This window comes from Diabrotica undecimpunctata, chromosome 6, assembly GCF_040954645.1.
Source record: "Diabrotica undecimpunctata isolate CICGRU chromosome 6, icDiaUnde3, whole genome shotgun sequence".
In the NCBI taxonomy this organism is placed as follows: domain Eukaryota; kingdom Metazoa; phylum Arthropoda; class Insecta; order Coleoptera; family Chrysomelidae; genus Diabrotica; species Diabrotica undecimpunctata.
The window spans coordinates 131,018,482-131,090,570 of NC_092808.1; the positions used below are offsets into that span (position 1 = coordinate 131,018,482).

General features: G+C 32.7%; 1 protein-coding gene across 1 annotated transcript; it reads left to right on the forward strand.

Moving 5' to 3' along the window:
* The first annotated feature begins 1,065 nt into the window (after positions 1-1,065).
* LOC140443909 (ribosomal protein S6 kinase beta-2-like) lies at positions 1,066-56,744 on the forward strand. The gene is made up of 9 exons (XM_072535418.1): positions 1,066-1,437; positions 1,715-1,755; positions 24,767-25,025; positions 30,656-30,789; positions 34,019-34,210; positions 38,281-38,371; positions 38,451-38,699; positions 44,059-44,166; positions 49,975-56,744. Exons 1-9 carry the CDS (start codon positions 1,354-1,356, stop codon positions 50,317-50,319), a joined length of 1,503 nt encoding a protein of 500 aa, XP_072391519.1. The 5' UTR covers positions 1,066-1,353; the 3' UTR covers positions 50,320-56,744.
* The last annotated feature ends 15,345 nt before the right edge of the window (positions 56,745-72,089 follow it).

Genomic DNA, 72,089 nt, shown 5'->3' on the forward strand with positions numbered 1-72,089 from the left:
AGTAACGACATCAGAAGCACGTGCAGAATAGACAACATAAATGAATGGGATATGTGACTATTCCATTTCAAAAAATGACGGAAGCAGAATGGCAGAAAACAGAATAGTTAGAATAGCCCGAGATAAATCACTATTCAGAAGAAAAACCATCGGTCAAACTAGAAAGACGAGAGACGTAATGTTGAAGAAAAAGATGTAATATGTACAGATAAAGAAGAATAATAAAAATGCTAACTGTTATTTCATATTGTCAAAAAATAAAATTACATTTAACAAAATTACCAGTACCAGAAACTCTATTAAAAAATACAGTATAAATACAATGAAAACCACTGAAAAAATTTTTGGAAATCGACGCCTAATTATAGATATTAATTGAGTAATCTAAAAATATACAATCTTGCGTAACTTGCATGAGATCGATCAATATAAGTAGGTATCTAAATGATTCTAAATCTTTGCGAAATAATAATCAACGAACACTGCAAGGTTAAATGCGAAGGAGTACCCATACGAGAATCGTAGATAAAAATGTGCTTAGATAGGAAAGATTGAGATGTTACCAACAAATAACGAAGAACAATAAGCCAGAATTGTACCTTTATGAGTAAAATATTATATAGACAACATTATAAGTAAGAAGCCCTTAAAAATAGGGCAGGGAATTAGGTCATTAGTTTATAATTAAATCATAAATGGTAAAAGAATTTTAACGATTTATACAAAAAATTATTAGCCTTAATCATTATCCAAAACTATTGTAAAATGAATGCGATGTTATACTACTAAATGTAGACAACACTAATTACAAAGGATATACTTCAATATTGCCTAACACTTTAAACTTTTAATTGTTTCCATTTTGTTTACCAATATTTCTATATTTAATTTTTGTGCACATAAACATATTATAAATTATAAGAGAGATTTAATCAGAATAAATTATTTTTTATTTACTCAGTGATCTATCAATCTCTGTCATAAACTAAATCTATCATAAACATATTTGTACGAAAATATAATCAGTCTTGGTAGTTCTTAAAACTTCTAGTTATTGTGCTATTGAATATCACTTCCGCAAGTTGTTTGTCTGAGAATAAAAATATTTTAAATTATTTTAGTAATTTCAGTTAAAAGTTGTTATCCTGTTGTCCATAATTGTTATGATATTTAATACCCGTTACGGTTGGTAACAATGTTTTAGACATAACCTTATTTTATGGTGTCGTGCCAGCAGAAAATTTTAAAAATTCTTGTAATTGTTTAGACATTTCGCAACAATTGTGAACAATTTTGGAAAATATTGCTTAAAAGCTATAATTCTAGATGTAAGATCAAAGTTTTGTAGTCAAAATGGCTGGTGTATTCGATTTAGAACTGCATGATGTTGAAACTGTAGAAGTAGATGATTCAGACGATGCAATCGAAATTGAAGAGGTAAACGAACTAATTATTAAAAATTATATTTATTTATTTTGTGTGCTACAAATTTAACAATAAATTTTATGTAGAAAAACTTTAATTTTAATATTTTTATACAGAATAGTTTTCAATGTCATATCCAAGATTTCTACTGATTAGAAACCATACGTTTTTATTATTTCACAAAATATCTAGATTTATAATAGCCTATTGTTTACATTTATAATTAATCAAGAAACCATAAAATTTTCTATATGAATACTTGCTAATTCTTTTTTTTTTTAATTTTTAGGATGAATATGATCAAAATCCTAATATCAATGCAATTGTTGAGTAAGTAATAAATAATTAAGTTAGCTATGTATAATTTGGATACTTTATATCGTTTACTGATTGAGCAATTTTTTAACATTCAATTTCCTTGTGGTTGTCTACATGATTTTGATAATAAATAATTTTTTTGGTATGGAAATTTTAATATTCTCCTTTGTCAAATTCTACTTTATTCTTTATTTCTTTCTTGTGATTTTCTATTTGTTGAATAAAATCAGTGCTATAATCTATAATATTTGCTTAGTCACATTTACTTTTCATTAACCACAATAACCAACTTATCAGATATAGAGTATTTATTAAACATTGTTAGATTCTCTAATGAAGGAAAATGTAAATTTGTTTTTCTTATAATCACCTGTTGAGGTTGGTTATCAAGTTTGCTATTGTAAGTTTGTACCTGTTCTGAAAATTTGTGTAGGTGTTCTCAAGAATTTGTTTAGAACTTATCTATGTCAATATGGTCTAGGATATCCCATTACTTGCATTTTGTTCATTGACTGCCATTACCATGTTTTTCTTTTTGTATCAAGATAACAAGCAGAGGATTTTTTCATAGTTTATAAAATGATTTGAAACAACCTTCAATATGTTGGATACTGAGGTATAGTTTTTTGCCTAATCCAGATAGTTCCATAGATTCAAGGAGACTTTCTCATGTTTTTTTAAGAAACTGTTATATCTATTAACATAATTTCTTTTGGATATTATTATTTACTTAATATTTAAGGAAATCTTTGAAGTATCAATAACTGGATGGGTGTTAATAACTAATAGGTTTATCTTATATAAGTTTGAGTACCCACAAAAAAAATTTTTTGACTATTTTAATTTCTCTTTACTGCAGTAGATAGCATTTTGCAAAAAGTGTGTTTTGACTGTAGGACACTTGACCTCCTGTAAAAATTTTTCAGATAAAATACATAATTTGTTATTTTTTTATGCTTTATATGAATATTTCTGGGAAATTGAAAAATTGCCTTATTTTTTGGTTGCTTCACCCATATATAAAAAAGGGGGTAGTTTTTTTTAAGTTTTAAAGACTTATTGTCCAGTTTTTTTAAATATAATCAAATAATTTTTGGTTTATTATAATTGGTCAAGAGAAAAATGTCCTACTAATTGGAAAATGGTAGTTTTGACAAAAATGCATTAAAAGTTTTTTGTATCATAATATTATTGACTAAGAAGTTGATAATTTTTTTTGCCGGATCCTTTTTCTTTTCATTTTTTTATTAAAAAGCATTACTAACATTTAGTAAATAATATAGTCTTTGGAGAACACACTGAAACACATTCACCATACTTAGTTGTTACTGCTATTTTAAACCTACGAAATATAACTTTTATTCGAGTGGGAATTTTAGGAGGTAATTTTTGAATGTAAATGGAAAATATGTAATGTAAAAAAATTGATTGATATAATAATCAAACAGTTGATCTGGTATGGACATTTAAATCAAATGAATAATGAGAAGCTCACAAAACAATGTTTATAATGAACATAAGAAGCAAGGAAAATAAAAAATTAGTTGTATGGCTGGTATCCACTAGGCGATAAGAGCAAGATTCATCAGGGATGACCTATGGCATAACAAGAAAGAATGGCAATTCAACCAAAATATATGTTGGTTTAGAAGTCCAAGCTGCACTGAAGGCGCTGAAGCCTACAACTTATGAATAGTAACAGCTTGAAACTGCAAACAGTCCTGTAAACAGCTGACAGAGTTCAACAAAGTCATTTTGCTGTGGATGTCTGGGTATAAAGAATGTAACGGTCGTAGTTCAGTAGCTGTGGTACTGGCTTGTCAAGCCAGAGGACCCGAGTCTGATCGCTGTCACTGACACCAGAAATTTTTAATTCATAATTTAACTGTTAATTTTAAAATTTCAATTTTCTCATTTACCTAAATGGTAGTAAAGTCATGCGGGTTTGCAGAGTAATCACAGGTGTTCTCACTGGACACTGCTTACCATATCAAGAAGATCTTAAAACTTGACCAGGTAACAAATATCTCTCCTAAACAGTTAGCCTAGATCTGTTGGTCTAAGCATAGATTAGGGTATGCACAAAGTGATGTCACAGTGTAGAAAGATCTGCGAGGCCAATTGACACCTTTGTAATCTACAATCTACTTGTTTCTTTTCTCATATTTTCAGGTTGGATTTGATTTTTCAATTTGTAGTAGTAATTTTGATGTGTAGCATTTTGTGGTTTTTATTGGTATCTACTGATTATTTAAATATATCCAGCATTTTGATCATAAATTCTTCCGGTTTGTTCTTCCATTCCTTTAGTTTTTCTTATTTCAATCTCCTATAGCACTAATGGATAACGAATCAATAGCAATAATTGCAAAGATATTCAACAACATATACAACTCTGGAGAAATACCAACGGAACGGCTGAAATCTGAGTTTATTGCAGTTCCAAAAAAACCAGGTGCCAAAAAATGCTAGCTTACTATAAGCCTTAAAGATTACCTTACTGTAAGCCTCATGAGTCATCTCCTAAAATTGTCCCTAAAGATAATTCATAAGAGAATCTACAAGCTGTGTGAAAGTCAAATTTCCCCCAACCAGTTCGGGTTCATAAATGCTGTTGGTCCTAGAGAGGCTTTGTTCTCAGTACAAGTCTTATTCCAGAGATGCAGAGACATCAACTGCGACATATATGCATGTCTGGTTGATTACGAGAAAGTGTTTCATCAAGTACAGTACGCCAAGATGATGCAAATACTAAAAGAAACAGGAATTAACAACCAAGATCTCAGAGTTGAAGGTGAACACACTGACTATGTGAAAATCATGTGTGCAGTGAGACAAGGCTGTATTTTGTCTCCTCTAATCTTCAATCTGTACTCTAAAAGAATATTTGTCGAAGCTTTACACGAAACTGAAAGGGTATTCTACTAAACAGTTACCGGCTAAACAACATCAGATATGCAGATGACACCATAGTATTTGCGGACAACTTAGAAGACCTACAAGTTCTTATGATTAAAATCACATATTACAGTCAACAATATGGACTCAATATAAACGTTAAGAAGACAAAGCTTATGATAATTAGCAAGAAAAGGATAACAGAAGGTCAACTCTACGTCAACCAATCCTCTGTAGAAAGAGTGACGCGCTACAACTACCTCGGCACCATAATAAATGAAGAATGGACCAACAACCAGAAGATTAGAACACGCATCGGAAAAGCTAGATCCACCTTCAATCGAATGGGGGCCTTCTTCAAGAGTCATTACCTCTCTCTTGATACAAAAGTAAGAATGCTGCGATGCTACGCTTTCCTTTTTTATGGTGTTGAATCGTGGACCTTGAACGATGATATGTGCAGAAAACTGAAAGCAGTTGAGATGTGCCTATATCAGAGAATGCTTAAAATCCCGTGGACTGACCGAGTCATAAATGAGGAGGTCATCAGAAGAATGAATAGGAACTGAGAGGTACAGACCACCATCAAATCTCGAAAGTTACAGTTCTTCGGACATATTATGCGAAATGAATCCAGATATGCTCTCCTTCAAGCCATCCTGCAAGGAAAAATATTTGGAAAACGAGGTCCAGGAAGAAGAACACCTTGGTTAAAGAACCTCAGAATCTGGTTCAATACAACATCTGTGCAGCTTTTCCGCGCTGCTGCAGATAAGATAAAGATTGCCATGATGATCGCCAATAGTCGTAACGGATAGGCACATCAAGAAGAAGATAGCAAAGTGCTTTTGATCATCATTTCATATGCACTTTTTTTACTTTCTCAAAACAAAATGTACCATTACCAATTATTTTCTTCTATTCATACTATTCTCCATTTGACGATATGTGGATCAGTATCGGCATTAAACTCCAGAGATATATCGCCCATTGAAACTTTAGTCCTTTCAAAGATAAGCCCATTACTCATTGCATATAAGTAATTTCATCAATCAATCCGAACCTTCAAACATATTGGTCGAACACCTGAATATTAGTAGAGTTAAAAATATTTCTTTTTGCATAAATAAATTGCATTTTTCCATTTTTTGTATATAAAATGAGAAAAAGAATAAGTTAATTAGCGGAAGTAAATTCTAAATTATTTTGCAGAATGTATTTAAACAAGATTTATAAGTGATAGCTTAATTTTTCAGACTAAAATACTTATAAATGCTTTTGATCATAATAATATTCATTTTTTTATTGTTTTCATGATCTAGTTCAGTATTTTGTATTAAAATTTATAATAGTTTCGGTGCAATGTGATAAAACCCACGTGGCAATCTTTCAGGAAGAAATTTCCCAGAAATTTTTCAGTATGGTAGTGTCCTACATTTATATATCGAATCGTTGTCTTTGGTAATTGTATTACACCATATGCTTTTTCCATATTCCAAAATGTAATACAGTAAAACCTCGATATAACGGACTACTTGAGGGGAGGGGGTGTCCGTTAAAGCCGAAAGTCCGTTATATAAAAATATGGTTAAAATAAATCAAAATACTTTGTTTTTAAAATATATATGTACACTGTAATTAGATATATATAAAAAATACAAAATACAAACAAAATTCTATTTAAGTAATTGTCTTCGGACATTCGTCGTGAAGTAACGTTGCTGTGGATATCGACGCGCTTGCTGTCGGTAATCCCGTTTTAAACAAGTTTCGTTTGCTCTTTCCATGTTTGCTGTTTTTCTATGATCAACTCCCTAAATACAGTTTAATTTAATAATCAATAAATGTTGTTAGATCGTCGAGATGCGATCTTACCTCTGATAACTTCATTTTTAAAAGTCTTGTTTTGTCGTCTTGTTTGCTATCTTTACTTCCGTCCTCATTTTTAAGGTTCATAACTTCATCTGTTATTTCACTTTGTCATGATGTTATACCCAGGGTCACCTTCATCTACTTCTAGCGATTGTAAAACATCTTCCTCAGCTACAAGTTCTCCGGCATTATTACGTATTGTCCTACAGAAATTAGTAACTTTCAACCCTTCTAAATCTATGTCTGCATCTTGGCCATCAAACAAATCCTTCCAACCATTTTTTAATGTTTGCTCTTTCACCTCCTCTCATGCTGCAGCAAAATTAAAAATTGTTGATTTTAAATTGTAAAACCTTAAGTTTTGCAAAGTACGTTGCGCTCTTGTATCTTCTGCTATCTACATCGTACAATACAACCATTACTTCGTCTAAAAACTTTTTTCATGACTCAAAAAGTTTCCATCTTCTGAACGTAGAATATTTTCAGAGGGTGAGCAGGAGCGTTGTCTAAAAGCAATAAACATTTCACCTCTTCTGACGGTATTCCCAATTTCTCCTCTTGAAATTTTCTCACTGAAGGTATAATTTTCTATGAAAAACCAATTATTGAAAATATCTGAGGTAAACCATGCCTTCTTAGAGCTATAATATGAAAGGGGCATATGATGCATTACGTCTTTTAAAACCCTAAGTTTACGAGATTTGCCAACCACTACAGGTATCAATCTATGCGATCCATCAGCGTTAGCACAAAGCAGTGCCAAGATCCTGTCCTTGCTGAATTTTCTTCCAGAATCCGATTTTTCATATTTGGAGGCTTGTGCGCTTTCAGGCAAAGTACGCCATAACAAGCCAGTTTCGTCAACATTGTAAATCTAAGATTCTAATAGCATTTCGTTACTTACTTGCTATATGTGCTACTAATTTTTGCCTAAAAGGTTCCGTTTGTTCTTTAGGTGCAGTTGAAGCTTCGCCGTAAATTCTTTTATTCATGATTTCGTGCCTTTTACGAAAGCGCCAGAGCCATCCATTACTTGCTCTGGTATGTCCATATGATTTGCTAATTTAATTGCAGCAAATATCAATTCGACTGCTCGGACCAGGATCCCACAGAACGTTGTTGGCCATACCATTTTAAGATTGCTTCTTCCAGTGAAGTTTTACGAGCCAATTTCATTCGTTCTCCAAGATTGCTATTCTGTCCTACATCAGACGTGAATGCAAATTTATTTATTTTGTTTTTGTTTTTTTATGTCCGAAAGTTTGCTTTTTTATGCCATATTGATTACTATTGATTACATATATGAGACGCATGTGTAATATTAACAGTATGTTTTTATTTTTTTTACATTTGACCGGATTTTTTGTCCGTTATATCCGAAGTCCGTTAAATAGAGGGCCGTTATATCGAGGTTTTACTGTACTTAATTCCATATTTTAATTTTTTTTTTTGATTATTTGTTTCACCCAAAGTAAATTATTATATTATCTTCCTTTGTATTAATGGTGGGATCTCATTCCTATTCGATTTTATATTATGTGTAATAATAAATATGTGTAATTGCTATATTTCCCATTGTTCCTTTTCTATAAATTGTGAGATAACTATGGAATCAAATATTCAATATATTTTTTTCACTAGATATGCAAAGAAAGTAAATTATTTTAATTTGCAAATGTTTGAATAGACTCAATACTGGCAATAAAAAATTCGTGGCATATTTTATAAGTGCGTGTTGTGACAAGCCCGTCCCTTGAGGTTGAAGTAAAAAAATATTACTGTAGATGTAGATGAATTCGACAACAATGTGTAGGTGTTTTTATGGGTTTACCGTTTCAGTTAAAATTACGTTTACTTAATGAACTGAATTTTATTGACTTGCATTAATAATATATGACTACCTTTGTTGTAAATTTGAGATAAAACGGTCCATTCATGATCTTAAAAAAATTCTTTAATTTAGTATCTGTTATTACACTTTTTCCCAGTTTTTTCTGGTCGTTATTTAAAATTTTTATTTCAATCATTGGAAGAATTTTCTTAATATGTACTTCAAAATCGGACTATTAGATTCATATTTCACGCAGATTGTTCTTTATCCTCTTTTAATGAAATCGTTGGAAGGATTTTATTTTATATTTCTTAATATGTACTCCAAAATGGGACGCTTAGAATTATATTTCACTTACGTTGTTCCTAATGATTTTTTGTAGTTTTTCAATTTATAAAGATTTCATTATACAAGGTGATACACACGTCATCGGCTCTTTTTTTAAATGTAACACCCTGTATTTTAGGACATTTTTAGATCGATAAAAATGAGCTGATTCCAAAAAAGTATATTACTGGCGGTCTAACGGATATAATTTGAAAGATATGCGCTTAGAAAATGAATTTTTATTGATTTCTAATATTAATAAATTATAAATAAATTATAATAAATAACTTGAAAGTAATCCAGTAATTAATACATGACTTTATCTTAAATGTTTGAATTGTAGCGTTTGTTGTATTTGACAGTAACCGAAACGTTGTACAAATTTTTGCAGAACCTTTATTTCTTTACGAATTCTTGTTTTTAAGTCTTCAATATTTGCAGGTTTCGTTTTATAAACAACATTCTTCAAATGACCCCACATAAAATAATTTAAAGTATTGAGGTCTGGCGACCTCACTGGCCATTCAATATGTCCATGTTTTCTAATCCACCTGTTCGGAAAAATTTCGTTTACCTTCGAACATTACAGCATAATACGGAGGCGCACCATCCTGTTGAAACGATAAACTTTTATCAAAACCTCCAGGATTAATTCTACAGGGGAATAAATTAACTAAAGTAGGTATGAGATATCCCCTTAAAAACTAAAGGCATGGCTTGTTTAAATTACCTTTAAAAAAGTAGGGTCCGATAATTCTATTTCTTACAATGCCAGCTTATACGTTTACCTTTTGCGGGTATTGTGTATGATGTTCCCGCATCCAGTTGGGTTTTCTTTTGCACAGTATCTAGTATCTACAGTTCTAACGGTTGACCTCGCCATTTAATGTGATTTGAATGTAGCTTCATTAGAAAAAATAATATTTTGAACCAAGAGAGAGTTTTCATTATCCATCATTGTTTCGCAAAATTTTTCGCAAAAGTTTTATTACTTTGTGTACCTTTGTTTTGCAAACATAGAGATCACGACTAACCCTACGAACAGCATCTTCTTCAAAAGCAAGTAGAACATCTAATGTTGTATCATAATTTACAGATGGACGACCTGATTTGCGTGTATTTCTAACCGTACCATTTTCTCGAAATTTCTTTTCAATCTTACTTAGTGTTGACTGCGTTATGGGTCTTTCTGGATATTTATCATTAAATAAATTACACACTTCCATCTGAGTTCGCGATTTTTCTCCATACCCAATCATCATGAGTATTTCAATTATTTGCTTTACACTTAAATTCATTTCTACTTCAAATTAATTCTAAGCAATAATACAGAACATTCACGAATTAATACAATTATTGTACTACTTAATTGTTATTGAACATTACTAAAAATAATTACATTTCACTAAAAACTAGTAGTAGGCTACTTTTTTGCAGTTGATAATAAATAATTTATTTTCTAAGCGCATATCTTTCAAATTATATCCATTAGACCCCGAGTATTATACTTTTTTAGGAATCAGCTCATTTTTATCGATCTAAAAATGTCATAGAATATAGGGTGTTACATTTAAAAAAGAGCCGATGACGTCATCACCTTAATGTGTATCACATTTTATAATAGAACATTAAACTTAAAAATCGACGTGTTTTAGATTTTTTAAGAAAGTTTTTCGTTTAGGAAATATCGAATTTATTCCATACTTTACGGACACACTGTATATACTGTATACAATGAAAACTACTTTTCTAGATCACTGGTAACTATACGTATTTTTATTAATATTTTATTTAAAGAACATTTATTTAGCTCGTTTTAAGTTTCCGAATTTTAATAACCAACGTGTTGGGAAAATTCCCATAGCATTGTACATAACATTTACTCTTTCAAATCAGCTTTATTCGGGTAAATTTTTGCCTAAATACCCATTACTGTTACGATTCTATGCACAGTGTATATTAAAATTTCTTAGAAATTCAGGTAAAACTAAAATAATAGGTCACTGACTTTTACATTTCTAAAGGTCGTTAGGGATTATCTACTTGTAAGGTTAGGCTCCTCTTTGTAAATATGTAGATGTGACACGTCCCGACAAGTTAATTTTTAACCCCACAGGTATCTTCGGTAACAACACTAAAATTGCTTATTTAAAATAATATCCTCCAGTTAAAACGTTACCAGGCTTATCGTCCTTTTATTTTTCTCATGTTTTATAATATGAAGTGTACAGTTTTAACTATTGTATAAGATTTTATAGAAAGATAATAATCGATTTTAAAAGTTTTTACATTAACGTCTGAGAGATGAAGGGCTTAGAATAAAAGAGATCCAAGTGCAATTTTACTAGTTTTGAGATATTTAAGGTTAAAGTTTTTTGAATAATTAAAATTCCTTCTACATTAGCTACGGTCGTACATAGTATTATTATATTATTAAAGGATCAGAAAATTATTATACCTACACAAATTTTCAAAAAAATAACCAATTCAGCTTTATTTTGAAAAAAAGCACTTGGACCCTTCTTATTCTGAATGGTCAACCAATTATTATCTGGACTAAAATGTATCCGTAGGATCTTTGCAGGAAAAAGGTGAATTTTGAAAAATGTTTGTTTATAGCTTTATTGGGTAAATTATTTATTTATAATATGAAACGCTAAAATAAAAAAAAATCGACAAAAATATCTTTCCACTAAACAAGTTTCACCCATAATCAGAGTCCAGCACTGCTGTATCTTCCATGTCTTCACCAAAATTAGTTTGCTGCGATGCCGACTCACAACGTTTCAGTTTTTTCTTGAAATCCTTCTTCAGACACTTCGTTGACGGTATTAGTTTTTGATTTTTTCTTGTGTTCATTGGCAAGGTTGTTGTAGAACTCGTGGTAAACCGGTGGAATAAAATCAAGAAGTTTTTGAATATTGTTCCATTTCAATTGATTGATTTTTACCGGCTGGGCGTTAAGATTTTTTTAAACATGTTTTCCATGGTAATAATAGGACGTTTAGCTCCCTTTTGTACACATACACATGTAAAAAATAAAACTCTTCATTTAATGTTTCCTTAAGAGAAAACAAAAATGTTTCGGGAAGATTTTTTATACAAAAAGTACCGCACTTGTCTCCATTTAAAAAGAACATCTTTACTGTCTTTTTTGGGATTACTTATAACTTTGTTTATTGTTTCAAAACTATAAAAGTTTTCTTGATTCATTCCGTGTACAATAAACTTTGTGCAAGCTGATTTAATTAGCTGGATCCAGTGTTCTGGAATAACTACATGTAGATTCTTACGCTTCACTTTTTCAATTATACCAAAATCTCTATCGCACTCCATAAATGTATGACCTGGTTCCAAGAAGTTGTGGTGAATCTCTTGAATATGAGTAGATTTAACCAAGAACATAAACAGCATTACAATGTTTTTATTTTTGTTCTGCCCACCGCAGCAATCACTATGTGCGATGATCTTGGTAACACTTTTAGAGAGTATGTTTTTTACAAAATGAATGAGGCAGGAACCAATTTCTTGAGATCCCCAGCTTGAAATGGATTCATCCGAGATGTACATTTCTGATCTTCCTGTGGTTACATTGTGAACACAAAAATTATACGTCTAAAGCTGTCGCAAATAAAACGCTTTGGAAGTAGTTATTAAGGGAGTGGGAAGGGTTTGCTGAGGATCAAAACAGATTACGTTCGTATCTACAGATGCTTTGTAGTTTTTACTATCTTATTGTTTCATTGTTTCAGCCATCTTTGCTTTCCATTGATGAATCTCTTGATCACATTGGCTATTTTTACTTTTCCTGCATCTGCTGAATATTCTATAATATTTCTATAGGCGTCACATCTACTGCATGTATCTGAGTTTGGCCTGTGAAATCTTAGGCTAAATTCCGTGTTAAATATATGTCTCCAACATGAGAGCTTCACTGGATCCTCATGTAGTTCCTCACATTGTTGAACATATAACTGGTACATTTTGTTTAAATTCAAATCCGGAGCCCAGTATCTTGTATTGAAATTTGAATTCCTTGAAGAATGACATATATTTTGGGAATTTGGCTATATACTCAATAACACTATTACGTTTCTGTGGATCCATTCTTTTAGTAGATTGTTGCCCTCTTCGATCTTTTTCGCATACACCAACCTGATCAGTTTTCTTACAAACAGTTCTAAATCTTTTATCGCTTATGTTTAATGTTCGAAGAAATAACAGTTTGCAGACTCCCTTATTTAAAAGAAATATCTCTGTGCTGTAGCTTTTATTTTGATCCAGCTACATTCTTCTTTTTTTATACAGGAAGATAAAAAGGAATTTTGAAGATCATATGATGCCAGTTTGTAAAAGGTTTTGAACAACTGAATTCGTTTTTCTTCCGAGATGTTTTCGTTGCATTTATACCTGCAGTTATGATTGTACTCCTGCACAGATCGTGCAGCATAATTTTTCCCTTTATAGACCACATATGCCATTTCTGTATTAAGTAAGTACGTTTTTGTGTTAATTTTCCATTTACTTTCATTTCTGCTCTTTTTACGTGTTTTTTTAAGTTTACATTTTCCGACGATAAGGATTTTTCTGATGATGATGAACTACCTGGGTTAAATTCACTTTCTTCATCTGTTTCAAACAGGTCGACGTTCTCTGAAACAAAACGTACTGATTACCAAATTGGTTTAAAAGTAATATTGTTAAAAAATTAAAAGGGAAAGTCCCAGTAGCTGGCTGTATACCGTAGTTTTAAAAAACTTCATAGAACTAAAAACTTCGTTTGTATACGTGTTTGGGTATGTGTTTTATTAAAAAACTCTTAAAATACTGCTAAGATATTTAAATAATACTGCAACAGACGATAGTAAAAAAATTAAATTTTATTTATGTATCAAAAGCGGCACGATGTAGCCGTAAACAGCAATCGTAATGAAAAATGTACAATCAATTACATCAATTTTAAGGTTAGCTCAAAACAACAACATAATCAGTCCTAATTGAACTAGCATTTTAAAACTTAGTAAATAAGAACGTACTTACCTTCACTGTCACTGCTATAATGCATTTTATATTAATTTTTTAAAACTAGTTCTATCGTTTTATACACAATTCAAGCCATAAATATCGGTGATAATATACGTTACTTCATATAAGTCGAAGTATACTGACTGAATTTAAGTTGGAAGTTGGATTGGGAACCAACTGCGCTTGGATCCATTTTAAACTGAAGGTTTCTATACTTTTATTTATAAAACTTTTTTCAAATCCCGGTAGATCGCAGTCTATGTATGAAATCACTTACATCCATTTTAAAATTAATAAAACTATACTGTATATGTACACAGGTACATGTACACCTAGACACTGATGATGGAATATGGATTCCGAAAACGTTTTGTCTTCATGACATAGCCCGATTGGGTTTTTTAATTATATACCTTTTATAAAGGATTTTAACAAATTTTTTGTGATACATGGTACACAGCTAGCTACAGGAACTTAGTTTCCTTGTGGATTATACTTTAGATATTCAAATCTGTATTAAACACGATATTAAAAAAAATGCACTTGGACCCCTTTTATTCTAAGCCCTTCATATAATCGTCACTCTCCTTTGTCTGTGCGTATTTATGATTGAATTCCTTTCTTAAGTTTTTTGCTCTGACTCCTCTTTTCATGTCTAATCATTAGAATCCTGAAGATATCCTATACTGACCTCGTTACTAACCAGGACGTTTTATTAAGAATGCAAAAAGGAAAAGAGTTGTTAACCACAATAAAAACAGCCAAAATTTAATACCTCGGTCACATCATGAGGAACAGCGAAAGGTATGGGTTGCTGCAATTAATTCTTCAATAAAAAGTAGAAGGAAAACGTGGACCAGGAAGGCGAAGGCGAACAACCACAAATTTTTTCAGAGCCGCAGTTTGCAAAGTACAGATTGATATGATGGTCGCCAACATCCGAAACGGATAGGCACACAAGAAGAAGAAGTATTAGGATTTATTTACAAAATTTTCTCCTATATAATTCTCTATTATATCATTTTGGTATACATACAGTATGATGGAAATGTATGGAATAAATTCATTATTTCAGAAACAGACGACTTTTAAAAAAAATCTTAAAACACGTCAATTTTAATTTTTGAATGGCCATCAACTAGACATTACGTCATCATTGTCGGCGTAATGACGTAATCGACTATTTTTTTAAATACAAACCGAGGTCACGCAACAGCTCATTTGAAAGGTCTCCTTATCGCCTTTGCAACGATATAATCATTTGAATATTTATTTCAACAGGGTTAACCAAAACTGTTGGTTTATTAATACAATTAACTTACAATCAATGTTTACTTAAATACAATTAAATTACAACAAATGTTCAAATTGACTACCTTCAGCAATAATACAATATGAAAGACGGGTAATAAATTCTTTCCTAACGATTTCGATGACTTCAGGTGTTATTTGTGTAATTTCCGTTCTGATGCGCTCCTTCAACTCTTTTACATTATTCGGTCGATTTTGATACACTCTGCTCTTTAAATATCCCCACAAAAAAAGTCTAACAGAGTCAAATCTGGAGACCTTGGTGGCCATTCGATGGGCCCCCTTCTACCTATCCACCTACCTGGGAAAACGCTATTAAGGTAATTTCGTAACTCAACGCCGTAGTGTGGGGGAGCCCAGTCATGTTGATACCACAAATTATTTCTATTTGGAAATAGCTGATTCAGCTGTGGCAACAGATAATCCTGAAGAAATTCTACATAACGAGAAGCAGTTAAGTTTTCCTCAAAAAAATATGGCCCTACAATTTAATTGTTTATAATGCCGGCCCAAACATTCACCTTCTCGGGATATTGTGTCCTATACTCTTCCATCCAATGTGGATTTTCACTTGCGTAGTATCGATATGTCTGGCGATTTACGTGGCATTCAGCATAAAAGACGCTTGATCAGAAAAAAGTACCTTTTGTATGAAACCCTGATCTCTGTTACATTTTTCCATAATGGTTTCGCATAATTCGATTCTTTGATCAAAGTCATCTTCTAATAGCTCCTGGACCACATGTACTTTGTGTGGATGCTTCTCTTTTTTTAGCACTCTTTTAACAGTTGATTGGTGGACATTATTATCTAGTTCGACCTGCCTAGAACTGGTATGGGGATTGTCTTGCAACGCCAGTAAAACGTCCAGTTTCTTGGCTTCGGATATTGATTTTCTACCACTTCTGGGAAGATCTTTAACATGGCCCGTTTCTCTAATTTTTTTTTCAATTTTACACACTGGTGATTGAGTAATTGGTTCGCGATTGGGGTATTTAGCATTAAATAAATTACGAACTTTTGCTTGAGTCCTCACTCTATCTCCATAACCAATCATGATTAAAATCTCGATTAGTTCTGTTTCTGTTAATTTCATATTTGTAAATGCTGTTTCGTAATGTCGGCAAAAAACTGGAAGAGTAAAAATTTGACGTCTATTATTTGACAGATTCATAGATCATTGACAAATAAAGACGAGTCAATGACAATATTGATTTAAATATTTTTGAAAAATAACTTGGAATACTTACTACAATAATTAATTTCAGATTATAATGTAACATTGTTTGTTATCAATTTTTTTTTTTTTCGGAATTAACAAAAAACAATATTTTGTTTTATTCCCAGTGGCGTTCCTTAGTGTATTTTAGTTCAGTGAATGAATATTTATTGTAATTCCATGTTACTTGACAAAATTCATACTTTTAGTGAACCCTGTAGAAATAAATATTCAAGTGATTACATCATTGCAATGACGATACATAGACCTTTCAAATGAGCTGTCGCGTGCCCTCGGTTTGTATTTAAAAAAATCGTCGATTACGTCATTACGCCGAAACTGATGACGTAATGTCCAACGCATATATGTCAGTTGATGGTCATTCAAAAATTAAAATTGACGTGTTTTAAGATTTTTTTTAAAAGTCGTCTGTTTTTGAAATATTGAATTTATTCCATACATTTGCATCATACTGTATCTAAGTATATATCTGACTTGACGAACCTCGAATCGCCTCAGAATTAATAAAAGTTCTGTTAAATTTTTAGCTATTATAGAGTATAGTTAATTGAAGGTAAGATAGAGGGTCGAAGCGGAGTAGGCAGAAGACAGATGTCATGGCTGTGTAATATCAGAACTTAGACGGGCATGAACGTTCAACAATTACTAAGAGTGGTACAGAATAGAGAATATTTTGAGATAGTGATCGCAAACCTTCAGTAATGGAGTACACCCAGAAGAAGAAGATATGGTATATATTATAGAGTTATATTACTATTGGTGGATTTGACGAAAGCAAAAATACAGATTAACAACCACTTTTCCCAGAATTTTTTGGTAAATTTTAACTCGAGTTCGATGAATACCATCTTAGCGTCTGTTTCTTTATTCCTGTATTTTTCGATCAACCGATGATCTGCCTTGCATTAAGCCAAACTGATTATCGGACATTTCGGTTTCTTCACGTATCCATCTATCAATTGGAACTCGGTGGATTTCTCTGGCCGAGAAAGATCCATACTTCGATAATCAAAGGAATTCATGATTTTACTTCAAGTTTACATTAAATACAAATGTTTAGTCTTAACAATTTGTTGATAATCATTTTATCTAATAATTAATCACCACAAAATCATCTAAATTTTTTTGTTTTAGGTAGTTCAAATGTTCTAAATCTAGATTATTTTAAATATCAAATAAAGAAAAGAGAAATGTTATCAGAACGTGATATCTGTTATTATATCGGGTATTAACGATCGCATTAACTGTGTGCAGATTATTGTGTCATATTTAAATAAATATATATATATATATATATATATATATATATATATATATATATATATATATATATCTAAAGCTTCTGAATACTCTAACAAAGGGAAAAGTAGACAGAATATTTTTATTAACTAGAAAATGTACTGGATTGATAAGTATAAAAAGATTCCCTTCTACAAAAGGAATTCGACTCGATAATACTTCAAATATTATCAGTTGAACTATCTTCATTATTATTTCCAGTCAATATATCTCCAACTTGAACTAATACTTATTCCTATTAATCCTGTATACAGATCGGGTAAGGGTGACTTTGACTTATTTTTGGTGAATTTTGAAAATGTCATAACATCCTTGCTTAGTAAAGCAGACAAACTTATCATACTTGGTGATTTTAATATAAATTTTAAAATTGAATCTGACGCTTTTTTTGATATTCAAAATCTATTAACATTTTTTGGTCTAAAAGTAACCATAAACATTATGACAAATTTTTCTGAAAATATCTAATGTGTGGGCGTACTTGAACCTTGTTTTTCTGACCATCGAGCTCAATTTTTATTTATTGACTCTGAGCATAAAGTTGTTGACACTAATCAAACATTTCAACGGTTTATTACTTCTTCTGGTTTACAGAAGCTTAAACGTGCGCTAGCTAGTCCAAATATGGACTTTTTCTACGATGTTAATAATGATCCTAATTTTTTAACAGTCTTTCTTACCGAAACTTTTATTAACAATTTAATATTAAAGCATTTTCCACTAAAAAAGTACGACAAATGGCTGAAAAAACACCTGTGCAATGGTTTAATAATGAATTAAGGTCTTACAGATCCAATCATTCTCTTATTAAACACATTGCAGATGCCACTAAGAATCCCGATTTGTTCAAAGTAGATAAACAACAAAAAGTTGAATATAATCGGCAATTAAAAATTGCTAAAAAGTCAGCTTACTCTAATTTTATTACTAATTCCAATAATAAACCTAGAGACTGCTGGAAAATAGTAAATTTCGAAAGAAACTGCACAAGATCCAGTTCGGTACAACCTGATCTACCTCCAGACGAAATGAATAAATTTTTTACTACAATTGCAGAGAATATACTTACATCTCTTCCCACTATTAACGTCGATGTCCTCGTCCATTATAGAAATTATCCTTCTCCGAGTAAGTCCTTTTTTTTCGTCCTGTTCTGGAAGAAGAGGTCTCTCAAATAATAAAGTCTCTTAGTAATTCTAATTGTAGGGACTTTCACGAAATTAATAGCAAAATTTAAAAAAAAACCAAATAGTTTTAACACCTTTTACTCGTCTTATTAATTTAATTCTATCAACTGGAGTATTTCAAGAAGTACTAAAATACTCAAAAGTACTACAAATCTACAAAAAAGATGATTCCTCAAAAACTGACAATTACAGAACCATAAGCATTGTTTCTACTTTTGGGAAAGTGATTGAAAAGTTATCAAACAACAATTTTATTCCTGTTCTGAGTCAAATAATTACTTTAGCAACTCACAATATGGATTCAGAAGTGCTCGTTCTACTACGAACGCGGTATTTAATGTTGTGAGCGAGGTGATTGAGGGGCTTGAACGCGGCAATCGCATAGCAATTTCTCTTTGCGACTTGTCGAAGGCTTTTGATTGCGTTTCACACGACATTTTGCTCCACAAATTAAATTACTACGGAATCAGAGGTATCCCTCTCAAGCTTATAACTTCTTATCTATGTGGCAGACTCCAGGCGGTAGTGTCTAAAGGTCATCTCTCCGATTTTCTGTCTGTAAAACATGGAGTCCAACAAGGTTCGGTCTTAGGACCTCTTTTGTTTATTATTTATATCAACCTGCCTAAATTCATATCTCCGTACAAAACCATACAATTCGCAGATGATACGACATACGTTATATCAGGAAAAAATAATGATGATTTAAAAATGTCTCATGAGAAAGTTTCTACTAAATCTAGTTCATGGTTTGCTGCAAACAAAATAAAACTTAACTCCGATAAAACGCAAAATTTGGTTATATCTGCAAGTAATTTACACAATGATCTAGTTAACAAAGAGACTGTTAAACTATTGGGAATAACTATAGATAATCGACTCAACTGGTCGGCTCATATCTCAAAACTTAAGAAAAAGCTATCAAGTTCATTATTTGTTATTCGCCAACTAACAAGGGTTGTCAACGTTTAAACATTAAAAATGACATATTGTTCTTTATTCCACTCTCACCTAAACTATGGTGTAATTATATGGGGTAATTCAACAAATGCACTTCAAATTTTTAGAATGCAAAAGAAAGCTGTCAGGATTTTAGCAGGAGTTAGTTATCTAGAACACTGCCGACCTTTCTTTATCAAATTCAAAATTATGCCGCTACCTACTCTGTTGATATTTCAAGTTCTAACCAAATTCACAGAAAACGTGCCTATTTAATAAAGCAGTCTGATGTCCATGTTCACAATACGCGAAACTGTCACTACATACGAACAAATCGCTGTGTCTTTCGGAAAAAAATAGTCTTAATTATAACTATTACAATATTTTACCAAAAAGTATAAAACAGCTAAGTTGTAATAGTTTCGATAAAGTTATAAAAAATATCTTCTTAAACATTGTTTTTACTGCTCAGAAGAATATATTATTCATTGCAGAACATCCACTGAACTGCTTACCGTAACTTTGCCATAAATGTTTTTTCTGTTTATTATGTGTTCTTGTGTTCTATATTTAAGTTACATTTTATATTCCTTTTTTAATACTATGTATATTTTTTTGGCTTGCTACAAGCAGTATCTGTATCTGTTATGTAGTTAAATAAATACTCTACTCTACCCCAGTCCTTGTCAATAATATCAAAGTATAAAGATAATTCTTCTTATATACTAACGATTTGTAACAACTCGGGGCTTTAGACCATAATATTGTGACAATTAACTCGCAAAAAGGTGGCCACCAACGTCTTAACACTAACAAATCGGACTAAATAGAGATTTGAGACCTCTCTGAGGTGGGTTAGAATGCAAAGAAAGGAATCATCGTAGTCTTGCCCACATAATATATTCTCAGTAGATTTTCTTTCTTTCTCAGTTTGAAAAAAATATAAACTTCTTAAGCTGTGTTATTGTCTGGCTGAAACTTGAATGAAGACATTCTTATTTTTCAAGGCCTAAGAGATTTGTATTCAAATATCTACTGGAAAAGTTCTTGCTTCAGTTTTTTGGGATTGCTTTGGATTTGCCAAGGAGTAATCATGAATAATTGTCTGAATAATAGTAGACCAATCACTGAAAATTATGAGAAAAAGTTATGGATAGAACATGCAGAAAGTTGTCCCAAAGGTATTTTGTTTTTGTAGTACAATATTCCTACATACAAATGGCATGTTGACATGCAGACAATACGTGAATTAGATTTCGAATTACTCGAGCATCCCACTTATTCTGCAGATCTGGTTCCGTTCGACTATCATGTCCTTCCTTAACCCTTTCGAATCGGATTTTTTTTTGAGGATCGGTATGGAATTTAGATCTTTTTTTGTTTAAAACGTATAATTATGCAAAAATAAAAGTAATTGAGCTAAATTTTATCCTTGAGATCCGCCATTTTGTCGGGACATATATGTCCCAGTCAGACTTTTTAGGAATATATATCTAGGACTATAATAACTCATCAGACAACAAATTATTATTTTATTTTAGTGAAGAAAAATCGAAAATACAAATAAAATCTCATATTTTGAAAACAAAAGGACTAAAACTAAGATCAATATTGAATGTAAATGAAAAAGTTTCAAAAATGTTTTGCACAAGGGTACATTGCAGCTCTGACATAGTATGGTGGTTCGTTTTCTTTTTTCTGAGAACATCGTTGACATCTTCTACAGGTCTTTCCTTCGATAGGTAAATGATCTCCCACGTTGAACATTCTTTTTTGTTTCTTTGCTGGAGGACGTCCAAGTGAAGTCCATTTAAATCATTGTGTAGTACATGAAAATTTCCACCAGCCATCATCAGAAATCGAAAAAATACTTTCTTCCACCATTTGGTAGACTTCCTATCAAAGTCATACAAGCCCAAAATATGATCTGTTAGGTCCACGCCGCCCATTTTCTTATTGTACATATCGAGAAGTTCAGGACATCGCACATTCATTTTAGAGCCTTATCTCCAAAACAATTGCTTACTACTAATAAGTCTTTAGTATCTTGCCATCTACAAACTATGGTGTCGTGGTTATTTACTCTGAATTCTGGGTCACTACTATTCAACTTCCCAACAAATTTAGGTACATTTACTCCCGTTGCAATGATTGTTCCTATCGTTGGATAAGATAGAGTATCAAGTAGTCTAATAGATGAGAAAAATATGTTAAAGCACAATAATACATCAGTTCCCCTTAGTCCCCCGTCAGTATCATTTTCTGTTTCCTTTCCCTCGTGTATATTAAAATCGTATACATATCCTGTAGAAGAGTTGCTTCGTACCCATGTCTTTATTCCCCGTTTGATCGGTTTCATGGGTAGGAACTGTTTTAGGAAGACCTTCCATTGACTCATCAATGCTTTGAAAAGCCGCCTTTGTTCGATATTTTAGAAATGTTAGTTTTAGACAATTAGCATCATCATCGATGTAATATGATTTTCTCGCATTGTCAGGCTTTATAATACTCGTATGAGCCTTTGGCAATGATCAGTTTACATCGATCTCGAGAAGTCACCCTTTTTATTGCCAAATTTTCTAAAGAATCATTTTGTGACCAATAATCATTGAAAGATGGAACTCGATTTTATGCCATGATTAGTGTGACACCCAATACAATCATAAGTTCGTGTTTATCGGTAGGAATTCTTTTTTTTTTCTTGATGTCGTTTCCAAAATTCTCTAAACGTAAGTTTGTACAATGTGCAATATGTTGAATGAGGCTTCTGGAAAAGACTTTTAGAAATATTTCTATTTCGGTCATGGTATAAGGAAGAGTACAATCGACTTCTTTTTCTGATGGAACCGAAAAACGTGGTAAAAAGTTCCATCGTTATGAAACCAAATAAACTCGGTTCGCTAATCCCAGTCCGAACTGTCTAGTGAATTTAGTAATTATTTTTTTGCGAAGTTAGTTACTTTTTGACAGACTAAAAGTGGCTGGAAATTACTATACAACCAAGCACCCGTACTCATAGAAAATATTAATAGTAAACAAACTAAATAGTAAATAAAATAGAAGTTTGCGAATTACCGACAATCAATATTTATTTATCTGCACCATATAATAAATAGTTATGTTAAATTATAACAACTAAATATATATTTTTTAAATATATACTACCCAAAATTTGATGGGTTTAGTATACACTTCGACTATTTAGAATAATTCTTCTTTTTTTAAAGAAAGAAGTCTGTAATAGCAGGATACTTGAGCTATTAATACTGAGAAGTAGGAATTGTTCTGTTGTAGGTTTCCGACAATGAATCTGTCAAAATTTGTCCGAGCTAAGCGAATGGAGTTTACCTGGTTGGTACGTACCTTCGCCGTCTTCATCATTTTCGTCCATCTTATTGCCCTCGGAACCTGAATCTATTTCGTGACGCTCTCGTTCTACTTCTCCTTCGCATCCTGATGGATTGTAATCTTCGTCATCGGACCCACTAGTCTCAAAAGGATCGACTTCTGATTCTGTATCACTGGCAAAAATGACTGCTGCCTCCTCCTTGTGCAGATTTTTGTAAAATTTCGATCTATCTTCTTTAGGTTTATAATTTTCAGGTCCATATACATTTACTACTTTTAAGATTATCTTTTTAGCTCGTAGTTGTGCTTGCAGAGTTCCTTCTAAAAAGCATTCTAAGCTTCCGAAGTTTTTTGTCTACTTTTTTTATTAGTAGAACTACGCCTTTTATTCCCGCGTTCTTAGGGATTTTATACAAGGAAACATTCTGCTAGCCATTGCTGTCTATTCAGTTCTATTTCGTTTTTTGTTTCTACATTTAGGACAGTAGAATAATAATTTCAAAATATAGTATTTTTCCTCGAATTCTTACGTGGAATGACGAGTTATCCAAATCTACATAATCATTTCTTATCGGTAAATTTATATTTGTTATTCCCAAATATATTTTAAAATAATGTATTAATCATTATGTAAACTAGAAGTAAATGGCCAGATATCTGTATAAGTGTTAATAAATGATATGTCATTCCAATAACAATTCAGAAAAATATGTAGAAAGTTTTGGTTGCATATCTAATAGATCGAACGGTAACTTTCCAACATTGACATTTGCGAATCAGCTTTTCTTTTTAATCGTTTTAAATTGTAATTGTAAGAGATATAGGTAAATCTCTTTACCTATATCTCTTTTTCGAACCAATCTTTTCACTGCTGCTCTAAAAAGCTGTTTAGACGAGCAGTTAAAGGACTCTGCGGTGGTGGTACAAATTTTAACATTTTTATTCAACTATAGAGCGTTTCACGTTAAGAAAATAACATTAGGCTTATGGAGATCAGTGTTGCCAAAACTCTCAGGCATGCGGTTTACTAGATTGTCGATATATTTTTCGAATTTCCATTTTCAATTAACATTTAACTGTAACGTCAGAACAACTGAAGAACCACAAAAGCCTTATTATCATTATGTAGTCTCAGAGAACGACATAAAATCGCTGACATACGCACACCGTATTATTTTAAGTTGCAATTAGTAATTAGATATATGCATTCCAAGCGGTCCGTTTATTTGCTTTTAAATCTTTAATAGCCGGCAAAGTGCATGATTTAACTAAGCAATATTTTCTACTGATTTCTATGATTCATGGTATATGTTATTCTTACTGAAAAACAAATAAACTGTCGTTACTATAATTAAAATAAGATAAAATAAAATTATCTTTTGTAAATACTATTTATTTAATTAAAATCATTTTCCCTACATTTCATCTCTTGTTTCGAATGGGCACTTTTGGTCAATTACGTTAAAAAACATTAATTTAATTCATGTCTGTGAAAACGAAAATACAAATTATACAACACTGAATCGTGCTTGTGTTCATCGTGGCATCGCTGCGCTTCTATCGTCTATAAGAAATACATGGCCCTATCTCCGCAATGTTATTTTCTTAACGTGAAACGCTCAGTAGTCCATTGAAAAGTTATATTGAGATGTCAATATGTAAAAATGCCATGGTATAAATTTACTTTATATAATATAAGTGACAATAAGGCATTGTTAAAAACTAATTTTCATCTTTTCCTTTCAGATCCGACGATACCGAAACGGTTCATTTGACTGAACAAAATGTGAACCCGGGCCAGGAAAAAACCGGACCCCAAGACTTTGAATTACGCAAAGTCCTGGGCAAAGGAGGTTATGGGAAAGTATTTCAAGTTAGAAAAATTACGGGGAAAGATGCCAATACTGTCTTTGCCATGAAGGTTCTCCGCAAGGCTTCCATAGTTAGAAATCAAAAAGATACTGCTCATACGAAAGCAGAACGAAATATTTTAGAAGAAGTTAAGGTAAGATTAGTAACCTAAACAAATAACTTCGGATGTTTATGATCTTTGTTTACTATTTACAGCTATAATTGAAAAAAAAAATCAAAGCAAAGGTGTCATAAATCTAGTCTAAAAACTATAATTTTTATACATGAAGGTGAAGATGAATATTAATATTCAAACACATTCTTTAATAAAGTCTTAGGATCGTTCTTAGATCGTAGATTACGAAGCCATGATATTCATCTTCGACCGGGACTCTCTTTCCACATATGTTGCCCCGAACAATAAGATGGAGGACTCCCAATTTTCGTATGTTTTCGGTTTTCACTACTTCGGGTTGCGTTTTTTTGACCTTGTAATATCTCTTCATTTGTCACTTTGTCAACTCAGTTAATGCCCGAATACCCTCACATTTGAATGCCTCTCTTGTTCCATGACTATTGCGGAAATTAAATTTTTTTTTATTAGCCCTTTTTCTATCCGAATTGTCGAATAAAGGCCTCTCCCATTTCTCGCCATTCATCCCTGTTGTGTGCTAGGCGTTTCCACATTGGTCCTGCGACTCTTTTGATATCGTCGCTCCAGCGCATTTGAGGTCTTCCTCTTGGTCTCTTCGCATCGTACGGTCGCCAGTTTCCGACTTCTTTGTTCCATCTACCATCTTCGAGACGTTCGTTGTGTCCGGCCCATTTCCATTTTAATTTAGCTGCTTGTTTCGCGGCGTCCTTTATTTTTGTTTTGTTCCGGATTGTTTCGTTCGTTTGCCGATCTATTAGTGAGATACCAAGCATCTGTCGTTCCATGGCTCGCTGAGTTTTTCGAATCTTGTCCATGTTCTTTTTTGTGAATGTCCAGGTTTGAGCTCCGTAAGTGAGAACGGGAAGGATACAAGAATCGAACACTTTGGTTCGAAGGTTTTGGGGTATCTTTTTGTCTTTCAGTATGTATGAGAGTTTTCCAAATGCGGCCCATCCCATTCTTACTCGTCTGCTTATTTCGGTAATTTGGTTTTCTTTGTTTACCTTGATATTCTGACCCAGATTTATGTATTCTTCTACATGTTCCACTTTTGTTCCTTGGATGGTTATCGTCGGTTGATCATCTTTATTCGACATTAGCTTAGTTTTACTCAGATTCATTTTCAGTCCTTTTTTTATGGATTCCATATGAAGCTCATCGATCATCGTCTTCAGTTCTTTCCAGCTGTCGGCTATTAGTACTACGTCATCTGCATATCTTAGATGGTTTAAATACTTTCCGTTTATCGATAGTCCCTTCGTTTCCCAATTTAGTGATTTAAAGATGTCTTCTTAAGGAAGGAAATTAAATTGCGTATCACTAATTTCTACTTCAATTCTATTCAATTATCCGAAGAAAGAGTTTTAAAACGTGACTCATAAGACTGATTACCTTATAGTCGGAACACTTTTTAGCATTTCCTTTTTTGGAAGCATCACAGAGTGTTAACCCAGTGTGTTGGTATTTCCCCTGTTTCGTATATTTTATTTAAAACGCTAAGAAGTGATTTATTCCCTTTATTTCCAAATATTTTTAGTATGGTTACAGTAAACTATTTTCAAAACTCTTCTCTTCTAAAAGTTTTTACATTTACGTTCCCATTATGTGTTTTTACCGTATAGAAAACTAATAAGTGTAAGCTGCTGATATTAGACATTATTTGTAACCACTATTTAAATGGGAATAAGCCACAATTAAAGGTTAAAGTAAGTTTATTGACGTTTCAATTTCCACTTCGGAAATCGTTCTCAAAATACAAACATTAGTAAATAAACAATAGAACGATTTCCGAAGTGGAAATTGAAACGTCAATACACTTACTTTAACCTTTAATTGTGGCTTATTCCCATTTAAATAGTAATTACTTTAACATGCTACAAGAAAATAGCTTCAGAACAATATTATTTGTAACCTTTTCAAAAATTTTACCTCATTAACATAAAACTGAGCAGAATTTATTCTGTCCCTTTTTCGTATATATTGCATATGTTTTTAAATTTTAAATCATAGAACATCTGACCATTTGTTTCTTAATCGACCGATTGTTAGTTCCAACGGGTCCTCCTTCGAATATCTACTGTTATTCTCTTTCATTTTTTCGTTTTATTTACCATGGACGCCGGCGCAGGGTGCAAGGGGTGCATTTGCACACCCCCGTCTTTAAAAAAAGTACATAGCTATACATGTAGAGGGTATTTCAAATGTAGTGTCGGAAATTTCTCGGAACAGTAAAACCTGAGCTAACAAAGCAGTGGCGTTCCAAAAACTACTTACATTATATGATTTAAGTCAAATTGTTAAAGATAAGTGAACAGAATATATTATCTGTCAACCAAGATATCATATCCGTTTTTTTTTAATTACTGGAGCATGTTTTATTAACTTGTACATTATGATCTGACGCATTATCAGTATTAACAACAGATCCTACAGGCAAGTTGGGGATTAACTGTTCTTTCATTCATTTTCTTAATTTTCTAAATTCATATCATCTTGATAATCTTCTGTCTTGGCTCCTGATTTAAAAATCAAAAGGGCATTATGTATGAAACCCATCTCCCCACCACCATGTACGATAACCAACCCACTTTCTTTTGTTAAATGTTTTTGAACAATCATTTGCCACTCTCATCTGTCCAGCTATTTGGCGTAGTGTGTCCTGCATGTAAATAGGTTTCATCAACATATACAATTGACTTACCTTTGCTTCTGTAATATTTAATTTTGTCCAAATACTTAATGCGTAGAACACGAATGTCATTCCATCCAATTAAAAAACGTCGATTATCTTTCGTTTTCTTCCATGTAAATCCCAAATCTTTCACAATTCTGTAGAGAGAGCTCACACTTCCAGTCCACTCGTACACTTATTCAAGCCTTTCTTGCAAAAGCTTCAATGATATACGACAACGTTTAGTCTCATGAAAACAGTGAATAGTATTTCTAATGAACTGTTTATCATACTCCCTCAAGTCTGTCACGGTTGCTTTCCTTTTGTTGTAGCTGGAAATTTTTATTGAAATATTCGACACTGCGTTTGTTAACTTATTCGCTTGTTGAATGATTTTTCCTACTGTAGGTAAATATACTCCAGTAGCTTCGCTCACGCGTTGTTTAATTTTGGTACGATTATCTTCAGGAAATAGTAAAACTATTCCTTTTGATTCTAGTGTTAATCTGATTTGTTTACTCGTACTACACTTAACCATCTCAATTATACAAAATAGTTCTAATACGCGTGTTAGCACCTTTCTTTTTGAGAATCGAAAACATAATGAAACTAAATTACCAACTCGTTTTAAATCCAGTGACTAGAAATTCTCGGAAATAATTCTTAACAGTTCTTTGTATGTCCTTAATGAGCCGTTAAGGTGTCATTAATGATGACTTTATAATTACGGTTTTAAGGTAACCGATACTCAATTAAACATTTGGCAACTTTTACCAAACTTCATATAGTAAACTCCATTCGCTTAGCTCGGGCATATTTTGACAGATTCATTGTCGGAAACCTACAACACAACAATTCCTACTTCTCAGTATTATTAGCTCAAGTATCCTACTATTGCAGACTTCTTTCTTTAAAAAAAGAAGAATTATTCTAAATAGTGGAAGTATGTACTAAACCCATCAAATTTTGGGTAGTATATATTTAAAAAATATATTTTAGTTGTTATAATTTAACATAACTATTTATTATATGGTGCAGATAAATAAATATTGATTGTCGGTAATTCGCAAAGTTCTATTTTATTTACTATTTAGTTTGTTTACTATTAATATTGGCTGTGAGTACGTGTGCTTGGTTGTATAGTAATTTCCAGCCACTTTTAGTCTGTCAAAAAGTAACTAACTTCGCAAAAAAATAATTACTAAATTCACTAGACAGTTGGGACTGGGAATAGCGAACCGAGTTTATCAGTTAAAGATGGTATTAAGTATAACCTTCTGTTAAAATTTTAAGTCTACGTGCCGTAGAAAATTTTGAAAAAACGATCACAAATATTCAAATTTTAACACTGTCAGTACTGAACACTTTTACTAAGATGCTGATTTGACTGAAAAGTTTGGTATCGATAAAACAATGTAAAATTAAAACTCCATTTATTATTTAACTGAGTAATTAGTGCGGTTTCAAATATAAGACAATCTGCTCAAATTGTGTAATATTGCAACGCCACTGCTTATCATAGATATTCTATTGTCTGCACTATAAACTATTTGGTGGAAGTGCTCGACACTGGATTTGAAATACCCTCTATAGTTCTATATTTTATATTGGTTAATGTATAGATGTAAATGCACCACCCTGAAAATAATCCTGGCGGCGCCCATGTTATTTACCCACTAATTTATTTCGTTCCTTTTGCAACTTGTTCTTACGTGTATCAGCCTGCCATAGACCTTTTCGGAAAAGAAGGAACTTGACAGATGGCTCGACGAAAAGAAGTTTGAAAATTAAAATGACAGCTGACAGTTGGTGATACAAAGAAGAATTGACCACACCGGAAATAAAAAGCATTGACAGACCGAAAAGAAGAATAATTGACAGTTGACATTAGTTACGGAAAAGAAGAAGAATTGGCATGACAGCCGAAAAACAAGAATCGACGGACCGAAGAGAAGAAGCGGTGGCCATCTTGACGGGCCGGTCTGTGTGACGCCGGTGGGCGGGGCTTCGTTCTCATTGGCCAATGGCTTGGGTTTGTGACGTTACTGGGCAAGGCTTGTGACGTCAGAGTGGAACAGCTGGTCTCAAGTGCCCAATACTCTGCCGTCTCCGTTATTTCGTAATCAACATGGCCACTCGTAACTTTCGAAGCAACTGGTCTAAAGGGATATTTTGAACTGCAACCATACTGTGTTAGAAGAAGATATTCCTCCCCTCACACTCTTTCTGTCCTCCATTTTACTTTGGGTTACGAGCCGCAAGATGGCGTACTTTTTTCCACTCATGTATCCGAGATATTGCAGTTTTCTTTCTTTTATTTTCTTTTTAACTTGTGTGTAAATGGATGAAAATCACAAATTAAAAATTTCTTACTTATTACCTTTGCTTTGAAAACCCATTCACCTTTGGATTTTCGTTGAGAAAGGGCCTGTTTTCCATCAGTAATTTAAAATAACGAATAAAATTATTTTTCAAATATTTGTTGAGTATTCGTAGGTTATTTCGCCGAAATTCTGACCATATATTATAAGAAATATTTCATTTCGCCACTTTTATCCTCAAATAGTCAGTTTATTATTTAGTATATCTGCAGTAGAGTGCATATTAATTATTGTAAAAAATTAATAATAAACTGTACAGATACACGTAAGGAACAGCCGCTTGAGAGTGATACTCTCAATACCAACTAAAGTGTAGTCATTTATTCGTTTGCAAATTTTTAAAATGTGTTAGTTCGTTATGTCTTTTATTTAACCTCGAATACAACATTTGATCTGATTGTTCAAATAAAACGAACTAAGTAAATATCTTTTATCCATTATCATAATGGATATTCAATATATGTTTGCATTGTACAAATATTATTATGATATTGTCAAACACATTTGCGCATTCAAGGAAATCTTTCTTTGTAACTTTTTCCTATTTTTGTGATATTTGATATTTTTGTTTGTTTTAGCATCCTTTTATAGTGGATTTGATATATGCCTTCCAAACGGGTGGAAAATTGTACTTAATTTTAGAATACCTCAGCGGGGGCGAACTTTTTATGCATTTAGAAAGAGAAGGAATATTTTTAGAGGATACAGCTTGGTAAAGAAAATAAAATAAATTTACAGCTTATTTTCATAAAAAGAAAAAGTAACGTTTAATAAATTAGTACTAATTTCAAGTTTCACAGAATACCAGTATACGTTAAAACTGGATAATTTCGGTTATTTTTTTGACGTGATTCTATTTTTTTACAACACGCAAATATTCTTTCTTCGTGTTCAACTTTTTCTAAGCCACATTATAATGTTATTTCTTTCATAGGTAAAAAAAATAAGAATAAGACCTACTCACAATCAATTTATTCTACCACCAACGACCGGCTTCGCATACTATAATTTGCTATGCATCTTCAGGTCAACGGTACATGGTAAACTAAATGCTGAAAATATATTAACCCATATTTGGGTGCTGTCTGGTACAGAATATACAGCAGTTATGCCAATATTAGATGGGTGTGAGTATTAAATATGAATTTAGATTGATTAAATAAAAATTAAGTGAAAAACGATCTAGTTAAATTGAAATTAAATAAATAAATATTACTTACATGCCGATACAAGGATTATTATTAAATGTTTGAGAAAACATAGTTAAGAAACCGTTATGGTAAACTGGTGACAGGTGATCATCGGTTTTACTGCAACTAGTTGAAAATATCGAATGATGTCGAAACCTCATAAGTCAAAAATAGACCATTTATTTATAAGGTTCTTGAACTCCTAAGTGGATCATAGAGCTTCAGTGAAAACGCGCCATTGGTTTCTACTTTGCGGTAAGGCTTTCACCTCATTCCAAGACTTTCCTTGACTTGACCTCTTATCTCGTCCATGATGGATCTTCTCCAAGTTTGTACTGGGCGACCTCTTTTTCTTCTTCCTTGGGGATTCCACTCTAGAGCAATCTTTGCAATACTGGAATTATTTTTTCTGAGTGTGTGACCAATCCAACCCCACTTTCTGGACTTTATTTTTGATGTTCTACCCTTTTTTGTTCGGTCAGGTGTAGCAGATCTTCGTTTCTGATAATGTTAGGCCAGAAAATACGAACAATTCATCGTAGACATTTATTAATAAGGACCTGCAGTTTATCTGTAAGGGTTTTTGTCAATTTCCAGGTTTCACATCCGTAGAATAGAATAGACATGACATTTAACTGGAATATGCGGATCTTTGTCCTTGTAGTATACTCGCGAGATCTCCAAACAGGATTGAGCATGCTGAATGCTTGTTGAGCTTTTCGTGTCCTCATACGAATATCGTTCTCTGTACCTCCGCTTTCTGTTATGACACTTCCAAGATACATAAAGTTTTCCACATGGATTTGGTTTTACTAATATTGATTTACAAACCTACTTTATTGGCTTCAATGGAAAGTGTTTCCAATTGATTAGCCACATCTTGAAATCTTTGTCCTAACAGGCAGATATCGTCAGCGTATTCCAGATCGCTTAGGCGTGTGGTTAACGTCCATTGTAGCCTCTTACGTCAGAGTCTAGTTTGGATAGAACGTAGTCTACTGCTATGTTAAAAAGAAACGGAGAACTTACTCCAGTAAGTATGTCAAATTCGTCGCTGTTGATTTCATTGTGTGTCACGCTGCATTTCGCCTCAGTGTACAGTACTTTATAATGGAAATTATTTTATGCGTGATGTTTCTTAGCTCTAAAATTTTCCATAAAGCAGCATGAGATAAGCTGTCAAAGCCACGCTCGAAGTCAACAAAAACCATGTATAGGGTATGTTCCATTTAACCGATTGTTCCATTATGTTCAGTATTAACGTGGTCTAAGCAGGAGGATTCTGGTCTAAAGCCTGCTTGACCATCTCGAAGTTCAATCTTGTTTGTTAATCTTTTAAGTATGATGGTCGTGAAGATTTTATTTATTGCGGTAAGCAAGGTTATTCCTCTCTAATTTTTGCACAGTGTGAGGTTGCCCTCTTTTGGAAGCTTAATAATGTTCCCCCTTTTCCAGCCCGCTGGAATGCGGTTTGTTTCCCACACATCTCGGATTATGGGGAGCAAAAGTTCAGCAGTTAGATGCGGATCAGTTTTAAGTATTTCGGCAGCAATGTTATCGATTCCCGGAGACTTGTTATTTCTCAGAGATTTGATAGCTGATATTATCTCCGTTTTGGAAGGGATCTCGCAAGATATACGCAAGTCTACATTCTGCGGGTTTTCGACAATTTCATCTGCGTTTTCCTTGGTCGTGCCTAGCATCTCCTGAAAATGCTCTCTACTTGGTTATTTGTTGTAGTAATTAATTCGCCTGTCTTGGATCTTACAATGTTTGAACAGTTGGTCAATAGCTCTCTAGTTCTGTTGTGCTATGCAGCTGTTTCAGCTTGTTTTGCCAGTTCTTCAGCCCAGCTTCTTTTGTCTCTTCTTGCATTTCTTTTAACTGCTTTATTTATTGTTTCATATTCTCGTTGTCGGTTCGCTCTTTCTTCTACAGTTCTTGTTTGCAAAATATTTTTCTTTTGCCGTTTTCTTTCCTCGATAAGATTCCAAGTTTCATCTGACATCCATTATTTTCTGTTTCTCTTTTTTTTTAGATTAGACCATTTTTAGATTTATGAAAAGCCCAGATTCATGAAAAGTATGTTTTGGCATGTTTTTGTCAAACTAATAATTAAATAAATACTAAGGAAGAAAAAATATGTACTAAGCATCGAAGTTTTTTCGCTCTCCTAAAAAGTTGTAAATTTTGATTTGTGAGGTTTCGATATTTAACCATCGATATATTGCTTAGTAAGTAAAAAATGACGTTTAATCTTTTGCATATTTTGTTTATTACATATTATCACCAAATTTATCAAGATCAGTGGTTACATACCTGTTTCAAAGAAAATCACGAAAAATGATTTTATTTGTTAATTTCTCTGGTCTAATAATGAATCCAATAATGAAAGAATGGGAATGGCGACTTTAGTTGAATATCAGTGAAAATAACGAAGTAAACTACGTTTGAATTCGTTTCTATAAAGTCATGTCATATATACAATGCTAACAGCCACAAAGGTTATGGAAGATTTAAATAATCCATTTCTTTCAGATTTGTACAATATATGCTATACATACAGCAGTAAGCAGTTGTCAAAAGGTTTTAGTTGGCGAATTAATATCAATGGTTGATTAAGTGAAACGACTTCTTTGGCAAATTTCTGACATATTATTATGTTAGTTTCTTTTGTGAAATTTAAGCTGCAAATTTATTTTTTGTTAAAGTCTGTATTTTATACAGAAAGAGTAATGAATTATTTTTCAGCTTTTATTTATCCGAAATCATTCTCGCCCTAGAACATTTACATGGACAAGGAATTATTTATAGAGATCTAAAGCCTGAAAATATTTTACTTGACGCCCACGGTCACGTTAAATTGACAGATTTCGGTCTGTGTAAAGAACACGTTAACGAAGGCATATTGACTCACACGTTTTGTGGAACTATTGAATATATGTAAGTAATTATTTATAATTATTATTTTGATAAAACAGTTATCATCAACTTGTCTTTATTATGCAGTTTTGGAAATTTTATCTTGATGCTTTTATCAGAGTGTTAAAGCAATTACGTACGTAAGCACATCTATTTTTCTCACCATACGTAACTAACAACAACAACAGGTAAAACATATAAAAATAATTATTACTTTGGTTGAGTGAATAAGAATTACTTTATCTTCTTCTTCTTAACATGCCATACACCAAAGTGCATAGGCGACTATCTCATTACTAGAATTCTGTTCTTGGCAGCGTAAATTACTTTATAGTAAAAATTAAACCCCTAATAGATAAAATTCATATAAATTTAGGTATTTCTATTAAAAAAACTGAAGATTCTTTATAAAAAGTATATTTATTTAAAAAAATCCTTACCTATGCTAATACTAAAAGACTAAAAATGATAATAGACAAAGATAAAATAATTCCAGAACATGAATTTGAAAAAAATATTGCTCAGCTGCTTTCATTGACATATCTCAGGCATTCGATAAGGTTTGGCATACAGGACTGCAAATAAAACTAAAGAAGCTCTTACCCTATCTTCATTTACGGCTATTAAATAGACACTTCCTGGTTAAACAAGGAACCGAGTACACTGAAATATGTCCTTTATACTCAGACATGCCGCAAGGCAGCGTGCTTGGCCCAATACTACATCTCTATAGTAAAATACGAAAATTCTAGGCACTAATTTCTGAGAAACGATAATTGAGTTTTAACGATAACACTGCTGCCAGGTTGTGATTATAAATAATTTATCAACTTATATATAAATAAATCACATACAGTCAAATATTCATAGAATAACGAACTTGTTTAAGTGTCTCGTACAACATGACAAAGAGTCCAAGGGGTTTGACCAAAAGGTCAAAATATTAATTATCGTCTGAAGAAAACTCGTCATTACAATCATTATTAGTCACATTGATAAATTAAAGGTTTAACTGAAACATCCACTCTTGTGTCTAGATCCCATATTCTGCTTTTTTCTTTTCTAGTTTGTGTAATGCAATTTTTAAATGAGTCTGTCGTGATGTTTTCTATAGCAGTAGCTAGCAGACGTTTCACATCATCCATTTTAGAAGTTCAAGTTTTCCCTCGCTACTTATTTTTTATTTGAGCCCATATAAGTTCGATAGGGTTCATATCACAATGATAAGGAGGTAGGAACTTGTATTCGGGTATGTGTCTCCTTGTAAGATTTAGTAATTCTACTTTCAACATACTGTCATTCGAATGCAATATTTCTTTGAGAGAGCCAGTTCATGATGTGAGCTTTCCACCAGGCAGTTTTTGATGACGGTTTCAATTGTCGACTATGGCATTATCGATAACGACGCGACGACCGAATTTGGTTCAAAGTTTAATAAAATCTTGATCTTGAGATTAAGTATGGCCTTGATTTAGCCAAGTTCCGTGTAAATAGTAGATTTTTCTTCCTTGACGATGATAGTCTTGGATTTTTTTCAGATAATGTCTCCGCCACAAAATAGTATGTTTTATTTCTATAACAATAGGTACTGTTCCTACTTATTGTCATATATTTAATGTTCATGTACCTTAATGTTCGCAATAATACACGTCGTAATTTTTTGGTTATCAAATCGTCGGAGTCTGTTTCGGTTGCGACTTTCTTTAAGGTTAGAATTTCATTTCGGAAAAAGAAAGCATTGCATTTTCTTCGAATAGCATACTTACTAACTCCTTAAAGTTGAATACGTTTTCTTTTTCTGATTCTAATTTCAATAGACGTATCAGACTTAACTTCGCGGTGTTTGAATTGTTTTTGAATTCTGTGACCACTTGTCATAGTCACGGAGTCCACAATACACGTTGTATATACATATTTCAATAATAGCAAGAACACGGTCGTTATCAATAACCAGTAAGTTGTTGATAAACAATATAGTGGGACTTTCCAAATAATTAAAAAAAGTAAAATTGTGTTTGGGAACAAACTAAAGCATCTATTGATTTATGTTTAAATTTAAAGTGTGAGTTTTGGTAAAATCAATGATGTATTAAATGACATTGGAAGTTTTTAATTCTATAAATTTTCTGTTTTTTCTGAAATGTAGAACCATTTAGCGTCTATCATTCATTACTGTATACCTGATATTTATCTAGCGCAAATTTTTTTGTCGCCCATGTATCGAGGTGATGCTGCATGGAATTTCGTGTCTACAATTCGGATACTCAACTATAGTCTACAGCGGACATTTCAACAATAAGAACAACTACAGTAGCAACGTATATATACGATAATGATATTTTGGCATTCCACACAGATTCATCATCAGCCTCAAGAAATCTACAATCAAACCTAAATAGAATTCAGCAATGTTTAAAAATAAACTTAATAGGTACGCTATATACCCGTAGTATACAAATAATGGCATACGCTGATGATATCGTCATAATTGGAAGAACCCAAAATGAAGCAGTGGAGCCGCAGAAAACATCGGACTTCTGATTAACATCCAGAAAACTAAATATATGCCGGCCATATCAAGAATTCAACAAAATAACTTAGAGGTGCAACACGAAACGATAGAAATGGTAAAAGAATTCTGCTACTTAGGATCACTGGTAGACTACAAAAATAACACATCCAACGAGATAAAAAAAAGAATATGCGTGGCTAACCGCTGTTATTTTGGCCTGGGCCCTCAACTAAGAGCGAGAAGTATGTCAATAGCAACAAAGTGCAAACTTTATAAAACAATAATACGCCCAGTGCTCACATACGGATCGGAAACATGGGCAATGACGACCCGAGATGGAGAGTTACTGTGAGTCTTTGAAAGAAAAGTATTGAGGACCATATATGGCGGAGTAAACGAACAGGGTCTGTGGAGAAGGCGATATAACTTTGAACTCTATAGACTTTTTGGTGATGCAGATATTGTGAAGACCATCAAAATAAACCGCCTAAGGTGGGTGGGCCACGTTATGCGGATGGATGAGAGTGATCCCACTAAAATAACTATGCTAAACAGGTCGGTCGGAAGAAGAAGAAGGGGGCGACCTAAACTCAGATATCTGGACGATGTACAGGAAGATCTGAGGGAGATTGGAGTGAGGGGCTGGAGAAGACAGACACTCGATAGGGAAGGATGGAAGAATGTTTTGAAGCAGGCCAAGGCTCACGAAGGGCTGTAGCGCCAACTGATGATGAATGTTTAAAAATATGGCGCATCAAATCTAATGGAACTAAATCACGTAACATTTAGGCTACGTAGGTAAACATGTCCTCTTGTATATATTGACAATAATTGTCAACTTTCACAATCCAAGGATGCTAAATATCTCGGCATGCATTAAGACAGCCGTCTAACAAAGAAAAAACATATATTTACCAAACGCAAACAAGTTGGACTTAAATTTAGGCTCATTGGCTTAAACTCATATGGACTAATGGGATCCAGCTATAGGGCACCGCCAATATCTCAAATATAAACACCGTACAATGATTTCAAACCGCCCGTGTCTCAAATATAAACACCGTACAATTATTTCATAGTGCGCCATAGTCAATGCGCCATATTATGTCCCCAACGAGATGATTCAGCTCTAGACCACCTAGAATCCGCCAAAGAAGCCATACAATATTTTAGTGCGAAATACAGTGAACGAGTACTTGTGCATCCTGATGTGCTGGCCAGACAATTAAATGTGCACGTCGTTTCCGAAGTGCGTAGACTGAAACGATAACTGCCGTCCGACTGTCTTCAGGTCCCAATCAAACTCAGTGAATTGCATTCAGACTAATAAAGTCTTAAGGAGGTTACTCACTAGAGTAACTGTGTGTATGTCATTAGATTTAACAAAATGATTGCTTATTGTCCATGTGGACAGATTGCTATGTTCATTGGAGTTAAATATATATATATATATATATATATATATATATATATATATATATATTCTGTTTGTTTATGTATTTGATAACTCTTCCACAAAATATTTTAAAGGAACATTAGGATGCATGCCAAGAGCAAATTTTTAAATGATACTTTTTAGGGCACCTGAAATTTTAACTAGACATGGCCATGGAAAAGAGGTTGATTGGTGGTCGTTGGGAGCCTTGATGTACGATATGTTAACCGGTGCAGTAAGTACTTTTTTTTATTTTGTTGACTATTTTTTGAACCAAGTGGTATTAGTTCCTTAATTATTGCTATTATTTTTAGCCTCCGTTTACTGCTGAAAATAGAAAAAAGACAATAGAAAAAATTCTAAAAGGAAAATTAAACCTTCCGCCTTATTTGACCGCCGATGCTCGTGATTTAGTACGCAAATTACTAAAGAGGCAGGTTCCTTCGAGGTTGGGGGCTCCTCCCGATGATGCAAATGCTGTCAAACGACATCAATTCTTCAAACACATCGTCTGGGATGATGTCCTAAGAAGAAAATATGAACCTCCATTTAAACCAAGTCTTGTAAGTACAATTAAAAAACGTTTATTTTAAAAACTTCTGTTTAAAATTATCGTACCACCTCGTATGTGTCATGCCCTCCTAGAACGTCACCAAATTGCGTGACCTTCACTTTAGCTATGAGTGCCAGGAATAGTGATCGGGTATATTGACTAATGTGCCTTCGATTATAAGTTGCGACATTTTATAGTTTTTGTTTCTCGTGAGAGAGTCGAAATATTCTAATTTTCTTTTTTTGATTGTGTTCATAACTTTTGTTCGTTTATTCGATTGGCATAGAACTGATCACGTTTTGGAAGTACCCTTTTGGAAAAGTTGTCCGTTTCTCAATGAGAGCCATTCGAAGCTCTTCACGTGTTGTTGAAACAGGTATACGACGTCTCATACGCATTTTGAGAAGGCTCCATATATGCTCAATCGGATTAAGGTCTGGACTTGAGCCGGCCCGTCCATTTTTGGAATACCGACATCTTCAAGATACTGTGTTATAATCCTTGCCGTGTGTGGTCTCGCATTATCTTGCATTAGGAGAGAACCATTGTCAATAAACCCAGCATATCACTTGATGATTTAGGATCTCTGTTTTGTATTTGTGTGCTGTTAATGCGCCCGTCTCAATCAAGACGATAGCCGTGTATGCCTCAAACCAAAACATTACTGAGCAAAGTGTAGAAAGCGAAACCGGTCGTTTTGGTAGTAAAATTAAATTGAAAAAAAAGTTGATTGTAAGTCTTATTTTATTTCTTTTACCAATTTTTTTTTTCAATTGTCTATTATCCAATTGACGTGTTCACGGGCAAATACAAATCTGCGTCTTTTGTGAGCAGCAGTAAGTAATGGCACCGTTGCTGGATTGCAAGCTGCCAAAGTGTGTTCTTTTAACCTTAGTCAAACAGTATAGTCTTCCCACTGCAGGTTCTCTACGTTCATAACGTAGAAACCAAACTCACGTTTTTATATACATTTAAAATTAGGAGAACACATTCATAATAGGTTGCCAGTCAAAAAGTGGCCCAAATATTTTTAATTCAATTAATACTAATTAATTTTTGTTAAAATTTTTTATTTCGTTCATTTATCTTCTACAGTTGTCATGCATGACAGTATATGCATGTTTTTATATCAAATTAAAGATAAATTTTTTAAAAGGTAAAAGAAATAATAAATTAGACTTACTCACAATCAATTTAATTTAACTATCCAGACGACCGGTTTCGCTTTCTACAATATGCAAAGCATCTTCAGGTCTCGATACAAAGTTAAATAAATGATGCCGGTACTCTATTCATTGATGGTTGAAAGAACATGGTTCAAACTATCCTGTATTGTTGATTGGAGAACTTAAGTCTGCTATTGTAATTGTTTGATAGTAAACGGGGAAGTTCTCGAGGAGACAGATTTTATCCAATGAAGTAGAGATAGGTGTAATGTAATTGTTTGTTTGATGAAAGTAATGTTCTATACCATTGAGTTATTTAAAAGTTATTTATATTTATTCTAGAGATATATTTATGAAATGTGTGTTATTTATTGAGATTTTATTTTTTTAAGGTGACAGTTGTAAGACAATGAATGAGATTAGATGTACAAATTGTGTGGGTGTGCAATTCTATCAACTTTGTAATTATCAAATTTCTTTGATAAAGTTCTGTTGCAATATGTGGCAAATGGTTGTAAAGTCAAGTATTTAAAGTTAAAAATTAAAAATTAAGGACAATTTAAGACACACAGAAAACACTTAAAAGGGGGACGAAATAGACATTAAATTTAAAAGGGGGAGGACTTGAATGCACTACATCTCTTACTTGGACACAATGAATTTTTTATCTAAGTTTTTTCTTAATATGATGATGTAAGGTTGCCTAAGAAAAAATGGTCGCAAATGAGGATTGCCAGCTTTTAAAAACGCGAGGTATCAAAGATAAAGTTTCAAATATCGACCCATTAAACTAATACATTTTTTTGTATTTCAACTTGAGTTCTTCTTGCTTTTTCTTAACATGTGTTGTTCATCCCAATTTAGCGTCCTTTGTATACCTAAGTATTTAGCCTTTTTGACATAAGGAACTATATGGTAATTAATATATATGGATTTATGACAAATCTTTTTGTTGGTAAAATCTATATGTGCTAATTTCAGTTCATTTAATTTAATACGCCATTTGTTTGTCCACGTCTCCACTTCGGCAATTGCATTCTGTAACTTATCTGTTGATTCAATTACGTTGTCACCAACAGCCACAATTGCCGTATCATCAGCAAACGTAGCTACAACATTTTGCTCTGAAACTGGCAGGTCTTTAGTATACAGCAGATATAGAGCGGGGCCTAGTAGATTTCCCTGTGGTACTCCTGCGCTAATTTTCCTTAGTTTTAATAAACATCTTCCTGCTTAATCGTGAAGTATCTCTGTACAAATATGGAAATAAGATTTTTGAGTATTGGACAGGAAGGGCCATTTTTATCTTATGCTCCATTCCTTTGTGCTAGACCTTGTCGGAGGCCTTCAGCTTCATAATAGGTTTCAGTCTCTTGAGCAAGAGCTTTTCAAACAGTTTTGACATTAACGGTAGCAGGGATATTGGCCGATACGACTTCATTTCATTTGACGGTTTGCTTGGTTTTGGGATCATGATGATCTCAGCTACTTTCCATAGTTGTGGAACATAATTTAAACGAAACGATGCGTTAATTAGATTGGTAAGTTTGGTCATCTATGTCTATTATATATGGTTGGAAAACACTTTCGAGGTAGTTTGCAAATACTAATGCATTTTGTTCGTTGTTTTTCGGCCAACCTCCTTGTTTATTTTTTATAGGAGGCGTTTTGCATTATTTTTCCCTTTTAAATGCTTGATGATCTTCCATAGCGTGTATTCAGTACTACAAACATTTGTCAAATGTATCAAGAAGTGTCTAATGGATTCATTCTTAAGCTGCCTAATCTCTCTCTTTAGTTGTGAGGCAAGTTGGTTTACTTTTGTTCTGTCTTGTGGTGCCCTGATTAGTTGCCATTTTTTTCTTTTCTTAGTTTTCAATGACACTGCCAAATCAATTCTTTCTTCTACTGTAATTATAAAGCTGTCACAGTCCGTTTTATTTTGACCAACACAGGGTTGTAAGACTTTTGAATGATATTTTCACTAATAGTTAATACAATGGGAGTATGATCCGAGTTGACTTCTAAGTTCTCTTCTATTTTTATATAGTTGATCGATACGTTCTTAATGATGTAAAAGTCTATTAAATCAGGAATTTCATAGGGTCTATGGGCCAATACGTAGGTTTTCAAGTTGAGATTGCTTCACACTTGTTCTCATTTATCACTTTAAGCAATGTTTTCCCTTCGTTGTTATGAGTCTTGAACCCCATTGTGTGTTTCGCGTTAAAATCTCCTCCCATGATGAACCGATCACCCGCGAATTCAAAAAGTGTAGTATATCTTTCAGCTTTGATATTGTAAATTTTAAATGTGTGTAAAAATGTGAGTAGTGATGAATGATGAACGTAGTGATCCTGCAGTGGGATCTTGTACTAGTAGAAACGCTGATTGCTGGTCCTTGAGCTAAGTGAATATGGCTTTGGAGCATTCTAGTAGTTTGCGTCCGGTGTTGCAATGCAGTAATAGTAAGAACATCAATTGGCTTGCCACATCCCTTTGAATTACTCCGTTTTCCAGCAATCTGAACAGAATTTTGATATTTTTCCGTCGTTATTAAAAAATACACTTTACTATAAGGATATCAATATAACACTAAGATATCTTTAAAATCCTTCGGAACAATACACTAGTTCATGCTGTTCTCAAAACAATTAATTCTGCGAAACTTCGTTAATTCATTCATAATGAGTTCTGAGAATTTTATGGTTTAATAGGTTTTGTTAATTTGTTTATTGCTTATAGACTCGGTCTAGCTTCTCAGTACACGTGATAATTCATTTAATTTAATTAACATAAAACAAATTTCAAAGAATATAAAAAAATATATAAAAAATATATAATATTTGGTAAATTTTGTGATTGGCCCGTTTTCTTTGACACGTTTGGATTATCATTATCAATGAGACAGATAAAATTAAATTATTAGAATAATTTTTTGTAACAGTTTCCGACCAGGAAATGGAAATGTCAAAATAAACTTATTCTCATTTAAAATTGTGGTCAATTCCTGTTAAAAATAAGAGATAGCAAAAAAATGTCACAGGAAAATAGTTTCAGATTCATTCATTCATTCATTCTGGCTTTACAACCCTACGTGGGTCCTAGCCTCCTCAAGAATTTCTCTCCAGTCGTCCCTATCCATCGCCTTTTCTGCCAAGCATGTCTTCCTCTTCTTCTCTGACCAATGGGTCTATCAAGGAGCGTTTTTCTAGCTGGGTCATTTTGTTCCATCCGCATTACATGCCCTATCCACCTCAGATGTCCTATCTTAATATGTTTTACGATATCAGGTTCCTGGTATATTCTATAAAGTTCGAAGTTGTATCGTCTTCTCTACACTCCATTGTCATTCACTGCTCCATAAATTCGCCTTAGTACTTTTCTTTCGAAACATCCTAACATGTTTTCATTATTTTTTGTTCAGGTCTCTGAACCATATGTTAGGACTGGGCGTGTTATTGTTTTGTAGAGTTTTATTTTTGCATTTCTCAATATAATTGTGGATTTAAGGAGAAGATTGAGCCCCAAATAGCACCTGTTGGTCGTGCAAATTCTGCGGTTTATCTCTGCGGTAGTATTATTTTCAGTGTTAATGGGCGCTCCCAGGTATACAAATTCATTCACTGCTTCGATGACATCGTTTTCTATAACAAGTGGTCGTAGTATTTGTGGTTGCGTGCTTATTTTCATATAGTTCGTTTTGTTGGTGTTTATTATTAAACCCATTTTTATACCTGATGCTTTTAATTCTACATACGCCTCTCGTACAGCGTTTTCCGTTCTCCCAACAATATTGATATCATCAGTATAGGCCAGGATTTGCACTGATTTAATATATATTGAACCAGTAGTTGTGATTTGTGACATACGTATTACTTTTTCTAGAGCCAGATTGAACAGTATACATGAGAGAGATCCCTGGCACAGCCCGTTATTTGTTTTAAAAGGTTCAGTCAGTTCCCCCTGAATTCGTACTCTACATTCAACTTTTTCAAGAGTTAGTTTTGTTAAATTTACCAACTGATTTGGTATTCCTAGCTTCAGATTCACGTAACAATAAATTCACTAATTGACATAAGAGTAAATTCATTAACACTATGGTAAATATAGAGAAAATACTGTTTTTGCATCGAAATCTATTTTAAACCAGGCACAAAGTTAAATAATTTAAAAAAATTTAAACCAAATAATATTTTGCAGGCTAGTGATGATGATGTCTCTCAGTTTGACACCAGATTTACAAAACAAACTCCAGTAGATTCGCCGGACGAATCGACTCTTAGTGAAAGTGCCAACATGATATTCCAGGTAGGTTATATTTATATTTTTTGTCTAGTGTTTCACACCAGCTAAAATGGAATTAATCAAAAATAAGTTTAGTCCAATTTTTTACTTAGTTGAATAGTTTTATAGAATTCTACCAACGAATTATTGTGAAAACGAATTTATACTTACTTAAACTTAAAAACTTTAAAACTGAAACATCAAAACAGGTTTATAGGTCGATTAAGCTAGTTTTTTACTCGACACAACTGTAAAGACGAGTTTGGCAGTTGAAATGTATAGTATAAGAATAAATAGTACAATAGTACTAATGATAATGAATAGTAGTAATGATAGTACAAGAAGACTGTCAACCAGGAATTCATCAATTTTTTAGTGGAACTATAAATATATATCATTTGATAGTAAATTTAATTACAATATAAACTATATAAGATTTTAGTTTCTATATATTTTAAGTTTAAAAATAATTGTATTTATATGAAATTATGTTAAAACGAGAAGTGTTATAAAAATTTAAACAGTATTCAATATTGTTGGCATTTATGACTTTTAACTTTTGGTAATCATTACGAATCAAATCTTTTATTGACAGATATTCTTCTAATTTTTTTTCTTCTCATTTAGTGTTTATATTTTGTTTTGTAATTTTTTAAGCAATTTTTAATTTAAACCTGCTTAGAATAAATATTCGATGCTAGAAACGAATTGATGAGAGTACTGGAAAGAAAATTCCTCGGCACTTGGATTACAACCAGCAAAGAGACGATCCAAGGACAAGCTAACTTCATTATCGCGTGATAAAACTTACGATGAATGAACAAAGAGTAGCATTCGTCGAATAGTGCATGATTTTTTTCTTAAGAATACACCCCCAACATTACATTCTCTATTAGCAGTAGTAAATAAAGACGAACATCTACCTAATTTTTCTGGAACTATACTGCATAGACTAATTAAGGACATGGGATTTGTGTAGATAAAACGGGACAGAAAGTCAATGTTGATAGAAAAACCCGAAATTATTTCTGGGCGCCATCATATTTGCGAGAAGTTCGTACATTTCGGGAACAAAACTACAACATTGTATATTTGGACGAATCATGGGTAAATATTGATTACAGTATCAATTATGAATGGAAGGACACTTCCGTATCGTCACATTAGGATGCATTTGTTCATGGACTCACTACAGGCTTGAAACCAACTACTGTACGTGGCCCACGCTTCGTTTTACTGCATGCTGGAAGTAAGGATGGTATTATTAATGGAGCCGAACTAACTTTTTTACCAAAGAAAAATACAGCAGACTGTCATGACGAAATGGATGAACCTCTTTTCGAAAATTGGTTTAAAACTAAACTTCTTCCAAATATTCCCGATAAAACTGTAATAGTAATGGACAATGCGTCGTATCACTCCAGGAAAGAATTCTGAAGGATTCTGACAATAAGGAAGAAATAAAGGAGTGGTTGTTTCTTCTTCTTAGGGTGGTTGCTGTACGAAATAGCTGTGTTGAGGTCTTTCTATACCATGCTCTCAGGTTAGCAAGCCAGGATATTCTTCTTCGTCCTGGGGCCCTTTTTCAATTTTACTTTGCAAAATGCATTGAAATAGCTCGTATCTGCCTTGATTTCTCATTATATGTCCCAAGTACTGCAGTTGTCTGCATCCTCCGCAGTACTTCTTCATTGGTGACTTTGTCTGGCCATGGTATCTTGAGGATCCTTCTGTATAACCATAGCTCAAAAGCCTGAAGTTTTGATGGAGTTTCCGCCTTCAATGTCCACGTTTCTACTCCGTACAGAAGCACTGAGTACACATAACATTTAAGGAGCCCTATTTTTGTGTCTAGGGTGAGGTCATGGCTCTTGAACACAGAACTCACAGTCAAGAATGCACTTTTTGCCTTTCCGATGCGACATTTAATCTCTTGGGTATTGTCCTATGACTCATTAATTATAGTTCCCAAGTAGTTGTATTGTGAGACACGTTCAATTCTCATTTGGTTCGCATACAGATTTGCTCCAGTTATGTTTTCCTTGCTGATGATCATTAGCTTGGTTTTGCTGGTGTTTATATCCAGTCCATATTTTCTACTTGTTTCCGTTATTTTGTTCATTAAGTTTTGCAGCCCTTCTATAGTATTGGAAAACACTATTGTATCATCTGCATACCGCAGGTTATTGAGCTTGACTCTATTTATTGAGATGCCTTCATCAATCTCTTTTAGAGCCTCTTCAAAAATGTTCTCCGAGTACAGATTGAATATCAGTGGTGAAATTATGCACCCCTGTCTCACTCCCCTTAAGATTTTGACCTGATCTGTATGCGGAGTGGTTGCGTTCAAATGATATTTATTTCGAAGATGATTACCTAACCTCCGAACTGTTGGACGTTGTAGCTCATTTTAAATCGAAGTATGATGAGCGTATCGTAGATGAAATTGTAATAAGTAAGAATGTTAAGTTGCTAAGATTACCTCCATATCACTGTGAACTAAATCCGATGGAGCTGGTATGAAGTGAAATAAAAAGATCAGTGGCAAGACATAACACAAACTTTAAGATGGAACAAGTAGAAAATTTAATACATGAAGCGTATTCTCAAGTTACTCCACAAAAATGGAATAATTACTAGCAACACTTAATTAGCATAGAAAAACAGATTTGGAATATCGATAAATTACTGTACAATATCGACCCAGTGATAATAAACCTTAATGACGGCAGTGGCAGTGAAAGTGAGGAAGACGGGAGTATAGAAGAAATATAAAATACACAGTTTAAATACATTTTAATTATTTATGTAGGTACCTACGTGTTTATTAAGGTTTAACATATTTATGCTTAAATACCTTATTATACAAATATTTTATACAAAATTATTTTTATTTTATTCGAATAACGGTATTATTCAAAAAAAATGTTTTAGAACCCCTGACAGCTACAAAATGTCAATAATATTAATTCCTAGGTTATTTATAGTTATAGTCCTTTTCCATCATATTGATAGCACATTATGTATGCAAATCCTCAACAGGTCAAAAAACCATAGGCTTCACTCTATACTTGTTTTAAAATAAATAAAAAAAATTAATATTTTAAGATGCCGTCAACAATTCATTATCTTTTAAAAAATCTTCTGTAAAAAAAGTGTCCACTAATCTCACTATACCTTTTTTGTGCGTAAAAAACGTCGGATATATGCCACACGATTATTGTTAATTATACACGGGTGATTAACGAGAGAATTCAATGTTTCACGAAATAAATTAATGTAAACAGTAATTTAAAGGTGATTATTGTTTTGTATACAAGTTATCGCCTGACACAAAAAGAATACCTTCTTTGAACGATTACCTGGTATTACTGATAAGGCTTCACTAATGATAGTTTAAGTAGTTTTTATGCCACATTACAGCTTATGCCAATAATATAAATTAGAAATTGTTTGCATCTTCCATTTAGTTTGTAGATGTACATTGTTCATGTCTTACCTACGTTTTTGGTGTCGATATTTTGTTATTTGCATTTAAAAATGACGTCGACAACAGGTTTTATCCCGGGTAAGTCTAGTTTTAAAGGTGCCTTCAGTCTAAGAGAGAAAAATATAATATTAATTGTACACGATGCACTTGTACATCAACGCCCTTTAAGTAATGTTCATGAAATCGTTAACATGTGTTCAAATATGACAGGGGTTGGAGAAGCAACAATTTATAGATTCCTAAAAGAAAGAAAAGGAGGAACTGTTTCATCTCCCAAGAAGAATGGAGGGAGTAAACCCTTGGAAATTGAAGAAATACATAAAAACATGATAAGACGCAGCGTCCACTCATTTTTTTTTAACAAAGAATTTCCAACATTGGACAAAATCCAAACATTAATTAGAGAAAACGAAGAGTTACCAATCATAAGCAACAAGAAATTATGGGGACTATTGAGAGAGATGGGATTTCGTTGGCAAAAGAATAGAAGAAAATCCGTTTTAATTGAAAAAGATTACATTGTATGTTGGAGACGAGATTATCTAAGAACTATTAAAAAGTACCGAGAAGAAGGGAAAACAATTTTTTATTTGGACGAGACTTGGCTAAATGAAGGTCATATTGTACCATATCTATGGGTTGATACAAATGTGAAAAGTTCCCGCCAGGCATTCATCGAAGGTGTATCTACTGGAATAAACAATATTCCCGTTGGAAAAGGACGCAGACTCATAATAACCCATATTGGAAACGAATACGGTTTTGTCAATGGTGGATTATTAAGTTTTGCCTCAAAATCAATTAAAGATTACCACGAGGAAATGACTGCTGACTTTTTTGAAGAATATTTTGAGCAAATGTTGGATTTAATTCCAAAAAATTCTGTCATAGTCATGGATAATGCTAGTTACCATTCAAGACTAGCAGAAAAATTGCCAACAACGGCATGGAAAAAAGGAGAGATAATCGAATGGTTGGATAAACACGCAATTGAGTACAAGGAGAATTCGACAAAAAAGGAATTATTACCTATTGTAAGGCAACATAAAGCAGCTTATAAAAATATATAATTGATGAAATGGCATTAAACCGTGATGTAATTATTTTACGTTTACCCCCATACCACTGTGATCTGAATCCGATAGAAAATATATCGTCTCAAGTAAAGGGTGAAGTCGGACGCAACAACAAAACTTTTAAATTAGAAGACTTACAACAATTATTAGAACATTCCTATCAAAAGTAACTCCAGAAAATTGGAAAAATGCTGTTAGTCATGCTCACAAGGAAGAAAATAAAATGTGGAATTTGGATAATATGACTGATGCAATGCTGGAACCGGTAATAATTAACATTGGAGTTGAAGATTCCTTAGATTCTGAAGAAAGCAGTGAATCTAAATGGAATTTGATTAAAATAATATTCATTTTTTTACAAATCGGCCCCTGTTACGGCCACAAATTATTTTATATATAACCAATAAAATAAACATCTTACATTTCTTGCAAATTCATTAGTACCTGTTAATCTCCATCACTCCGACACTGGCAACTTTATTTAGGGATTAGTAACCTTCAAAACTATTGTATTCTATTCTGCTTCAACCTTTATACCTGGTGGTCATACTCAATTTAAAATTGTTTTCCTATATACTTCTGTAAACTTTTGACAAATATCTATTTTTCATTGAGTCACCCGTATCAACAGTTTAGGGATTTGCATACATAATGTGCTATCAATATGATGGAAATGGACTATATCCTATAGAAAAAAGTATATTTGCTTCAAACCTGTTTCTGATAAAATTTGGCATCACTGTTGGTCATAAGAACCTGTACTGTAAAGTCAAGGTGGGACAGACTATAGGTCGCATTTTATTGTTATTTTATAATTTATTTTTGTAAACAATTTTTTTCTGAAAAAGTTGTCGACGTTAAGTCTCTAAATACACAAGTTTTTAGATTATTAACAAAATAATAAGTTTGACGTTCCAAAAAAAAAGTTTATGAATCCCTAGATACGAGTCTTTTTATATCTCACGGATTTGGCAGTTGACACATTTCAACTGTCAAACAGTTGTGACAAAAAATGCTTATTTTTTACTAACTTTTGATCTAATATTACTGACTGAAGAATGAAACGAAATATATAGAAAATAATGAGGCAATTTAGTTACAATTATTAGAATAACTGTCAAAAATATTCTATTGATTAAATATATTATTTGTTATTTGATTTTACTTAAAAAAGTTTATACAGCTGAGTATATTCTGTATTCAACGAAACCATAAAATTGTCCAATAATAATTGATTGTTTGATAACTGATTAATGTTTTTTCTAGGGCTTTACCTACATAGCACCCTCTGTCTTGGAAGATATCTATAAACCAACGATAGTTAAAGCTCGCTCTCCCCGTAAAGGTTCCTATCGCCCTCATTTCGGTTTTACGCCTACTCATCATAGTCATCCCAATAACCTAGATCCGAATTGCAGCTACGTAGCAGGAATGTCTTCTGCGCACGCTGCGCACTCCAATCACGTGCCTCCACATGCTGCACACGGACTTGCGCATCATCCACATGCGCACCATCATAACCCGTTTGCGCAACAAGCAGTGTTTAATATACCAGCAAATGCTTGCGCAGACGAGATGATGGAAGTCGGCAGCGGACTACCTCATGTATAGTATATATGATAGATTAGGATCGGTCTTTTTATATAAGAGTTGATAGGAAGTTTTTGATAGGTATCGATTTATTAGTTCAATTTTGTTTTTTATGATTAATATTATTTTGACTGGAGGTGTCAAATTTTCCTAATGGTATACTTAGCCTCCCTTAGTCGCATTATTAAATATTATCATAATTTAAGAACTAAAATGTCGCATGTGTCAGAAGTTGATATCTTCGAAAATATAAGACTTTAACTGTGTTGTTATTAATTGTGTGCTACATTTAATTTATCGAAGTCCAGTTACAAAACGCCCAATTTTATTAAAATGGTTTTGGCAACTACACATAGATCAGTATTGGTTGCAAATTAAAACTGGTTAGACATATATATTATGCACCGTTGTAAAAATGTTAATTAATTATTTTTTTTTCATATTCTTTAATGGTTTGAGTTTTGTAATAGAATAATCAAATTATTTAAGAATGATTTAATCTTCATCGGACGGCCTCAAAATATTACACAAAAGACGGGCCGGGGTCTGAACGGACCCGATTCTTAAATGGGTGAACTATGCTTGTACGAAAAAAAACTGTACCAGTAACACATTATTTTTATAGTAACATTTATTAGACTAAAGCATACACATTACTACAAAATACATTCTACTGCCGATGCAAGAGACTAAATAACAACTACATACTATTTGTACAATGTACACAAACTATCTCTGATTTTGCGTGTTCTAGACATACTAAAATTGTTATATTTTACTAGTTTTTCCGCCTTTGCGTCTACAACACACATGGCACCGCCCCTTGTATTTTTTGTTTGTTCTACTCTGGGCTCAATAATATTCAAAAGTTCTGGGAATACATCTGCCATATGATGCTTTTTATTCTTTTCGGTGTGCTTATTGTTATAACGTGTGAAAACATATTTCTTTATAAGTTCCTTGCCCAGTGCCAAAATATACATTTTACGCTTACTCATATTGTGTTTTTTCCAATCAGGATATTTTAGTAGCCACAATTTATAGGAATTAATACCTGCGACATCAATAAGATGAGAGAATATACCCTTCGGACAACTATTTGTTTTTATTTGTACCGTATATTCTTTAGCTAACTTATAGGTTGTATCAACGGCTCGTTTCGTTTTGTTGTAATGTAGAATAATTTCAGGTTTATAGGAGTGTTAGTTTTAGTTTAGTAGGAGTTTTTTAATTTGTATTTTGAGAACGATTTTCGAAATGGAAATCGAAACGTCAAAAAAACGTTTTATAACTAAAATTAATTCCCATTAAGATAGTTAATAACATAAAAATGCCGCAAACGCTTCAGAATTACGTCTAAGATGTTTCTATAATGCTCGACGGTTAATCTAAAAAAAAAGCGCCATCTAATTTGAGTTTCTATGACGACAAAATTGAAGATTGAATCGTTTTTCATAGGAGAATACCGCATTGTTCCAAAATTCCTTTTTTCTGGCATTTGTGATTAATTGCATGGCCGTAGGCCGTATTTATTTTTTATGTTAATGGCCTTAGTAGTTTTTTTCAATTATCTCGGGAACCGCTTACTAATAAAATTGGAGATTAATATCAAATCCACTAATTGAGGGCTTTCATTTGACCCCTACTTTAACCTTAAGTGACGTCTATGTTTCATTTATTATAAGTAATGACTAATTTTTCCTATACACTGTCCAGACCACTAGAAAATTATTTTGAAGTTACAAGAAATTTAAGAAAGAACAACTTATTCAGTAATTTCATGATTAAAATAAAAACACAAAAATGTTGTATTGAGAAATATGTAACTGTACATTTTTGTTCGAATTAAGTACACCCATGTCTAACCATTTGTAGATTTGTATTTACCGTTAATCTATGGGCTTCTGCCAAGAACGATTTAAAAACATTAATTGTTTTCCATTTGGGTCACACCTAAATGTTAATAACTTGGACAATATTTTTACAACTAGTACAATTCCTTTCTTTCAAATTTTCAAATTATGAGGCGTAATCCAACATTTTGAAAATTTGACACGGACATGTTTGATTGATTTGTTACTCTGTTACCATTTATTTTAATTTACTATTTATATTTTTTTTACTTGTGCTTACAACAATATTTCGCATTTGTTATAGTCATGTCCATTTTTTGTGGAAGCATTTTCCTCTGTGTACTGCTCAAATGTGGTAATATCTGCTGTATATTACCAGAGATTTGGTGTACGCGTTAAAAATTGACCATTGACATAATAAAAACTATTCAGGGTTGGCAAAATCGGGTGGAAAAACATTAAGTTTTAAATTTTTCTGTGGTAATAAAACTAACTGGAACATTGAAATCAAAATATTACTGTTATACTTAATTAGGAGAGTGAAAGAGAAAAAACTGCTATTAGCAGCTTCTACGGTAAAAACTATACTTTTTTCCAATAAGTGATACAGGTCATCTAAATAATTGTATTCAAAATGTTTTAACATACCATCTAGAGTTGTAGATTATAGATCAAGATATCGTTTCTGCGACGTGAAAGATCATTTGTGTGTATCCTACATCAAGTTATTTTCCAAAAGACTGAAGATGATTGGTTTATTTATGTCCATTCGTGTCCCAGTAAAAGTTAGGAAATTGATGGTCTTCTTCTCATGGCGCCGTATCCTTTCGAAGGTTGGCGATCCAAATGGCAATTGTAGTTTTGGAAACTGCTGCGCGAAAGATTTCTGCGGATGAGCGGTCGAACCATCTCCTCAGGTCTTTCAGCCACGAGAATGGATGGTCACAGAACGCTAATTAAACTTGGGTGTCGCCTGGAAGTCTCGATTGAGCCGCCAATTTAAAAATGTATAGAGGGAAAAATAAACGTTATTGATATTAAGTACCAATACGCCATCGACTGAAGTCTTTCAGCCAATTTACAGAATTATTATGGATACATTAAATTATTTTGTAAAACTAATTATAATACAATAATTAAAAAAAATAGTGGTAATTATAGTATTGTCAGATTATTAAGTTACAATCATGAAAGGAAAGACACCAAAAGAAAGTTGTTTATTGTCTTAATATGTAAAGGATTTCTTCAAATATCTTCATAACGTGAGGCTCAAAGAATTTTGGCATGTTTTTAATACAGAAAGATGTAAACAAATTATTGAGTCTCTCATTTATAGATTCTATTCCAGGTTTATTTATTGTAAAGTGTTTTATTTGATGCATTATGAAGTAGGCTATTAGAATGATGCATTTTAGTAATTTGTGGAAGGCTGGCTGTTTCTCCCACTTTTATATTATTTTTAGCGGAACCTTTACAATTATAGAACATTGTAGAACCATATTCCATCGTGGAATCTGCAAATCTTTTTATAAATATTTTTCAATCGTGGTTCTCTCATCATTCTTGTATGTTAAGGTCCTAAAGGGTTTTGCTGTACTTAATAATTTTTCTTTTTATACATGATGTATGGTATTTGAACTTTAATTTGCTGTCTATTTCAATTGCCAAATACTTGACATATTGGGAGGGATGATGATGATAGTGTGTTTGGCATGGAAACTAGTCCATTTGCCACATATTCTTGAATGATGTATGTTATATTTATGAATTGAAACTTGAGTGTAACAAATTTATATTATACATCTGGATGCATATAAGTGATTACATACGATTTCGTATATTGATTTCTGATTCAGTGACAATAGGTGGGTTATGTTTACTGGAAGGTGCCATTACGTTTAATATCACACTGGAAAATATTATCGCATGGGCACTTTCCTGATTCTATAATATTTAATCTAGCCAGGTGACCGGGAAATAGTGGGAGGGTTCAATATTATTATTACATATGTTTATAGTTACCGAGTTACCTTTGGTTCTATGGTTAAATATTATTAGTTGTGTTTTAGAGGGAATTATTATTAATCCCCATTGGCCCAAAATATTGTGTCATCCCCGTCCTTGTAGTGAGTTAATTGTACTTGTTAATTTTTACCAAAAGATATCACTACCTTGTCATCCGCAAATTGTAACAAAATGGTTAGTTTATTTTTACACATCTCACTGCAGTAGAGGCTATACAATAGATGAGTCAGCAGTGAACCCTATGGAACTTCTTGTTGCGTTGAAAATGATTGGGAATGTGTTACCTTAATTTTGCGTCAATCCTTGTAATGGACTTGTAATTACATTTTTAATGTAATTTGGAAAAATGTCATGTCTTACATTTAAAAAATTCCTTCATTCTACTGTTAAAAGTGTATATTTTTTACCTTATTTAAGTCTTCGTTAATCTTGTGAATATTAACTATTTTTCCTTGATCATCTTTTCCTTCTAATTGTAATTAGTATAAGAGGAATTATCAATACTATTATTTTTTCCGGTTTTTTTTTCTAATAATAGAAATGAAGATGTTTGCAGTGATGACTCAGATAAGACACTGGATATTTTATGAAATTTGAAAGTGTTAATTTCCTTGGTATGAAAGATGAGACATATTGTCATGGGACTTTATAAGTCAACAAAATCTGGCTACAATTTTTGTCTACAAAAAATTTTTGCACAAGGAATAGATGAATGGATAGCAATAGTCTTCCTAATGGTGTAACTTTATTACATCCTTACGAAGGATAACAGACAGCGGGAGGTTGATTGTGCTTAATCGCTGTATTCATGGTTTTTTGTACCTATATGTAATGCACCTTACAAATCTAGTTCTGTCGGTTGGATGCGCAAATACTTCAGATATTACAATTTAACGTTTATTCAAGAACAACTAACAAGCATTGATCTCCATGATAATCAAGACAATGACAACTGTCAAAACTACTTAACTCTGTCTTCCGTTCACGGTTACTAGTGACAGGGTACTTATTATCCATATAATAATAGCTGAGTTGTCGGGATATCGACTAGAATAAAGAGTCACTATATGATCTTCCCAATGTGTGTAATTGAAATACTCCATAATGTGTTTGACATATTAGTCTACAAGTTGATAACGCTTAGCTCACATCTAGATGACCGATTATTAATATGAATACGAACGAAGGAATGAGTCTGAATGTTTGGCAATGTTCGAAATGTCTCTTTAAATAACATCTTGGTATACAAACATGAAAGCATACCTATAAGTGTATACTAATTTCATTGCATACAAGGGTTGCTCGTGTAGGAATGTTACCTTCAAAAGTATGTGTATATTAAACCAGTTCTAAAAAAAATATATGGAATCACTACATAAAGCCATTACACGTACAGTCTACCAAACTAATAATGAACATTTTCTGAGTATACATATAAAATTTTTAATGTGAGGTTTATTGATTTTGATTGATGATTTAAAAGATCTAACTAAATTCGTGTTTACTTTTTTTTTCTCTTTTTTTGTTTTTACATGTCAAAAAGAAAATTATTTCTGTCCTTTATTAAGTTTTTAAATTATCATAAAACTGTGTTGTTTGATTTCTAATAAGCATAATAAGCATAAGAATAATTTCATGCAAAGGTATAAATAATAAGAAAATTTTTACTCGCAATTTTTACACAATAATTACAAGTATTACAAGTACAATATTTACAAGTAAGTACAAGTAATCGGTAAGTTAAAAAAATCTGTACAAATGTACTGATGATAACCCGTCCAGTATAGGGTGTTCAGAATTGCATTAAGTAAGAGATGTTTATAGAAGTTCTTGAGGAGAAATCAGAAAATAACGAAGCAGTAATGATGTGAGATCTCAAAGCTTAAAATGAAAATATTTTCAAGAACACATAATTGGGACAATACAAAATACAAGAGCGCATAATAATGAATAGTCAATATAAATATTTTATTTGACGATTGGATTTTTAACTCTGAAAGTGTTCAAATACTAGACGTTAGCTGAGCGGGTATTGCAACTGCGCACCAAACCTACAGCAACTGTCAAACAGTACCTTATCGTGTTTAATTAAGATTATGATGACTTTATAGTTTTTGTTTATTTTCCTTATCTCTTTCCCATGGAAAAAATTCTATTTCGTTCTGTTTTTACAAAGAAACCAATTACAAATTTAAAGAAACCATTGTTGCAGCAATCCTAAAAATTGCGGGAACTCATTTATCTGAAGCTTTCAAATCGTGTAATTATTTAATTTACCTGTCCAGTTTATTGGAATAAAAGTTGTGTTTTCATGCGAAGACGAAACTGCGTAAAGTAAGTTTGTAAATTTAATACTTTATTGTTGTATTCAAGAAATTTAAGAGTGAAAAGTTTGCAGTGAGGTAAAAGCATATTTTTTATTCTTTTGAATATGCATTTTTTTATTCTAATCTGAGATTAAAAAGTTATTTTTGTTGGACCTCTATGCATATATTGTATGTTGATATACAGCAGTCAATGTCTTTTGATTAATTTATTAATTATAATAATAAAAGATTTTATTTTGGACGTCAGTTGTTATTTTATTACACAATATAACTATCCTAGACTGTCACTGCGCATATTTTATATGTTGTCTTTCAACCCATATTACCTGACTAAAAAATATTAAGATTTAAGGACTTTGGAAAGTTCCACAGGAGCTGTGAAAAGTCCTTTAACTAAGGTCTTTCCACAACAAAGCAAAGTAAATTAAAAAATAGAAATTATAGATGTTCTACCAAGAACGGCATATGACGGAGTAAAACTCAATTTTAGGGTATTAAGCATCGCTCTTTGTACATACAATGTTTGCCAAAATAAACTGTACAAAAAATTATATTAGCAATTCATTCAACACTGTATTAGCAACTATTTACACACAGTTGTTGCTGCAGTTACTGAAAATAGGTTCTTATATTTTGTCGCAGTTCAGGTGGTGCCAGAACAGTGACTGAAAAGGATACTCAGAAGTCTATTACACAAGTTATTATTGTATTCTATGTTGTTTATAGATATCTCACAACATAGGATAAGAAATAATCACTGTGAAGTTGTTGCTCTACAACGACATTATGTACTAATTGAAATCTAATTGTTTTTAAACGGATATAACCGTTAACCCCTTCACTGCGACATTAGCTTTCAGTGTCATGACTTCAGTAGAACGGAACGGAACATAAATCATTTTTTGGCAAGAAGCGTATACATTAGGCCTCTAAAATTGCAACCCTCCCCCCCGCATTACTTTCTGAATCATAAAACTTTTTTTGGTAACTGAACTAAGGCAGCTGTACATTTTTTTAATGACGCATTGTTTCAAAAAGGCAAACGGACGCCATTTTACAAAATTATTTTTAATGTGATAATACGGCAAATAATACCTAATTTTAAACTTGTGTCACTCAGTATGATTCTACTTTTACTTTGTATGATTTTGTTGAGCACTTCCAAAATTGGTACCATTCAATAGTCATTTGGGAATGTGTTAAACAAATTATGGACTACTCCTAATAATAAGACAGTCTTTAGCTTTTATAGAAAATGTTCGCACTTGCAGTGCATTGGCAGCTGCTTTTTTTATCTGCCTTACATGACCAAACTCGCGAAACTGCTTCTCTATTTTACTTATTGTTCCTTGGGATATAGGCGGTAAATTAGGAAATTTCTCATGAAATAGGCGAGTTACTTCCTGTTGTGTTCGGGTGTTATCTCCGTAACCAATCATTTGTAAAACTGTTATTTTATGCATTTCCGTTAATCTAACCATTTTTTAGAATTGAATTGAACTAACTTTTTACTTAAATTAAAATACTGACAACTTAAATAAAACAATTTACTAATGCGTGTTAAAATAACGTTGCCACGGAAATTCTTTAAAGTTTTTTAATGGTTACCATCTAAAAACCACATTGCTATGGTTTTTGTTCACTTTCTCATTATCAAGACCTAAACGGGAAATAAGTTTTGAGTATATTTTAGCGAATTTCGGTAACCACATGATTTTAATTTATTTTATCTTAATTAATCTTAATAAACTTGAAAGCGACAACATTTTTGAATGGAGAATGAAAATACCTTTCAAACGATATATCACAAGCCTATACTTCCTATTTTAAAAATTGGGGGTTGTACCTGTCATTCTAAGGGGGTTGAAGGTAGGGGTTGCATTTTCACGTTAAAGAATGTCAAGTTATAATTTAAATTTGACGTGTTTCGGGATTTTTTATAAATATGTACAGTAACCTAAATAATGAATTTATTCCATTTGGCTTTTACACACTGTAGATAAATCATTTGAAAGCTCTAATGCGTTTCTATATTTTTGTTCACTGTTACACTGTTTCAAAATATCTTAAAATAATAATTATGATCTTAAGAACAAGAAACCCTTTTTTGTTTTTAAGGTAATACTATAGTGGCACAAGAGCTTTCAAGTAATAAATCACATGTCATTTATGAAATTTTGTTTAAGAAAAATGTCGTTGGTGTCACATTTTTTAGAGGTGTCAATAAAAAAAACAAATGATGTTTATTAAAATGTGTGGAAACTCAAAAAATAAATTCACCTGTTCAAGCTTTTTGCATAACAACTGAAGAACCATATTATTAGTGTCAGTCTATACCTTTTATACACAGTCACCATTGAAGAACCATCGCCATTTTGAAGCAGCATGGTAATATCGTACAACAATATAGGAACATAAGTGACACAAGAGCTTTAAATAACTAACCATATGATCCCGTTTAAAATAATCTTACAAAATCTCTCCTGTGACCATTTTGAGTGACTACGTAATAAAAATATCAAAAACAATGTCCAGGTGGCTTAGTTTAGTTGCTCAAAAATTTATTAATTCAATTAGGGTTCCAAAAATAATTGGGGCACGCGAACTTTAAACTCTCACTGTATATACGGCCGGAGCAGTTTCGAACACAACATATTTATACGTCTATAGCAACGTTTATCATATATTTTAACGGTCGACTTGTGGATGTTCCGTTAATATTCAATTTACATGCAGTTCGTCGTAGGTTTTATTCGGGGATCTTAAGATCTGGCCAAGGACGCGCCTAGTAAATTAATATTGACAAAAGCGATTTTTCGACGACCCGAAAAGCATTTGCGTTGATAAAACACACGACCAGTATGACGAAATTTTTCAATCATAGGACTTTTAATCGCGAAATAGTGTCATCCATTTTTTTCGTACAGTTTTTGTAAACAAACATGTTAAATTAAGTTATACATCACATGCACAATAAAGTGCATGTGAATACATAATTAAGACAAAAAATACCAAAGTAAGTCGAGTTATCGAAAAAAGAAACACATAAATAGAGAAAAAAGTGTCTCAATTAGCAAATCATTTTTTTAATTAATTATTATTATGATACCTGTACGAAAACGAACAACGAAGCGATGTCGTTATGGAGTATGTAAGAATGATATAAGCTTAAAATCATTTAAAGATAATACATATTATTTTATAAATTCAAAAGCCAAAAATTTCTTTATAAACAATCGTGTGCTGTACTTACAATATTGTATTTGTATTAAATACTATTCAGTACATGCATTTGGCATTTTTAGCCTTAAATTATCATTTAAAAAATATCAATGTATGTATCAATTAAAAATATCTCTGAGAAATAATGATGCCTAGCCTCTCAATTGTTGATCAAAACTGTACGATATACATGGCGGTTGCGCATGCGCTCTCCCATGATAAAAAGGCCTATTACTAAGGTTAATCGCTATTATTGAGGGGGCGTTCTTACACTTTTGTCGATGTTTTTCTGGGATTTCCTTCAAACTTATGGCATTGTTCCTCGATTTCTGTATAAGCGGCAAAAATTCTCTGTTATAAATACTTTTGTCGTCGAAAGCTCCTACCGGCTTCTTCGACTGTGGACTCAATCCGACCCAGCCAGAAGCGCAGTTTAGAGAAAAATACACGAGTAAGATTGGCGTGACTAATTGGTAATTGACAGGAACGACTGGCGAAGACTAGGGACTAGGTCAAGGTTCAACTAGGGCTGTACCGCTGAGACCATTTTGATACTATATACCTATGTTAATATGACAGTTAATCATAAATTTAAGTCTAGCATGACACCTACATATTGCGCGTACAATTTCATAAACGTCTTAATGAAGGTACTGTTTATTTTGGCGAATTCTATTTACTTAACCTTGCTCAATTTGTTTGGCATATTTGTATTTTACTTCATATTAATTTCGTTAGAGCCATTCTAGTTTTTAATAGATAAAAGCTTAGATATGGTTCAATTTATTATACAACAGGAACAAAAAAAGCTTCTGTATGGTTCAATTTATTATAAAACAAAAACAGCAACAGCATACAACTTGTTTTTATATTTTGATCAAAATGCATGGTGCAATAATTAAGGACAAAAAGAGTGTTAATATTTAAACATGTAATAGAGGTTGTGTGAATAACAGAAAAATCATTAAATGTACAAATTTGTACATTATAAACTCAAATACGAATGATACACCAATCGATATACTTCGGTTCTTGAACTGATATTATATATGATACTATCTTATAATACTTATAGTAGTTGTCTTATTTTTTTCTCTACGAATAATAGATTTCCGACTAAATTGGGTAGCTGGTCGACCAACGAATTTATAATCTTAATCTACATAGACTTTTAGTTTTATTTCAAGCACCTCAATCTTCATTAAATGTCTTGTAGTAGTGTATACACGATGTAATTACTTGCAGGGGTGTAGCGTAAAAAAGTAGAAAAGGATGCAATAAATTCTGATAACAATTAATAGCATCAGAAGGGTTAGTATAGTACTAAATGTATCACATGGTCTGGAAAACGATACAAAAAATGTAAAAATGAAGAATTACTAACCACAAAATTATATGTCGAGGAGAGATCTAGTCTAGTTTCTTAAATTCAATTCTAATATTTGGTTTTTGTCCTGTTTAACAACAAAAACATTTATCTCGGCATGTTCAAATTTTGGTAACGAAACCCTATTTTCTAAGATCCTTCTTCGACAACCTCCCTTGTCTAGTAGACTTTCGCAAACACATTTTTAAACAAGACAATGGATCTTTCCACAGAACTAGTAGCAGGAATAGTCAAAAATTAAACGGCATAATTCTAGGAAAATCGAACAGAAGCGAAGAGGTAAAATACGGTCCGATAAGTACGTAGCTTACAAAAGAAAAATGCAAATTTTGGAATAGTGACGATTTATGTTTCTACATAGGCATCTTTTAGCTCGATACAGTTACCCAGTGATACTCCAACTTCTTTAAGCCGCTTGAAAAATAGGTTTTCACGAGGTTAAAACCAAAAGAAGTTGTACGGGGCCCAATCTGGAGAATACGGTGGATGGGGCAGCAGTTCGTAGCCCAATTTGGCCGTGGAGACGGCGAAAGTGTGAGCCGGTTCTTTTTAGTGATGGAACAGCAGTTTTTTCTTCGCCAATTGGGGCCGGTTTTTTTCTAAAATTCGTCGTAGAATCGGCTCAATAATTAGACATAGTAGAGCCCTGTGACCGGAACAGTCTTCGCCTTCTCCGGAGCTCGTTCGCCGCTGAAGTTAACTGTTTCGACTGTTACTTGACCTCTGGTGTGTACCAGTGGATCCATGTTTGTGTGTGTATTGTGGTAGACGTTTTGGAGTCCCAGGGCGTGGCTCCCAAAAACCGATGTGAGACCACGTTGAAACTCATTAATCCAATTTTAACACTCGAAGGACAAGAGTCACCGTACACAGCATCCAAGCTATATTTGATTTCCCTGCGAACTATACGATATTCAGTTTCTCTTGCAATTGTGGTGCCATCGGGTGGCGAGACATAAGTACTTATCGGACTGCCTCGTTTACCCGAGAAATGCAGATATACTGTCATATCATATATTAATACATATTCAACAAAAAAGAAAGAAGTTCGCCTGAAAAATTTTTACACATAAATTAAATTGAGCCAAATCGTAAGACATTCAACAACCGAAACTTTGAAAGCTCGCTAAACCATTAAGTAATATTTGGATTAATGCCATCCAAAATTTCATAATCTATTCTTGACTGGGTATCTTTTTATCTTTATCAATGAATAAATCTATCAGTATTGTTCCAAGAATCACTAAATTCGTTTCTCAGTTTAAACTTATCGATGCTTTTTATCACAGTTTAACTGATATTTGAAATTTAACTCCAGATTATTTATTTTGTGTTTGTTGTTCTAAATTTTGTGAAACACCCAGTAGAGTCATTTATTTATCTTCTAAATATTTCTCGCGGTAACATTTTATGACTGCATTGCAAAATTTCTGTGGTAATAAAAACCCCTTTAAATATTTATTATGACTATCCTTGATAATTCCTTCTAAAGACGCCGCGAAATACACCGCTATAATTTCGACCACCTAGGATCAAAAACCTAAACGCTCTTAAAATCCCGGTCCAAAATCGTTATATCGTGTTGGCCTTTTCAATGCACATCACCTCTTGGACTTTCCAACGTATGAAACGTGCTACACTTAACTTAGACTTAACGCCTACCAGTAGGGTACAAGGGATGGATGTGGTGACTTTCCAACGCATGAAACGTGCTACATTTAACTTAGACTTAACGCCTACCGGTAGGGTACAAGGGATGGATGTCATGGAGCTGCTGAACCCTATCTCCGAGCGGACTACTCTTTCATAGATCGACTCATTCACTCTCTTCGGCGTAAAACTTTCTGGTCCATTGAGCTATAGAGTCGACAAAATATAATTTTACGTTCTAGTGGTAAAACTTTCTGGTCCATTGCGCTATAGAGTCGACAAAATATGTGTAACGCATAGGGAAAGAAGCGAATACGACAAAATAAAGAAAAATTATGAAACGAGCACATAATCAGATTAAACGATATGTGGTCACCATATATTGACAGTCAAGATACACGAAACAGATTTTGGAAAAAGGTTTGGCTGTCCGTGAAAAATATGGAGTGATACCATTAATTAACTAATAAAGAATCGAAGAAAAATAGGAAATATTGCCCATTTTTGAATGACGATGAAGTAGACTAGTGTATAGAGTCTGTTTATAATTCCTTTCATTGTTAATGTTCTATTTTAAAGCCGAAGCTTTACACATTTAACAGAGAGGAAACACGTTTTACGAAATCGCTATACTCACCCAATTTTAAGACAGGTTTTATTATCAGCCGATGCAGACAGTTTTTGGTGAAGGTTAAATTGAATATTGTTAAACACCCAATAAGTCTCGTGTCTGTCTGTCTGTGCGATAACGCTCGAAGGAAAAGTAGTAGACTCATGAAAGTTGGTACATAGGTTTACTCTTGGCCTAAGAAAGCACCTTATTAACCTTGTAGACAATAGATCAAAAGTCACCAAAGTTACAGTTAATTCAGACAAACCTGCAGACGTATACATTGCTATTATTTGGCAGATTAAAAGAAGTTGATGTTGGGTTGTATTGTGGAAAATATGGCATAAATTAAAAAATGCATTTTGTTAAAATTGGTAAATAATATTGCGAGAAAATAATTTCAAAATCATTGAAAATTTGCTTTTTTCTCAGTGCAATGATATTTTTAAAACATAATTTCTTACTCACACTTTCCAACCGCTAAAAGGCAGCAAAAAATACTCACAGTTAAAATAAAGAATTTTAATAATTTTCTAAACTTCTTTTGTCATTTTGCTTAATATGTTTTACCTTATGTTAACCCGATCGTCATGATAATTGTACAGCATTATAGACGGTAATTGTACCTTAAAATATTTTTAATATACATAAATATGTATAATATTATTGACTTAATCGAGTTGTGAGTCACCTAAACGACTGAAATTTGGATTTTTCTGAAGATTATTCTACAATATTAATAAATAGAATAATCCAAAATAATTTATTTATAACAGTCAATAAATTTATTACGCCCAAGTAACCTAGTTATGACACTCACTTCACAAATCCAATAAAGTCTGGCTAATGGGTCCTAACCAAAGCCGTTAATACCAGGAAAAAACAGTCAATACACGCAAGTTAACTGACCTTCTTTGCCAACCCTGCAATCAAGAATTATTTATTAAATTTATGATTTATAAAGGTATATTTTTTGTTACTTTTTTGGAATTTGATGGTGTGTTTAATAAAATTAGAAACAATTAGTAATTTCATAAAACTAGAAATATCTATCTTTAAAAATTTTAATTCACTGAAAATATTTTTAATTCTCCAATAAATAGTTTTCCAATATTGCTTTTTAAAAATTCTTTTATGACATATTGTTATCAAATAATTATTTTTGAAATCACAAATTATTTCGTATAAACTGTACATCATTTGTAGTGAAATGAAGGTTACGTCAGAACGTTTGTTAACTGTCACCAACGAATGTAGAAGCGCACATGCACGTAATTATTTGGTATTTGCAGTGACGGAACAAGACATTACTTCTATTCCGTCAATATCAGTGAGCGCGTATATGATCCCCCTTCACCACCACACCGTCCCTCGTCAACAAATTACTACTGCTTCTAAAATATGAAAGAATGGGACTCGACAAATGCAACTTTAGATCAACGAATATAGGGGCTATAGTGAAATTCACACTGAGAGTGCAGTACGGTTAAGGTAGCAATGCGCGTTTGCCGGATTTCACACCCTGTGCTTGGTAGCACAAATAGGTCCAAGTAGTGGTCACGTACAAAACCATAGAAAGATCTTTACGGCTGGACTCCATTACGAGTCCTCTTTATAAGCGTCTATATTCATTGGTTTTTTTTTAAATGTGCTATTAGCGTCTATATTCGTTGCTGTCGCTTATAACTCGGACACGATATATAAGATAATAATCCTGCACGAATCATTTCAAACATTAAATCTGGCACAGCTGTATTATAATCAAACCGATATTTTTTGTAAAAGGTATATTGTAGATAAAGGGCTTTTGGTGTCATATACCTTTTCCCATTGTAATCTGTAAGATCTAATGTGTTTACCTTACATCTATATTTGTGGCTTTTGGATTAGCCTAGGCGTCTGCTGTTCTTTGGGTCGCCTTGCTTCAATCGGTACTTTTTTTCTCCTCTGTGCCGCTCAGGCAGGCTCGCGTGAACTTATTCGATTTTTGCCGAGCTTCATTGTGATTTTCTTGAAACCTTAGCGGGATCCAGTTGCACAATTTCCAACGGCTGTCTTGTCCCTATTACTTCGCTTTGTTCCTGGTTCATTTTTGTCCCACGAAAAGCTAGGGCATGAATGATCACTCCCGACAGACTCCTGCGTGCCTGGAGGAGGAGGCTTATGAAACATTCTGCTGTCAATACCCTGAGTTGAACCGTCCTTAGGTTCCACTTGGTCGTATGTACCTCACATAATTTGAGATCACCACCAAACATGAGGTGTCTCTCTATTACGACAAGATCTCACAGCTCTTGAAGAGGTAAACATACCTTGTAATGAAGGAAGATAAGTAAAACATGTTTACAGTGTTTAAACTGTATGTAAATGTTTTTATTATATAAATTATATTATTATATAAATTTATACTCGTTTGACATGAACATAATTAGTGACTATGTTCACCCATGAAAAGCCCTCCATCACGATAATGTCTCGCGGCTATCGTTAAGGGTATTGTAAACGCTACCATTTTATCTGCATATTTACATATTATATATAAGATTGGTCAGTGGTCTAATATAAGCAATTAGCACAAAAGTAAGTGCCTACCAACCAAACGAAATGAATTCAACAGTAAATCTAGTACATTAACCTTAAATGAGTAGATAAAGTAGATCTGTTAATAACAAAAGGGTTTTGTGACTAATACATCAACAGTTGACTCTATAAAAGACGGTTCCTTGTTTATTACTAATAATTAGGAATTGTTTTAAATATTAGAAAACTATTGTTTACTTGTGAAGTTAAATTTTATATAACATGGGTAGTATATTTTTTGTAATATTTAACCAACCAATGTAACGTTTTTACTATGATAATTAAACACACTTTTCACAATTCAAAAAAGATTAATTGAGCAGATTATTAGTTTTTAATTTTAAGTTAAACATATTGGTCGAAAAATAAGTTTCTAATTGTATTAATTTTGGGTTTTTCTCTAGTTTTATTTTAATTTTGCAGCTCATTCAAAATTGAAGATTGATATTTTGAAAGTCAAATGCAAAGAAACAAAAAATACAGTATACATATTCGAATTAAAGTAAGTAAATATTGCAATTGTACCTTTTTGAAAATGAGTTTGGATTTCCAAAACCAAAGGATTCTAGGATCTAGTTAGTTTCATCTCGATACATTTTACAATTGGCTATTTTTGCGAATCGATTCGTGTAGTTGTACCACATGCCGCTCAACTACAATACTTCCAATATGTGTACTTAATCTTCTGTAGCAGTATAGTTTCATTTTAAATATATAATCAAAAACAATGGCACGTATAAACGTGACAAAACATTTTCCAAATTTGTGCCATCGCCATAGCGGACTAATGTTAGAAAAAATAGTAGAGCAACCCGACTTGAAATTGTAGCTCATTTTCCAAGGTTCTGAGTAGTTCAAGATTTGTTCAGAATATATTTTAAAAACATTTTCACATCACCTGTTTACTATGTGACATACATATTTTTTTATATTTTCAAATTTGATTGAGCTTTGTCATTTTTTTGTTAATTAGTGTGAATGATAACATTATGATGCAGAGTTTTGAATACTAATTCAGGTATATAAATCGAGGGTTCCAATACCAATATACCTGTTTAATAATCGAGAAGTCACATGTGAGAACTATTAACTAGAGGTTGGTATATTTTTAAATTTTTTGATAACGTTTACCATCTGTTGGAAATAAATATTTTTAATCGATAAAAAATATCATGCAAATGATCACCAAAAATATTTTATAAAACATATGCCCAACCACTAACAAACACTATATCCGTCATCAATTCATGCTACAGTTACCATGATTTTTGAAATTAATATTTCAGTCGAGTTGCTGTAAGTGAATCAAAGTGCGTCAAACCAAACGAAAGAACATGTAGGAGACTATCCAGTGACAATATCCTATAAATGTGTAATTTTCAAAAAAATATATTTGACTTTGAAATTATTACAATAAGATATTGAAAATGTTAGGTAAAATTAACTTCAGTGTACAGTCTTTGGAATGGTTAAGACCTCAAAAGCTCCTCAGACGTCTTCTTAACTCTTGACATCTTCTACTTCAACTGTCATTTGGTACGTACATACCAAGATGCATTTGTGATGGTACGGGGGACTTTTGATTGATATCTTTTCAATATACCGATGTTAGATATTGAGAGAGAAAGGTCTTATGGTGATCAAGTCATAGCCTGGAGGTATTTTTGAATTTAGTTCGGTAATTTTTTTGTACAATTATTTCGCATTGAATTTCTCCAAGTATGGTTTCATTTGGTAGGAGAACTTTAAGATAATATGAAAACCGTTTTCTATATTACTGTTGTTATTTGGTACATTTGACTCTAAAATTTCTACAAGGTGATTCTCAAAGGCTTCGACTTTTTCTGGCGTGTTTTTAGCCTAACCTCCGTTACCTACTCGCAGTAGTAAGAAATTTGAGCAGTTCAGGTCTATTTTGCTTTCGTGGAGCTTTCCATAGTAAAATTTCTGTTCTGTGTGTATGCATGTGTCACACCCAATATAATGAACTATATTAAGTTATTACAAAGATTAAGCTAGCTATATATTTAATTGGCTCGTTTGCTCGTTTGACCTGAGTAAGATCTCGAAAGTGTGGCGAATGATTTGGCTGCAATCAGAGCAAGGAGAAGATTTTTTTACTCCACTTGAATCCATTCACACAACTTCCCTGGTTTATGTGGATTCTATTTAGGATCGACTATTACCTGCAGGATGATCTGATTCATTTCGTTTTGGTTTTGACAAATTTGTCATTTTCTCTCACTGTTTTTTTTAATGTCACATGCTGTGGCTACATAACTCCTGGGTAAAAAATATTACTAGTAGAGAATTAAGTAACATTTGCACAATCTGCACTTACTGTCTGTTAAGGGTGTCCTTGCAATTTATTTTTAAAACATTCAGAATCATCTTCCACTGACCTGTAGCGCCATCGGTAGAATACTAGAATTTTCCTGTTAAAATAAATAAAATTCATCTTCAAATCGATAGTCACTCGAGGAGCCGCGTCAAGTCGACCTAACAGGGTAATAAGGCATTTGTTTAATACAGACACACACCTCAAAAAAACACAAAACTCGACGATTAAAAAAGTCGTTAGATATTGAGATCAAAAGAAATAACTTTTAGTTTTCGTGTTAGAAACAATTAGCAATTGAGTTAAATGTTGAATTAGTACTAAAGGCTAAAATATACCTAAAAAGTGCTAAATATTTTACATTTTTTGTGAATTAATTTTTTGGTATCTCAGCATCACCGATTTTTTGTTTGTCGTTGAGCATGTGTTATGTAAACATCTTTTAGTAAAAAGTTTTTCACTAACTTCCTGATTTATTGACTGATTTACAATGAGAAATACTGAAACCCTCGATATAAAAGTTGCATTTTTAATATTCCACAGGTTGAATTTATACTTCGATCACACGCTTTTTTATGTAATGTTGTATACTGTTTTTGGAATAATAAGAATGTAAACAATTTGTTAACTAAGTGGAATATAACATATGAAAAGCCTAAAATTTTTAATTTTTTATGTTAGGAAAGTTTTTGAATGTGATTCAAAAATTTAGTTATTTTCTAATATTAATAATTTATCGGATTATTTATAATAAAGATTGTAAATACTAATTATTGTTTTTTATTTTTTCCTTTTTTTTTTAATTTTATTCAAGTGCCGTTTTCATTTCAAAGGTTGGCAATTTCTTACTATTTAGTTTAGTAAATTATTCTTTTTAAGAGTCGGTACAACTTTCTTATCTTGTCTTGTTCGTCGTAAAACCCAGCCTTGGTAATTTTCTTACAGTGTCTCTCCGTTCCGGATGTTTGCAATCAGCATGGCTATCTTTACTTTGCTGGCAGCTGTTCGGAAGTCTGGTTGTACACGTGTTGAACCATCTTCTCAGATTTTGAAACCAAAAAATCTTCTCCCTGGCCCTCTTTGAATGTATGAATGATCTCACATTCCTTCCCCACTCTACATATCCTCAATATATAAAAGGAAAATACCAGTATTAGTAAGTCGGTAACATATAGAGGATACATTATTTATGTTTTTTTAAATAACAAACATATAAAATCAGAATTTGGTGTTTATTGAAAGTAAACTAAATGCACGACCAAATACTTACCATGTTGGGATAGTATTATGAGGTTTTTTTTCCTGGTTTTTCCCTCATAATTTACTATGGAATCACTAACAGGAGATTTTTACTGTCATCACGGCATGTGTTTGTCTTTTTAAAGACGAATTGCATGCTATGATTTTTTCTGACGGATATTCTCAAGTTAAAATTGATTTCATGTAATCGAATGAGTAAAGTCTGAAAAGTAAAGTCGTCCCAGGAACGCAACTCAACAATATTGGCAATATCATTTTAAAGTCGTCTACTTTAAAATGTATAATGTATGTATGAATTGTCAACATAAATGAGTCAGATAAAATTAAATTAGAAGAATTTTTCACCAAGTAACAAAAACACTTTATTACTAGCGGACCAGATAAGCGGCGATATATTTTACACTACCTTTATGAATAACATTTTACTGCTCTTTTGTTTCAACCAGCACTGCTCAACAAGTTATCGTTTATTTGTTTTAATATTTTATTGCAATAGTACGAGTACGGAATATTTATTTAAACAGTGAATTTACTAGATGTTAATTTTTTTTAATTTCTTCTGATGTATCGTATAATGTAGGTTTACCCAACAATCAAAGCTATGCCTTTACAAGAACATAATATTTGAAAAATAAGGAGTACCATGTGTCATAAAAATTGTAATCTCCTTTATACACACTTTAAAAAGTTTAGTACCTAATGTATTTCTTAAATCCACACAATCATTGAAAAATGATTCATGTTATTTAAAAATATCTTTTGTCAACGACACTCATATCGACAAAGTAGATCAAATTCAAACGTCATCATATTACACTTCTATTTATCGTTAAAAATTAACTGATGGTCGTGGGTTGTATTAGTGTTATTTATTAATTTAGAAAATACCTAATTAGCAAAAATCTTATTTAAAAGATGCGAACGGTTTTTGCAATCACAATCAATGCAGTGTTTATGCTTGTTTAGCATTGGCTGTTGAATAATTTGTGTTCGATTGTTTCGTCTGTTGTGCTACCCTCGTCCTATTTAGGGTATAGTAGTTGTATACAAGTACCTATTTATAAGTATAGTGAAGCGGTACTTTAAAGTAAAATGAGTAATTTGGAAGAAAATAAATACAGTCGAAACGTAGAGTGTTATCTCCAGAAGAACGGCGTTTAGTTCTGAAAGTCGAAAGTTATTTCAATTTGGAAAAAAATAATATGTGTCCATTGACATCTGTTATGGCAGTTCAGAAACGCACATGCGATGCTTGCGGAATCTTAGGGAGGACATTCCGAAGAATTAATAACATGAGTGAGGATGAAATAAATAAAATAAGCAAGAGAAATCCTCGACATCCAAAAACTGCACCAGTCAATTAAACTTGCAATTAAAAATATTATATATAATATGTATAAAACCAAAGAACACATAAGGTCTGATAGTCCGAGGCAAGTTGTATTTTTAGATGAAACTTTGATTTTCGCTAAAGGAAATATGTCAAAATCATCCTGGCAAGATGGCACCACGAGTTCCGGTAATGGTAAACGCTACATTATACTTCATGCTGGAAATGATGAGGGTTTTATAACTGACGCTAGTTTAATTTTTTCGTCCACAAAGAATACAGGTGATTCCCATGGAAATATGGATGCAAATATTTTTGAAGAATGGTTTGAAGAAAATTTGTTAAAAAAATTGGAGTGACCATCCATAATAGTGTTGGATAATGCATCCTACCACTCAAGAGTAGAAGAGAGATTTCCTTCAAGCAGCTGGACAAAAGAAGAAATAAAGTTGTGGTTGACAGAAAAGAAAATTTATCAGTGACATATTTTTAGTCGATTTACTTCAAAGGCGTGGAAAACACAAAATTCAAAAGAAATTTGTTACTGACCAAATGGCTCTTAAATATGGCCACTAAGTTTCGACTTCCGCCCTACCATTGCCACTATAATGCAATTGACTTAGTTTGGGGTATAGCCAAAAATTTTTATGATAAACATGCATCCAAAACAACAGATGACGCTAGCGTTCTTAGTTTATGGAAAGAATCGCTAGAACAAATAAAGGCAGAACAATGAATTAGACATACGGAAGACATAATCTTTCAGTCTTTTCAAACCGAGCGAGTTATAGATGAGGTCCGGCCTCTAATTATTCGGATGGACAATTCAGATAGTGACGACTCTGATAGTAAAATATCGGACAGTGAATAGGACAAATCGTTTGCTAAAAATAAATAACAAAAAAGTGTTTCGGGAATTCAATTCGGACTTTGTAGTGTGTGTTAGTTAAACGATAAAGTACCTTCGGTCTAATTACTGGACTGCATACTCTCAATAGCTTTGGTATTAATTACTGGACTACACGTGTTTAAACCTTTTGTTTTGCTGAAAACTCAGAAGTGATTTAGTGTCCATTTGTTTCAAGGTTATATTTAATACAGTGTCTGCAGAAAGTAAAGTCTTGGATGTATTTTATTTAAATTTGAACATACCAGCAACTTGGCAAGTATTTTCCAATTTTATTGCATGCAAAATAGAGACCTTGATGA

Coding starts and splice junctions, on each gene's coding strand:
- LOC140443909 (XM_072535418.1), top strand. CDS start 1,354: ATGGCTGGTGTATTCGATTTAGAACTGCATGATGTTGAAACTGTAGAA. Junction 1,438..1,714: donor ATGCAATCGAAATTGAAGAG/GTAAACGAACTA, acceptor TTTAATTTTTAG/GATGAATATGATCAAAATCC. Junction 38,372..38,450: donor ACGATATGTTAACCGGTGCA/GTAAGTACTTTT, acceptor TATTATTTTTAG/CCTCCGTTTACTGCTGAAAA.